The sequence below is a fragment of the Ciconia boyciana genome, chromosome 3 (assembly GCF_034638445.1).
Source record: "Ciconia boyciana chromosome 3, ASM3463844v1, whole genome shotgun sequence".
Classification (NCBI taxonomy): Eukaryota; Metazoa; Chordata; class Aves; order Ciconiiformes; family Ciconiidae; genus Ciconia; species Ciconia boyciana.
The window spans coordinates 76416157-76488245 of record NC_132936.1 but is presented as its reverse complement, the minus strand read 5'-3'; the positions used below and the strand labels follow the sequence as shown (position 1 = coordinate 76488245).

The 72089-nt window shown below is 40.8% G+C and overlaps 2 protein-coding genes across 2 annotated transcripts in view; both read left to right on the top strand.

Annotated features, from left to right (window-relative positions):
* The first annotated feature begins 15636 nt into the window (after positions 1-15636).
* LOC140650082 (plasminogen-like) lies at positions 15637-45073 on the top strand. The gene is made up of 19 exons (XM_072857959.1): positions 15637-15685; positions 18512-18647; positions 19289-19395; positions 25086-25200; positions 26282-26445; positions 26972-27101; positions 27225-27343; positions 28798-28960; positions 29860-29990; positions 30849-31008; positions 32550-32740; positions 33743-33891; positions 34608-34701; positions 36666-36783; positions 37839-37913; positions 38473-38613; positions 42069-42175; positions 43732-43877; positions 44915-45073. Exons 1-19 carry the CDS (start codon positions 15637-15639, stop codon positions 45071-45073), a joined length of 2454 nt encoding a protein of 817 aa, XP_072714060.1.
* Positions 45074-54402: 9329 nt separating this feature from the next.
* PLG (plasminogen) overlaps positions 54403-72089 on the top strand; it is a 25091-nt gene continuing 7404 nt past the window's right edge. Inside the window, exons 1-12 of the mRNA XM_072857960.1 lie at positions 54403-54451; positions 57729-57864; positions 59963-60069; positions 64528-64642; positions 65486-65625; positions 66211-66331; positions 66454-66572; positions 67481-67643; positions 68243-68373; positions 69141-69306; positions 70049-70215; positions 71116-71267. Of these exons, the coding sequence (XP_072714061.1) occupies positions 54403-54451; positions 57729-57864; positions 59963-60069; positions 64528-64642; positions 65486-65625; positions 66211-66331; positions 66454-66572; positions 67481-67643; positions 68243-68373; positions 69141-69306; positions 70049-70215; positions 71116-71267 (1566 nt within the window). The remainder of the gene's footprint in view (positions 54452-57728; positions 57865-59962; positions 60070-64527; positions 64643-65485; positions 65626-66210; positions 66332-66453; positions 66573-67480; positions 67644-68242; positions 68374-69140; positions 69307-70048; positions 70216-71115; positions 71268-72089) is intronic.

The window sequence follows — 72089 nt, the reverse complement described above, 5'->3', positions numbered from 1 at the left end:
TGCCCCCTCCTGGAAAGCAGTATGCATATTCAAGATATCAGATTCCAAGTGCTACATTAAAATTATATTAAATTTTAAGAATAAAAAGTAAATATAATCCATTATAAATTACTGTAAACTAACACTCTGAGAAGTAACCAAACTGATGGCTTGTTCCCCTCTTTCAGTATGCTCTGTATTTCAGTGCACTCTACAATAAAAACAGGTGAAGCACCCATTCAGAACATCCTGTTCTCTGTGTAGCTGAATCTCACACCTATTTCTAGCTCTTGTAGAGGTTGTATTGTTCTAGGTCTTTTGTGCTCTCAACATTTTCACTGACGTCCTGTATTATTAATGGCCTTACTTCCAGTTTTCTCTCAGGGCCTCCCACAGGTCATGAAGACATCAAGCTGAATTGTGGGATACAGAGATTCTCCACAGGCGTGCTTTGGACTGTGGATGCCTTTCAGACAGCAGTATGTGGCTCTAGTGGTCTCCATGCTCTGGAACTTACCTAACAGCCATCACGGTGATTGCCAAGCACAAGGACTATTTTCTCCTCCAGATGCTATGCAGGCAGAAGAAAAGAGTCAGCAAGGAACCCTTCTGTTTTAGAGGTTTCTCATACTTGACAATCGGCATTAGGCAGGATTTTTGCCGGGCCTGGTTTGGTGGAAATGGAAGAGACTTTTTCTTCATTTTTGTGTATGGCAAATTCAGAACTGTTACTGAGTCACAGCACTGGTGAGTAACATATCATCTCAGCACATGGTGCAGTAACATATCAAACAGCCAGTGCAAAAACTTCTCCATTTGACAGGTTGATACAAGTCTTCAGAGCTCTTTAGCACTGCTGTTGACAACCAATTACAGTACAAAGTAAAAATGACATCAGATCCTTAATACTCACCTTGTCTCAGCGGGTAAACAGCAGAGGTAGAATTTAACTGCCCAAAAATAGCTGGCTAGGGTCATTTAGGAATGTTCAGGTTCTTGAGACATGTGGATGGGGCTGGCAGAAATGTTACAGGATATGAAGGAGATCCAGTCCTTTCTGAAGTGGCAGCTGTAGTCCCCAGAGGATTCCCTAGGGAGTCTAAAATGGTATTAGATGCTTTGCTTAAACAAGTCCCAGCCTAGCTGTAATTCTTCTGCCCTATTTGGAAAGAATTTATATCACAGTGAGGCTAATGAAGGTTTTTCCCATTAGCTATTAAAATACATAAATACGTTTTACTGCTCCATGATAATTTAACATATGCAACGGAGGAAAAGAAAACAAAGAAGCTGTAATGCATTTGAGTCTTTGCCATGCCTTATAACACTAAACTAAAGAACCATCAGATCTCTGTATAGCTATTCTAATGTTTTGTTTTGCACTGGAACATTTCTTCTTCAGTCACCCATTCCATCACGGTTGTCCCTGCATCCAAACAATACCATTTCTCCCAGAACGTGTCATAAAGAGCATTGCTTTTCTTTCTGACATTATAATGAAGTGCCATCTTTAAGAAAAAGACTGACAAGCTATCTAGAAATGTCAATACACCTCAAAAATCATCTGCATTCATAGCCCCAGGAATAATTTTCACCCTGTGTTTAAATAACAAGCACCCTGGACTAGATTCAAATATCCATTGCACAAGATTTTCATCATCCTGCTCTTCTCCTTGGAGAGCAGAGAATAGATAGAAATAATTTTTAAGGACTTCAAACTGTTTGAGCTGTGAATTCTGCTGCCTGTGGTTTGGTCACATTAATTTACCTTTTTTAAAAATGCATGCTTTTTTCATTTCCCTGCAGAGTCAACACAGATATCAAAGGCCAGCATGACTCTTATTTTTCCTCTTCAGCATCTGTTTTTTAAATTCCAGAGACAAAATCTTTATTGCTTACAACAACATGTATGGCAGGAAGAGCACTGTTTCATCCCAGTCCTAAGGCCAGTTTGGCTGTATAGTATTATCAGTTAAAATTTTGCTGTCTTTTATCCCATGTCCTCACTTGCTACTTTTGCTGGTTCAGTAGGGCTGAGAAAGCTTTTGAGCAATATGCCAGTTATTTCCCACATTGAATATTCTGTACCGATGAAAAAGAGCAATTGAATAGCTATTCCCTAAAAATATGTGTAGAATTTATTAGGTTTATTATAATAAATGCACACTTGTACAGTAGAAGGAGAATAATGGCATAGGACATAGGAATGGCATAGAATAATGGACAGGTATTAGTATCAAGTAAGTTTTCTAACAAAATAAAACCCTAACAGTTGTTACGATGCCTATTATCTTCACAAGAGCTAAGCAGATGATATGTACCAGGGAGAACATTACTGTAACAGTTCATTTTCTAACTGAACAACCAAACTTTCAGTTTTTATCGTTAAAGTATCCACTTTATACATATATTTATATGCAATATGCATTAGTAGATATACCCAGTAGACTCTGGTTATCTTATCTGGTTGGATAATACTGTACTTTTGTCACTCATATTGTTAGAAGAGTAACAGTAGTCCAACATGAATTTTGCAAGTGTTTTGACTTCATTGTCTTATGAAGACACAGGCTAAAAGATCTCTATTACTTGACTTACAAAGCTTTCAAACCCAATGCATTATGACATTACAAAATTAATTGTCCATATCACTCCCCTAAAAGTATCACCCCTCTTTCATCTTAACCACCATGAACTTATTGTATATGGTTTCACCTGTGCTGTGCTTAATAATCTTACATGTATATAATAAAAACTGATAAAACTTTTAACTAGGTCTTTCAAAAACCTGATTTGTTTCTGTGTTGATTCTATCTGCCATTTTTGCTGGAAGACATAATTTAAATAACAAAGACTAGCAGTGTGTAGATATTGTTCCTTTTTTCTTCTCATATGAAAATCCTATAAAATGAAGAGATAGAGAGAGAGAAAAAAAACCCCACTCAAATAAAAAAAAATTACTTTGAAAACCAGAAGAATTTGACAAAGGATGATTTGCTTACCCAGGCAGTTTTTAGCATCAGTTTACACAATTCAGTAGAGAACTAGACTGATTTAAGATTACTTATCTGATTTGGTTTTATGTAAATTTTTTCATTCTATTTTGCCTTTAGGTACAGTGCACTATATTATAATAGCCTACATATTTCTCTGCTCTATACTGGTTTCTAAGGCATAGGCTGCATAACTATAGTTTTTTGTCTTCTGTAGGAGGCAGAAATATTTGACACGTCAGGTGTTATAGTAAGGATTTTATACCTGTCTCATAACTCCTTTCTCCATGGTAGGGGTAAGGATACTATAGCATCAGTAACTAGTTTTATTAATTATTTCACTGAGTTGCTGTATTGTCAATCTCACCCTTGCCTGTGAACTAAGTTTTCTGGTTTATCATGGTTCTAAATGTGAAACATGCAAATATTTTGATAAAAATTTTAAAAAGTTGCCGGTGTCTTTTAATATAAACTTAAAAAAAACCATTACTGTACTGATTTCTTTATAGCAGCTATTGTATGGAAGTCACAAAATGTTCAAAATTTTGTTTTGCTATTAAACAGACGTTTTCTAGCATTAGCCTTTTTCAACCAGATGTTCTTGTTTAGAAAATTTTGGATTAAATCCAGTCAGCAGTTTGGTGTTCTGTGTGTGAGATCACTTCCGTTAGGGAGAAAGTAATAATCTGTGACAAATTCTGTTTTTCTTAGAAAATGAATGAAATAAAAAGAATTTAAACCAACACTGAAATACTTCTAGATGATGTGTAATACCGGGATCATATCAAGACTGTTGGTCCCCATATATTTATGATAAAATGAAATTGGTTAGCTAGATCAAATTTGAGTATTCTGAGTAAGCCTATACAAAAAGACTTGCTTCAAAGTAAATAATATGCTCTTACAGTGTGCGTGAACCAACCTGCTCTATCTCACCCCTGTCTATCTCTTGATTGTCCTGCTACCACCTTTATTGGCCCAGTCTACCGCCTTTATTTGCTCAGCCTACTACCTTTATTAGCCCAGGTGGCATGGCTGGAAAAATTAGATGAGCTTTTAGGGACAAAGAAGGGCTTGTGTGCACAAAAACTTGTCTAATCTTTCCAACTGCATTAGTTGACCTAACAGAAAATATTAACTCCACCTATAAATCTTGTCTTGCCCGTGTCCTTAAACCACCATCACAGCAAGAACAAGCAAACAAAAAGCATTTTCCACCTTTATTTGCATGGAGTGGAACTCTATTCCAAAGGATTCTCAGTTTACAAAATGATTTCCACCTCTTTAGAAGATAACTGAACTGATAGACTTTTCCACCTTAATTGTTCTGATGTAGTTAAACTGACAAAAATACTCAAAAGTAGATGTAGTTATGGAAGAGTTCATACTAATGCAGATTCTGGCTGTGCCCTGCCCAGCATAAGCTGCACTTCTATGTACATTTTTTACTCCTATATCCATATCTTTATGAGGTTTTTTACCGATGTGGCTTTGCTAGCTAAGCTTTCTAAAGGAGATCTAGCCATAGCTTACCTGTGACTTTTGGCTTAAGATGCACATAGATAAATCGTTATTCTGACCACTAAAAGTGGGCCCCCTAAAAGTGGATGCAAAAGCCCAGTCTTTGCTCAGTGGGACGAACAATTTGTTGAACAAGCCACACAGCTGAGTTGTTGAATTTTAAATAGTTTTCCAATCCAGCTGCATGCTCTATTTGCCAAGCATATTATCATAGCAATACCAAATATCCTTGACTGTGGACAAAAGCCTGGATGCTGCTTTAGTAATAATCCTCTTTCCTCCCTTCTTTTTAGCAGTAGGTAAGATCGTTGAAAGAAAAGATGTTTTTCAAGCATAAGTAATAGTTTATCTCCCTGTGTAAAGGGTGATTAAAGCTAATATGCTTTCTGGAAGGATTCCCAAGATAGATAGCTAAATCCATGTCTAGCTCACTAGATCAAGTGGGCTTGTTTTGCTTTGTTAGTGTGAAGTTCAGGTGCGGAATAGGAATTGCATTTGTACAATGTCTCCGAACGTCAAGGCCTCTTTCGCAGGGTACCTAAGCATGCATTGAATTTGCAAATGTAGGGCTAAACCTTAAAAAGGCATTTGCAAGCCCCCAAATCTGCAAGTTTTGCAGATGATTAAGGGCCCACACTGTAGAGCTCCTGCTTTCTATTTCGTTGCTTGAGCGCTCTGTCCCTGGGTTTGTTCCCACACATGATTGTGGGGGAAGAGGAAAGGGACATTTTCTGTAACTGTCCAAAGGGACATTTTCTGCAACTGTCCTACCTTTAGGTAGACAGGTCTCTCCTCCCTCTCACCCCAGGCAGCCAATTTAGATCCTTTTGTGTACAAATACCTCCTCCTAGTGTCTCTAGCCAAGTAGCAGCAGAGCTGAAGATTATATTGTTTCAGTCTCCTCGAGGAAAAAACCATAATGTCTCAAGACGGAAATCTGCGTAACCTGACAGTCTGAAACTCCAGAAGCAGGGGAGAGGTCAGAGGAGAACCTGGGCGACAGCTGCACACAGGACAGAGGATCATGGTGCTCAGAAGCTGTCTGCTAACTCACCAGGGAAGAACATGGCATGACCTCACATCAGAAAAGGGAGGAGAATAAAAATAGTTCATTACAGCATGGGTTGGGCAGCATGTCCTAATATTAAGGCCAGTAGCTTCTGCCTGTCAGAATTTAATATCAAGTTGTTTCCAAGGAAAATAAAACTGTTTTTAAACGGGACTTTATCCAAAAGCATGTATTCTGAAGTGGTTTTAGAGGTGGAACAGTTTCAGCTCTTGTGATTTCCTAAAAACACGTCCTTTACAGGAAAGAGATTAATAAGCTTTTTTTTTTTTTTTTTTTGCTAGAAAGTCCCCTTGCCAAGAACAAGAGCTAAGTTTCAGATTTGCCGGAGAGCAGGAGCTGAGGATGTCTGAGATCATTTTAGGCTTAATGTTACAACTGGACAAATGATATAGTGTTTTCATTTTACTGGACAAAGTTAGCTCCTACCTGTGTTCTGAGCTGACTGCTGACAGTTCATTTAATTAAAGGTATGCAGTCGTCACAATTGTTCGGCATTTATTTTATGCTAGTGAATTTCGGTCACCAACAAGTGACCTGTGACAGGATATGTAGCTGATCACTGCCACGTCTATCAGGGGGAAAGGAGAGGTTTGGGTGGGAAATGTTCCCCTCAGATGAGAAGGAACGAGATTTCCCTCAAAGGGAGGCCCAGTTTAGGACATAAAAATAAATTTCAACATAATACCTGAGAAATACGGGGGAAACAAGGCGAATGTAGGACTAAATAGTCTATACGTTGTGCACGTAAGATATTGTCCAGCATTATAGCTTGCTGTGTTCTTATGTACAGTTTTGACATTTACTTTAAACCCAATAAAACATGTACTAATAGATGTCATAGCAGATTATTATCTCTTTGCTCAGTGAAATGCCTCCACGAAATGAGTAAGTTCTTCCCGAGGGCTGTAAGAGGCAATTGCGCCAGTGCTGCCTGTGCCAGTCCAGCTCCCAGCCCTGCACCGTGCAGGAAAAGTCACAGTGGACGTAAGTATGGAAAAAAATCAGGAAAAAAGGTCCTTATTGGTGCTACATTTGTGCATCTCTGGGCACAAAGATAAGAGGCAGGCAAGTGTCCTGAACTTTCAGTTTCTCCACTGAAAGAAACTGCTTTTGCAGATATTTCTCTATAGAAATGCCTCTGACCTTGGACTATTCCCCACGGCGCTGGATGCCAGCTTGGTCTGGGGAGAGCAGGAAGGGATTTAAAAGCCATGAAACTAAACATGTTCTTCTGGACAGATGGCATTTATAACAAAAGAAGCTGTGTGTGCAGAGGAGAAGGACTTAGTTATGGCATGGGTGCAATGTTACCTCAGTTCCCTGGCCTGTCGCTGTCAGGGCCCTGATGGCACCACCAGCCCAGACTGTCCCTGCCTGGCCCCCCGGGGCTCCCCACGGCCCAGGACCCAATGTCAGCCCCTGGGGCCATCAGCCCCTGCCCCAGCAATGCCACAGCAGGGCTGGTCTCCAGCTCCCCACAGCCCTGCCCAGCCATGGGCCGCACTGAGACAGGCCCACCCACAGGCCCATCTGCCGGCCCAGCCTTGGCCTGTCCCCATCCCCAGGGAGGTGCCTGATGCCCAGGGCTGGGGCTGCCCCGGGGACCCCCGGCTGCCTGGCCCTGGCTGGGGCTGGGACGGGCCCTGGCTGCCAGGCGCTGCCCCAATGGACCCATGGGGAGATCCTTAGGGAGCCGAATAGTTTTCTCTATGGTCCTTGCCATCAGGAAAGGGTTTGCACCTTCCTGTTTGATCCCCTGATCACACCTTGGTCGTCTCCAGGCAGTGATTCCTGCAGTGGGGTGGGTGGCGAGTCAGAGCTGGTACAGGAGCCGATGCACAAGACGTGTCTGTCTCGTTCAGGTGGGGCAGGCAGGGTTACCAGCTCAGCTCTCCGGCAAAGCATCCTCCCAGCCGGCCGAGCAGAGCCACTTCACAGACTTCAGGAGCTGTCACACTCTACATTCAACCTGGTAGTACCTACCCTGTCTCCAGCCCTGTCTGAGCATGTTTCACAGCAGGAGTAGGATAGACCCCCTCATGTGAAGTCATCCCGAGAAAGGCTTTTTCCTGAACTAAATTCCTGGAAGAGAGCCCTTAGCCCAAGGTTTACCATCTGCCAAGAGGGTATTTATCACAGAATCACAGAATCACAGAATCGTATAGGTTGGAAAAGACCTTTAAGATCATCGAGTCCAACCATAAACCTAACACTACCAAGACCACCACTACACCATGTCCCTAAGCACCTCATCCAAACGTCTTTTAAATACCTCCAGGGATAGGGACTCAACCACTTCCCTGGGCAGCCTGTTCCAATGCTTGATAACCCTTACAGTGAAGTAAAATTTCCTAATATCCAGTCTAAACCTCCCCTGGTGTAACTTGAGGCCATTTCCTCTTGTCCTATCACTTGTTACCTGGGAGAAGAGACCGACCCCCACCTCTCTACAGCCTCCTTTCAGGTAGTTGTAGAGACCGATAAGGTCTCCCCTCAGCCTCCTTTTCTCCAGGCTAAACAACCCCAGTTCCCTCAGCCACTCACCTAACATGTCAGAGTACCAGCAGGTGTAGCTTCGTCTGCAGCTACAATGAAGGTCATCTAGGACCACTTGTAGGAAAAGGATAAACATGAACAACATGGGAAACAGCAGGGACATAGCCCTTTTTGCGTTGCTTGTGTGCAGGCTTTGCTGGGATAAGGAGCGGCCTGGCTGATACAACTGAAGCACAACTGGAGGAGTAGACTCTGGGGCCACATGGCACAGGAGTGGCCATAAGACTGTGGCTCAGTAGAGGGCTATGAGACACAGCAGTCGTCTCAATATTTGTTCAGATATTTGTTCTCAAACAGCTTTTTGAGCTACTACTGTCATACACCTGCTTGCTTTAGCAATGCTGAAATTTATCATTAATATATAATGAATATGTATTAGTTATATGAATATGAATTAATATGTATTAGTTATATGTTTTACTTGAGGTGTTCTGCATGTAGTCCAAACTTAATATTGCATCCAGTTGTCTGAATGCATTTCAAAAAAGCCTGCCATTATATTTGTTATGAAAACATAATCTATCCATGCAGAGGAACTACTAGGAACTATCAGACTTGTACTATCCTGGGTTATTTTTCACAACTCTGCTATTCTGCTTGATACCTTGCTAATTTCTCACATACTGTAAGATGTGAAAGAACTATACTACAGCAAAAAGCTTGAGGTTAGACATCAGGAAAGCCTTAACTGTAAGGATAATTGTTAGCTGCTTTCCTGAGAAGGGTGTGGAGTTGCCATCCTGGGAGGTTTTTAATCTGTGGTTGTTCAAGCAGCAGTCAGGAAGGACGTGGTAGAGTTGATTCTGTTTGAGGGAAGGGAGATGGACTAGATGGCTTCTGGGGACCCATTTCCAGCCCTTCAATTGCTATAGTAAAGGGCAAAAATTCACACTTTGGGTGTATGCAGTACATTTCAAATTAAAGATTCAGTTGTTTGTATCCACATGCAGGAGAAGAAAATATGGGAACAAACAATTGCAAGAGGAAATGAGCTCTAGGCCTGTGCCTCCAACCTTCCTCAAAGGCAGCAAGCTATAGAGACCTTCAGTTTTGGAAGGAATTAGGCCTAGACAACCAGCTGTTTCTGACTATTAACAAGGACATCATTCCTCTGAGTATGCTCCATCAGGGTGCTCTGTCCTTCAGGTGGGCCTCAATCATATACCAATATGTGCAGCTCATACAGACTAAAATGAGTATCAGTCTCTTATTTAGCAAGGACATTCAGTTCAAGATGTTTTCCTGAAGCATTTTATTGCCTGATAATTCATCATCTGGCTATTCCAAATGAAGAGCTTTCAGCAGTGCTGGGAGCGAGCTGGTAACGCCCATGGTGCTGACGCTGAGAGAGGCTGGGTGGATGAGAGCCTGAGGCAGGCGAGCAGCCGCTGGGTGGGAGCCAGAGCCCCAGTCTGGTGGGTGCCAGGAGGACACAAACTCTCCCTCTTCAGCTGTGGGAGAACTGGCAGAGGCCAGGAGATCAGGCCTAAACAAGTCTGACTTGCATGTATTTCTCGTCATAGCTGGGGGGCACTCCAGCTAAAAACAACTGTCAAGGTGAGGCAACCCTAGAAGTTGCAATTATGTTGTGAAAAGCAGGGGCAAACCAACTATGCTCAATGTGCCCCCAGGCAGGGGGAGCTGTCACTTGAATGAAATTATGTTGCTTGTAGGCTCATACTGGAGATATTTTGAGAAATGAGATTTCTGAGTGTTCCCAGGGCGGTTTGGAGAAGAAGACATTTTTCTTCTTTCTCTGAAGAGAGTTATTCTGCTCAATCAGTCTTCCTGGGGCAAGGATTCAGTGTGCTGTACTATTCCCAAAGGAAACCAAAATGCTCTAAGAGATGACCTACAGCACTGAACTGCAGCCTGCCAACTGAGCAGAGCATGTAAATATAACCAGGGTGGTTAATGGGAACAGTGGCTGCAGGTAGTTGAGTAGGTAAAGCTGTGGAGTCCTGGAAATGCAACATTTCCTCTTTTCATGTCTACGAGCTGTGAGAGGAGTTCAGTGGAGAAGGAAGGAAGAAGGTGCAAAGGCCATCCTGCAGAGAGAAGAGGATTACTGCCAATGGCTTGTGGAGAGTTGCAGTACAGCTGTTTTGAGGAATTGTTTAGGTGTCACAAATCTAATTCACAGAATTAGAAGAAAAAGACGACAAGAAGGATTATCTAGTTCAACCATCATGGTGTAGGAACACATACAGATCCAAAATGTCTGTCAGACATTTATCAAACCTGTTCCTGAAACTTCCAGTCGTGAAGATCCCACAACCTCCCCAGGCAAAATTCCAGTGCTTCACTCTCCTTCGTGTGAAAGAGATTTTTTTTCTAATCGTGATTTTAAATCCCTTTTTGTATATTTAAATCCATACTGCTTTCCTTTTCCTCCACATTTATGGTGAATAGACTATCTACTCTTCTTTGCAGTAATCATTATATATATATGCACACACATAGATACATATGTTATAATAGACATAGATTTGTATGTCTATATTTGAAGATTCTTCTTGTGTATTCCTGCAGTAATATAATCTCTAGCCAAAACAACCCACTCTTTTTCATTCCGTCTCCTTTCCTCTGACCCACCCCACACAGCTTCCCAGCAAGTTCTGTCTGATTTGCAGTTCTTTAACTTGGGAGGAGTAAGATGTTTCTCTGTCAGACAGCCTCATTGGATTTTTCAGGTGTATGGATGAGGCCTTAAGTCTGTATTATTTATAAGATTTCGATACTTACCTATAGATTTTGAACCATACTTGCCTCACAGCCTGGTAAAAGGATTATGCTTAGCACTTATGCCATCTTTTCCTTTCGACTCCAAAATAAGCCTGAATTTACTAACCTCACAGCAGACAGGCAGTGAAGTATTTGCAGTGCCTGTTTTATAAATAACACTTGCTGCAGTGTTTTGTCCAGGCAACACCATTGATGGGACAGGCGTTAACATGCAGGTGCCTCAGAAACAGTCCTGAGCTCCTGGTACATGTTAAGCAGACACATTGCTCCAGGTGGGGAAGGCACTAGCTTCTTGCCGCCTTCTCATCTCCTTTCTCATGTCTCCCTCTGCTAGTTAGAAATACAAGCAATAGGCTGTTGCGTGTGAAGCCAAGAGCTCATGTGCACCCGTTTCTGAAGTGGGCAGGGCCAATGTGGATTTCTGACCATACCACTTCCTTGGCCATGCCATTTTATTTCTTCACCCCTTGCCTGCTACCAGAGTAATCTCTTCAGGGTTGAGAAAGTCTCATGTCTATCTTGAGCACCTAGTGCTTGGGCTCTGATTTCAGCTGGAGGGTCTGATATTAATAGTAATCATCATCATCCTCAGTGGCATCCTCTGGAAAAAAATTTAAGTATCCATGAGAACAAGCAAATGATCAGTAATGGAGCCCCCCCAAAATGAGTTACCGAAATTTGTGAAAATGGCTTTCACGTGTTGCTGATGAATGGAGCTAGGTCCTGCCCTGTGCTCAGTGTATCTGAACAGTGCCCTAATAGTCTACCTGATTCAGGTTTATGTCAATGGACAAAATCTACCATGAAGCAGGAAACCATTAGAGAGTTAGAGGACACTGCACTCATTCCCCTTGGAAACCAGCTTGGGGTTGGGAATTCTGTGACTAAACATGAAGTATGAAACTGAAAAATAAACAAATTGGCCAACCAATAGAAAAGCTGTGCCCACCACTCACTATCCACTCTGTTACTTCTGGTGGCTGATCTCTCACTTGCTACTCCTATCAATGTGTCTTTACCAGGAAAGGAGAATTAGGGATTAGAGAAAGTACGAAGTACTTTAGAAACTGGTTCTTTGGAACATATTTGCATCTGATGGGGAAATTATAACTAATTTCTATTTCATGGAGCTTGTGACTCACATTATTTGGTTCAGGAAAGTATAGAGAGATGGGTTTCAGAGGAATTTGTCTGTTATTATTTACTCACAGAAGGGACTGTCCTTGATGAAGGATATTTGATTTCTCACTCACTTGTTTGGAGATGCATTCATTTGCTTTTCTATTCCTAGATTTGTTTTCCTCCCAAGAGTCTTTAACTTGATTTTAAGAATTAAAAATTATACAAGGCCTGTCTAAAAGGCCTCTGAAATCAGCAGAAATATTTATATTCCACTGACAGAATTTACTGAATCAGTGGCTGTAAGTATCTCCTTGATTAACTGACAAGTCTCATCACTTTAAGTTAATCACTTAAAGAAAATACACACTCCAAGCCAGTGCAGCAGAGCTGCATGAGGTTCCCTAACGAAGGTGTAGAATGAGCAAGCATGTACAAATCTCTCTTTCTCCAAGCTGAAAGCCTAATGAAGGTATTTTATAATTTGACACTTGACATTCAAATTCTTTTTTTGTTTTCATTACTGTGCAGCTCTTTATCTATGTTTTTCCAAATTAATTTAAGAACATTAGTTTGAGCTCACAACTCATTTATTTGTTTTATCTGTATTTATTTTCCTTTTCAAGGGAGTTGTTTCTTCTCCTTCTTATTTTTCTAATTTAGATTAAATCTGTGCTATGCTCTCACAAAATTTGGGGTTTTTTTTGTTCCAAATAGGTGCCTCTATTTTTCACTGCATCATAACCTTTATTAAGTTTTTCAGTATCTTACAGTGATAATGTTACACCTGGCTTTTTTCCCTCACTCTTTCTCATTCTATTTTTCTTCTGTATTTCCCGCTTGCATGCTGTCTTTCCTACACAGAATATCGCTTTGAGAAAACAAAGCTTTTGAACCTACTAATATTACATAAGTTCAAACCGGTCAACTTTAAGCCTCTTGTATTGTGGTGGGAAGGAAAAGGGGGAACTGAGAAAGAAAAGAAAAGCCTATTTGCATAAGACAAATTTCCTTATAAGCTAGTGCTGTGATTTGAGCAAAGAAATAATAAATCCCTCGGGAGTTTTTCAATCTTATGGACAAACATCTCCTGCGAATGTATCACGAGTACTTACTGACACCTCTGCTTATGCTGGGAGTTTAATGTCACCTACTTTGTCAAAAAAGGATCATCTGCTGCACCCTTCTGGACATTACCAGGACAGCACATTCTCCAGAAAATCACAAACAAAATCAGGTAGGATTACAGCATAGTTTTCATGAGCAAAGATGTAGCTTCCATTGTTTCTAATAGAAAATGGGCATAAAAATCTCTCTGCTTTTGATTGGTCTAAGATTTAAATGAGATCCAAGAGAAAAGACTTTTCCATGCTATTTACTAGCAGATCTAGAGTGGCTTCGGACTTCTGCATCTATAGTCTATGGCATTTGCTGTCAGGGCAGAGCAAGTAATGCTGTCAATGGCAGAACGAGAGAGACTTGGCTCCGCATAGTTGGTATCCCTGCTCATCATGTCCTTCTGCATCTTTTGGTGACCCCACCTCTCTCCTGTATCAAACTGGGAAATCTTCAGGTCCTCCATGCTCTCCTCACTCCCAAATGGTCCCCTAATCCCACTTATTCCTCTTCATGTCCCCATAATCTCTCTGTGAGGTACTGCTGGCTTGCATTAGGACAGCCTGTCTCTTCCACGTCTATGTTGACAAGGTGGATATTCCCGGAATTCACCTGTGCATGTGCTAACATGCTGGTTGGAGGGTACAGACCTGCTGACTGGCCAAGCAGAAATGAGTGGTGTTTGCTTCCACCATGAGTGTCCTTATGGAAAACAAATTTTGGTTTCTTTTCTCTGTCCGATCACTGATTTTCTGAAGCCTTGTAGGAACATCCATCCCTCTGCCAGGTGTGGTGGAGGTTGAATGATATGCTCAAAAAGTGACTGTGGAGGTAAGGATGCGGATGAGCTGTGGATATGATGGTACATGGACACAACTGACCACAACACAGTTACCAAGACCAACCATCTGTTTTCCTACTGGTGTCACTTCTTCTGCCCATCCTGACTGCAGGCTACACACTGCCTCCCTACTGAGAACCCTCTGCAGTGTCTCAGCGCTGAGGCAGAAAGGCCACTTCCCCACTGCCTCCCCAGCAGCCCAGGTTACATTTCCCACCTGTGCCCTGGAGGCATGTACTTTCTGACCACTGCTTTTACCCCAGGTCACTCGTCTAGTCACAGAATCACAGAATCACAGAATCATATAGGTTGGAAAAGACCCTTAAGATCATCGAGTCCAACCATAAATCTAACACTACCAAGACCACCACTATACCATGTCCATAAGCACCTCATCCAAAAGTCTTCTAAATACCTCCAGGGATGGGGACTCAACCACTTCCCTGGGCAGCCTGTTCCAATGCTTGATAACCCTTTCAGTGAAGTAAAATTTCCTAATATCCAGTCTAAACCTCCCCTGGCGCAGCTTGAGGCCATTTCCTCTCATCCTATCACTTGTTACCTGGGAGAAGAGAAAGATCCCCACCTCTCTACAACCTCCTTTCAGGTAGTTGTAGAGAGCGACAAGGTCTCCCCTGAGCCTCCTTTTCTCCAGGCTAAACAACCCCAGTTCCCTCAGCCGCTCCTCATAAGACTTGTGCTCTAGACCCTTCACCAGCTTCGTTGCCCTTCTATGGACACGCAATCATCAATCCTCACAGTGATGTGGCTGCTGCACGTGGCCTTTCCAGAACCATCATTCTCCCAGCACAGAGGCGAGTATGTGGGATTCCCACCTTGCTCCTAACTGTTGTTCTCCTCTGCCCCAACAACCCCAGCTGAAGGCTATATCGACTTTCCAGACAAACTACTTGAGACTCCTGAGGGCACTCTGGCTGGGAATGCCTAGCTTGCCTTAGCTGAGCCCCGTGGGGGTGATGGAGGTGGTGTTGCTGAAATGTGTGGTGCATCCTGAATGCACCCTAAGGTCTGGGCAGACCTGAGATATCAGGAGCTTTGCCTGGAGGGCAAAGGCACATTATACACTGAACCAAAGTGAATGCTGCCTCCCAAGGCATGAACAACAAAAGCCAACCCAGAAATGGGAAACAGCTGAGGGAAGGAAGCTTCTTTCCCCCAGGAAGGACACTGGTGCTTGTTGAAAGAAATTCTGATACCAAGTTAGCATTATCAGGGTCTGGTTTTGGGGACTGGCTTACACAAAAGCATAAATCAGAAGCAGTTCCAAGATAAGCAGTGCAAGTCTGACTGAAAATACCATTGGGACCTAAAGCTGAATATACAGGACTGTGTAGAATTAGGTTGTGACTGGGTTCCCGTACTTTCCACAACCATGATCCCCATCTTTACCTTAGCAAAGTGAGGCCAAGCAATCTGAGAACAAAAACATGCCCCGCAAAACAAGAGAGTGCCTTCACATTTCCCAGCATCCAGTACAAATGGCTGAGTCTGATTTGGTAATCCATCCAATTCAAGGTTGTTTGAATGGACACACCACAGCAAAGGGGGCCACAGCATGGGAGAATGATTAACTTGATCTGCCTGCCTTGTTTGTTTGATGCCCTCACTCCAGTGCGAGTCAATAAAACTTTGTGCACCAACACACGCAACTTCCAGCACCCGCCAGCTGGGCCAAAATGGGGATTAGCAAAGCTGCCTTTCTCTTTCTTTTCTTGCTCAGCTCAGGTAAGAGCCCTTCGCTTTCCGCTTGCCTAGGTGAGATGCGGGCCAAATGCTTGCAAGCTCCATTTGGTGAAGGTAGGTCCCCAAATCCCTGTGTCGCCACTTACCTGGATGATGATGGATTTGGGGCTTGCTGGCCAACGAGAGCTGCTATTGAGCAAAGTGAGAGCTGTGGTTGCTCCAGTGTTGTGTTCATTAGAGACACCAGAAGAGCAACAGCCTTGGTGTCTGCATGGGGAACAAATTACTTCCTGCAAACATGCTTCAGGGCCAGAAATGGGGGCACCCTTGGAAAGCAGCCCAAAAGCCTGCTACAAAACCCATAGCAGTCAGTGAGATGGCTATCCCTGGTTTCAGAAGGCTTTGGATCAAATGCTAAAGCTGTTTTTACTGCCAAGCATTGCTAAGCACAGTGATCCTGATTTTCATCCTTTATGATAGGAGTTTTAAAGTTTTAAAATGAAACTTTTTTTAAAAAATTAAAAATTAAAAAGCTTTTTTATATGCCAGCAATTTCACATTTTCTGTTGGCAAACACAAGAAAATATTCTCCCTTGTTTTCCGGGGGCAGTGGGTAGAAATTTAGTCTTCAGTAACCTAGATCAACTTTTCCAGGAATATGTCTAGAATTCTTTTTTACAACTCCAAAAGAAGATAGGTGTTCCACTAAAGGGAATATATGAATTTCAAGCTCATCTACAAATTCTGTAAATAAATATTCCACATGTAGTATACATTTCAATGAGATTTCAATCAGATATTATATTCTCTAGTACTTTAACATTGCATATCACCATATGGCCCTTAAATGACTTTTTAAAAGTACTGTTAAAAACATATCAGTACAGCTTGTATGATTTTCTAATAGCACAGACATTTAATATGACAGAATAACAGGGACATATCATTGTATGGTTGTGCTGGGTTATAAAAGACAGATGATAAAGTTATTTTTATTTGCTCATTGTTATCAGCTCTAACTCACTTTCTCCAAAGCGATGGTCCACAAAACTGCCTTAAAACTATTTTTTATGTCTTCTGGATTATTACTGGTCAAGTCTGGAAAGATACATGTGTAAAAGAAGAAATTGGTTTGCCCACATATATTTGAATATTCTGTTCAATTATCATGTCTCATGTCTGGGTTTATAAAGACTTGGACTTTAGCCAGAATAATACATTCTGCTGTATTTTTAAATCTATTGTATTCTTTTTTAAGTTTACACTTTGCAGTGTTTTTCAGGCAGCAAACATCACATTTTCTTTTCTGTTATCTAAGCTTCTGCCAACCTGTGCTGCCTTTTAGCTTATGCATGTCATCCAAAATCTCATGTGTTCATTCTTAAACCAACTGAAATAAAACTTTATGGTCACTGAAATGGAATGGTATCCAAAGTAGAGCTCTTTGGACAAACATATAGTTTTAAGAGGAGCCAATAAAGTTTGGAAAGTAATATTTTCCTATTCTGGTCCCCTGCAATTCTCAAACAGTGGCCTCAATTAGCTTAGGAAAAAGGTCAGGAGAGGAAACGCTTGCTGAGTCCATCAAGAGAAATTGGTAGGCTGTTGGCGCTCCACATAGTCCTACTGTAACAGTAAGATTAGATATGGGATGCCTCAGTGTCAGGGATTTCTTAAGACATGCGGATTTTATAGCATTGATCCAACTCTACAAACAGTCACAGAAGATTGCCCTCAGGCAATTAATCATTTTACTTTCATTAGTGGCCCAAATACCTTTTATTTTATACGAGTATGTGTCATGTGGAGGTAGGTGATGGATGACCTATATGTCATGGGAGTTACACTGGCGTGATGTTGCAGTGACTTGAGCCTAATATGGGTGTTTGCATAAAAGAAAGATTCACAATGTTACCTGTGAGAATGCTGTACAAGATTATGAATTTCCTGTGTCTGTCAATAATAATCTAGCTTGAAAAGTAAAATAATTAAACCATATAACTTCTGTAACTTTGTAACCTGATGCTGGATATGGAAATAAACTTTTTTAGAAATTAGGATCCGAAACATAGAATCTTTATAGACATAAGAGGATATAATCAATTAGATGGCAAACTCCATTGTGAGCAATAACATTTTGGAGCTAAGCGTTAAACGTATTAGCAGGTGCATCATATACATCTTATGCACATATAGATTTTAGAGATAATAATACTAACTGATTTACTAATTTAAAATCTTAGGTTAATTTGTTACAACAGAGATGCAGCCTGACAGATTCATTAGTAAGTCTGCTCAATCCATTATACCAAAAATAATGGTGGCCATCGTAAAAGACTGTATAGTCATCTTATGATTGAGGTTTCTTGCTCCAGGGCAAGACATCTTAGGACAAACCACTATTTAGTGACCAGCAATACTGTAGTGATTGCACCCAGCCACATGGGAGGTCATAATATCACATCCTCCCAATTCATGCTTCTCCAAAACTTTAATATTGATATCACTTCCCTTCATCTTTCTCTGATTAGTGTTTGTTTGACACCATTTAGTCCCTCTCTGCGGTCCCTCTTACTCGTGTTTCACATTTCTTGTTCTCAGCTTCAAACCATACATAACTCCATTCAGAGCTGCTTTTCTACATCTCTCTTCTGTTGTTTTTTCCTATGACGTGTTCCAGTCATGCAGCTGTGATTGTGTCAGGAGATAGAAATTTCCTCAGAGTTTATCATGTTTTACCCAGAATTACAGAAAATAAATGGTGCCTTCGCCTGTCAATGCTACATGAAAAATGGGACTCCAAGTCACCAATCTTCTTAGCTGCAGTGTTGTCATTTTTAATGTCTGATTCTTTTCATTCCCTTGCAGTGAAAGGAGATATACTGGATGACTATTTAAGAACAGATGGTGTTTGGATACTTGCTCGAAATAAACAGTTTTACGAGACAAATAATGAAAAAGAATGTGCAGAGAAATGTGAAGCAGAAAGAAATTTTAATTGCAGGTAATTTCTGTTGAATCTTAAAACGATGTCATTGTGGGTGTCTGCATATCAATGATATTTTCCTGTTGTTGCTCAGAACGAACATTGCCATGCTGCTGCAGCTCTGCCTACAGCAGTGTCGCCCATGCCTGTGCCTTTAGCTTGTGGCTTATCTCCACCCATAAATTACCACAAGGTCAAGCAAAGGGTGGATTTACAATGTATTAGTCATTCTGTAGTAAATGGTCAAGTTCCTGCTCTTGTCCAATGTTACGTGGAGAGCTGCGTATGTCTCTTTAGCTGGATGCTGCCTTGTTTCACAAAAGAATGGTGAGATGTTTCTAATTCATTGTAGGGAAAGGTGCTAACCTGAGCAGCTAAGATGCTGTTGATAACGTTTTGCCAATGCAGTAACTAGCTTCCCACAACATAATATATTCATGTAGTTATATATCCTGAAAAAGTCAGCCACTTCAGAGCTGTAGAAAACGTCGGTCTCTTATTCAGTGTCTCAAATACTGAGTGCAGTATCTAAAAGACATAAATGGATACAAGACAGTGCTAGTAAATTAATAATTTATAGAAAAATAATTACGAGTTGGGTAATTTGAATTGAAGTTAAAATATTGTTTCCTATGTCAATATTGCTTCCTTCTCAACAGGGCCTTCCTATTCACCAGGAAAAAGCTACAGTGTTTAACACTAGCTGAAAATGCCAAAATGACAGTGATGTTCAACAGCATGGATGCAGTTCTTTATGAGAAGAAAAGTATGTATATAGTAAGATGGTACACATTTACACGTTAAGCCTATTTTAACTGCATCCTTCCATTCTCTGCTGCAGTGCTGGAGCAAACAATTGCAGGTGGTGAGAGTTTCAGTGAGGTAGGCCTGCACCCATTATGAACTGGGCTGAAACTGCTAGAGAATTTCACATATAGCATCAAGGCTCCTTATATTTGAACTTACATTTCACTCCTTTAGTCATGTATTATTGGGACCAGGCAGAATAAACATACTCCAAAGCAAAAATCTTGTATTTCTCTGCCCTTTAAGTATTTGCAGTCCTCTGCTTCATGGAGCCAGTGGAGTCCTTGGTCATACAAATTTTCAAGACTACAGGATTATCTACTTCTATGTTCCCACCCCTCTAATTTTCTGTGTAATAATTCAGTCAAGAATTATTTGACTGAAATATTGTATTGACTTATAATTATTTTTTAATTATAATCAAATTTTCACGTTTTGTAAACTGTTTTGTTTATGTTTAATTCTTGTTGTATGCCAGGCTCAGATAAATGGCTTGGTTTTAAGATTATTTTTTTAATTAATTAATTAATGCTTTTCTAAGTTTTGAATAGATGCTATATAGCTGGAAAAATAAATATTTTTTAACTAAAATATCTTCATAAGTTTTGAGGGAACATAGATAATGCGGTCACAAACACTAACTGCAATAAGTCTTCTGGGAAAAAGAAAGCTCCTCTTACTAACTGATATGTCAGATGAATAGTGAACATTTCTTGTAAGAACATTTCAGTTTGTTTGAAAAGACAATTATTTTCAGTGTCTTTACAGTTCTGAAGCATTTGAAAGATATACAGAAAACTGAAACTGCATGAATAATCATGGTGCAGGTCCCCTTTGCCGTAGCAAAGTTTTAAAGAGAAAGCAGTTCACGTCCAAATTCCCAGCTAGTATGATCTGATACAGTTCTGATGAATTCGTTAACTTCTGCTGGAGATCTGGCCCAAACGTAACAAAAAGCTAGAATGTTAACATTTAAACAGCTGTATCCTAATTCTTCTGCTACTACATAATGGGTTGCCAGGTTCAGGCACCAGGCGCAACTCAGTTTGTAACAGCTGTCTTCAGTAAGTACTAGCTTAACCTCTAGCTGATTATAGGCCAGTGACATTTGTCCTTATGGTGCAATATGTGTTCCTTGGTGTCTTCTTTCTATGCTAATAACTAGCGATTTTCTCACCAGTTTTCCTGAACTTGCAGTTTATGTTTAGCTTGGACGGATTACTAAAGCCTTAAAAGCTAGAATTTGAAGCATACTGCTTGATTCTTGAGTGTTATTATTGTCAGATTCCTTCCTATTTTAAAAGGCAAAACCACTGTTACACTTGTTTTGATCCAAAGACTTTAGCTCTACAGTCATGTCTCCCCCTGCCGCAGTAACCGACCTCACAAGACTAAAACCAATGGAGAGCTCTTCTCCACTTTTATTCTTCACATGTTCCTCGTAGACCTGATGTGTGAGTCACCAGTACAGAAGAATATTGGAGCAGGTTCAGCCAAATCATTTCTGGCACAAGTGAAATATCTGTAGAAATAATGGGTGTAGCCAATGCCTCAACATTTTAAATGTGGAAGGGTGTGTGCTCTGTAAATTCCCCTGCATATGTTGAAAGCGAATAGACACATGCATAAGTCATTAATTATTAAATTGAAATTAGCCCTTCTAAGTGAATAAGTAATTCTCATTGACCCTAATTATATGCTGTCACAGAGGGCCAGACAACAACTCAGGCTTAAATTGGTACAAATCAAGACAATATCCCTAACTTCATCAGGGCCCCTTTACATTGCTTGCCGCTGTCCAAGCTCTTCCAAACTTCTCAAACGTCTGGAGAGACACATCTGATTCTCATTTCAACAGCAAAAGACTTGATTTTATACCCAGGAGCCTTGGCCTCTCAGGAAAAGGAGAGCACGCTGCTTGGCTTCTTTTCTTTCTTGTCCACCTCCTCCAAAGGCATTCCCTGGAAGACAGGCCTGGTGCCTCCAGCCTCAGTGTTCATCCTAGTGACCTTCCTGAACACATGTAATCTAGAAATTTAGTCAGAGCCTTCAGCTCTGCTGCTTGTACCCCCATTGGAGCCACCTTTTCCTGCAGAAAAAAGGCCTAGCTTGGTACCCTCTCATGCTTCAGAATGGATTTGTCTTGTTTACTTTTTATCCTTAACTGAAACTGTAGGGTTAGATATGGGTCTGCTCCCCTCCCTCCTCATCCTTTTGGAAGCAGAGCTTTTCCTTCCTGGCCATGATCAGGACTGAAGGAAGTGTCACCACATGAGTCCGCTGCAGGAGAAGACACTGTGTCTGGTTCCTCACACTGAGGGACCAGCTCATCAGCCTGTGGTGCCTGTCATGGCACGGGGTCTCCCATGAATGGAGGCACTTACCTGGCTGTCAGGCCCAGGACTGAGACATGGTTACCTGCTGTCCTTGCATAGGGTGAAACTAGGTGTCCCACCTAGGCACAGCGGGCAGCCACCTCTCTTGCCTTCACTGCCATCACTGTGTGGGCTGTCAGAGCAGACGCATTCATCTGCAGCCCTTCTGCAGAGTTACCAGTCCTTTGATGCAACTGGGAGACCTTTTCCGATCATTTTAAAGTAGAGGCTGGCTCTTCTCAGCTCCCACTGCAGACTGAGCAGAAATCAAGTCTCCTTCATATTTAGCATCTATCGATGTCACTGAAAGCTGCAATCAGTGCCACAGCTTGGACAGTAGATCATCCATACCAAATCCCTTCATGTGGAATCTATTTTCTCTTTCCCTATTTTACCCTTGTGCTAATGGTGGTGGTTCCTTGAAACGCCCCAACCCATATACCCAAGCTTAAGGCAGCTAGATATGAGCGGGGAAAAAGGCATCTGCCTCGCAGACTCTTCATTTTCATCTAATGAGTTATCAGGCATCATTTGCTCATCATCCAGCATTCTTACGATCTGCAGCAATTTGAGGACTGCCTGTCTCATCTTCATCTCCTGCTGCCTTCTGCACTCTAGGACACCCACCTTTGACACCTGGGACACACGCTCCCTCGGCTATACCATTCAGCTCCTGTGCTGCTGCTGTGGAACACACTACCTCTGCCTTCTTAGGGATATCTCTTCATGAGAGTCTGCTTCATCAGGAATTGCTTTTAGCTCTAGCAGCCAGAGAATTGGTTCCTTTGTTTTTTCAGGGGATGGTTTTACAGTGCCTGTTTTTTCAAACAGAGGATGCAGAGTCATCTTCCTTCTATTTTTCACTACCAGGAATACAAGACTATCTCATTCCTTCTGAAACTCACAGCTACCACTGCCAACATCTTTGTGAAGTCTCTGGATAACCCAAATGGCAGCATTTGGTATCTGTAATGGCCCCAACGCACCTCAAACCAGAGATATTTCTCATGAGGCTGTTGAAGTGCATTGTAAAAGTGAGACTCACCTTCCTAGAAGCAACCTAATTATCACAGCCAGCATCACCCAACCTGAAGCTGAATTTGCAAATGAAGACATTTAGTGTCCTTAAGCCTCAGAAAGGTTTTCCGTCCTCACCGTGACACCTCGGCACCAGGAAACAGCTGCTGTAAAACTCCTTTCTGCTGAGGTATGTTGGAATCTGTTCTGTTTGGAGGAAGCAATCTCCAGGACGTTTTGTGACTCTGCCACTCCCTTAGGCTCATGATGACTGTACAATCTCACCTATGCCTGACTCAGACCTTGGAGTTCATAACATCTACTCTGGCATCAGTCTTTGCCAGAGATTATTTTCCTTGGGACTGGATGCAAAAGATCTGTACAGAACAGCTACTTTAAAGCCAAAAGGTTCATCCTTCTGTGAGTATAGGAGTTTGTCTGCCTGTGCTGGGCCACACAATGTTATGCACTCACGTTTTACCCCACCACAGACACTTTGGGATCTGTATGCAGACCATACTCTAGATTGTCCATAGTTACAAAGGCTCCATGAACATATGTCTGGCAGTTACAGTTTTACTTTCTCTATATTAATGGCAAAACCCTTTATGAGAAATCGACTTCTGTTTACAACCTTCTTGTTAATAGTAGGAATAATTTACAAGGCACAAATACATAGCTTTTGTAGGCTACACTCACTACATTATGTTGACTCAGATTTCTTCCCATCCACACCTCCAAGAGTGCCTTTCCTTTTCATCTTAATTGACCTCTCAGGGTTTAAGAAGCATGGCCTTTTTACTAACTCAGTGGCCATCTGGGATGCTTACCTTCTTGTATGGGTAATGATCACATTTTTTGCACTTGGTCACTGAAAAAATCCTTAAGAACCTGGTTAGAGAATTCTCCCTCTTTACAGAGCAGTTTCCTCAGTCAAACCTTAATTTAGTCTTGACATATAGTTTGCCTCTTGGTCCCGTCACTCTTTTGAGGAACACAGGCTTTCAGGGGTTATAGGCCAGCACAGCAAAGTCCTGTACAGGACAGAAAAGTAAGAGAGACTTTAAGAGTCAAGTGGAAAGGAGCCATGTTACTAAATATTCTGTTTAAGAGGGATTAAATACCAAGGTCTAAATCCATGGTGGTCTCCACATGCCATTTGAATGGGGAAGTTACTTGCTTGTCTTCAGTCCTGACCCAGCTATATAGAGCCTCCACCCCCTGTCCCCAGGTGTCAGGTGAGTCTGGCTTAGCATTTAGACATGCTAAAATAATTTTGGAGGTACCTGGCAACATCAGAAAGTCCATGGGCAAGGCTATTGACCAGAGATGGTCATGCTGGGACCTGCTACTGGACCTGCTACCAGTGTTGAAGCAGCAGTGACAAGACTTTTGGGCACTCCAGGAGTACTCTGACAACCAGGCAGCAGCTCCAAGAGCCCCTGTTGGTAAGACAGGCAGCACAGACATTTGTAGTCCCAGCCACATGCTGTGATGGCAGTAACTGTTGCAAGGTGTCCAAACAAGGCTCAACTTTTCCTATCAGATTGCTCTCCTGTTCTTGCTCTAACATCTCCATTTTATATTGAGGGCTCATGGGGGATTCTTCTTGTGCAAAGAAATTGCTGGAAGGGGAAATGAGGATCACTCCCCCCAATAACTGGAGATTTGTCAGTGTCTGTTGCAATAAAAGGATCATCAACATGTTTTGCATTCTCTCTACCTTGGAATCCTACTAGAAAGTACTTGGGAATCTGAGGCTAAGAGGAATCAAAGGTGTGGGGGCCACTTATGTGACAAACGTATTCTGATAACTAAAAATTCTCTGGTTTGAAGGGATAGTTGCATGATACCCATACTGTGAACATGCTTATGAACAATAAATTTCAAAGAATCTCCAGCTGTTTGTGAAATGCCTTCCTTTTTATCCCAGTAGTGTAGCAATATAAGCATGCATTTTATACATGTCAAAAACAATAGTAACTTGTTATATCTGTTTTCTTAACTTGATTTTATTAGCTTTATAAAAATGCTTCAGGAATTTTCCTCTGTAGTTGCCTAGTTGTTGCTAACTAATTTGTTTTAAAATACCTTATGGAATCACATCTCTCTGTTTGCATGCACAAGAGGTTCAAAGCATGCGTAAAGCATGGTTCATCATAAACTGATGAACATCAGAGTTATATTTGCAGATTCTCAGTTTCAAGAGATGCAGTGTTGTAACACCATTGAATTAACAAAGCCAATTCCATTTCAGTTTACCTTCTACAATGTAAAAAAGGGATTGGGAAGGACTACAGAGGAATGGAAGCCAAAACTCGGAGGGGTATTCCATGCCAGAAGTGGGGAGAAAAAACACCTCACAACCCAAAGTACGGCTTTATTTATATTTGTCTTCATGTTGTTCTGAATCTTTTCCAAGCTTCCCCAACTTCATGTGTACAAACTACTTTATAGTGCATGTTATCAAAGCCAGTTGTCGGGTGACTTTTAAAGACAACTTTATCTTCATCTGTCTTGTTACTTTTCACTCTACTGGCAGAGAACTGCAATGGTATGGGTAAGGAAAGGGTGCATTGTCAGCTAGAGAAGTTGTGTCTAAATGTTGGGCCTCTTAAGATGATGAAATGCTCCCTCTATCAACCCATGATGAAAATTTTGCTATTGGTGACAGTGAGGCTATAATTTCTCTCTTCTGTATGAGGTGTGGGGAAAAAAAAAAGTGGTATCTGTCCATCTCTATGACCTCCTGCCTGCTGTCCAGAGACAGTCAAGAAGAAACATCCAGCAAAACATCTAAATGCCTAAGGGACCTGCCCAGGCGAGTTTTCTCAGGGCTGGCTGCCACTGGGCTCACTGAAGCAAGTGTGGAAGCAGAGGGCCTATTTTGTCTGACCTATATTGGAGTTTTATCTGTTTAAAAAGTTACTTTTTGTTGTTATTCTAATGACACTTGGATGCACTTGTTTTGATTTTTTGTTTAAAAGCCATTTGGTCTTCTATGGAAGGATTGTTATAGGAAGAAGCCTATGGTCACTTGCTTCAAAATCTCTGCAAATTAGGATCCACTTGTGTTTGGTGAATAGTCTCTAGAAATACTCCACTCTTAAAGTAGCTGCATTAAGAAAAATATATGACAGAGCCACAGGCCATAGTGAGCTGACTAGATCAGCTGGATGCGAGTATTAAAGACAATAATTGTCCTTTGAGACTGTCATAGTCCTTACAGACTGTAAGCTCACTTATCATTGGCAACTGGGACCTAGGGAGAAGCTACTAATAATGGTAGTTAAAGAATGTTTTTCAGATGTCATTTACGGGTTACAATGGGAATCTGTTTGTCTCGTTTTTACTGTGAATCAATAGAGCCCACAGCTAGCTGAACAAATTGGACATTTCCCTTCTGCTCCACTAAATTACTGGAATTAAAGTAGAATTTTAATACTATTACAGTTATACACCTGAAAAACACCCCAATGCAGGGTTGGATGAAAACTACTGCAGAAATCCTGATGGGGATGAAAGTGGACCATGGTGTTACACAACAGATCCTGCTACCAGATTTGATTACTGTAACATCCCAGAGTGTGAGGGCCAGGTCACGCACACTGCAGAAGGTACATTTATTTTTCAGAGAAGGAGTGTTCAAGTAGGTAATATTAGTCCTGCTATTTGTTCTTGCTTTATTATTGCAGATTGGTTTCAAATGTGAATTTAGGTCAAGCTGGAACTTAAGAAGTTCTCAACACAAAGGTTGTTTTCTTAATTGGCTCCAGTTATCAAAGTAATTTTGTAAATACAGAGGAACTGAAATTTTTTAATCATTTGCTGATATTGTCCTGCTCTTACCTCTAGCAATTTATTTAATTTTAACAAGAGTAAAGATTGACCCAAGTGCTGTGTTACATACAGAAGTCCCATTGCTATCAGTACATACAGATACGTGACAAAGTCCTCCCTCAAATGAAATGTATCCCTAAAGCTTTATTCATTTGGCGAGGCTGTAATGCATGGTCTTCTGAATTCCTTTCATGATTAGCTGGAGCAAAACCCTCTTTTACTTTCAGTGTAGTCTTCCATGAATAGATCAGGATCAGAATTCACGAGCTGGTACGAACCTTGCTTTGTTTTCATTCTGCCTAGGCCCTACAGTGGAGTGCATGCAGTGTAATGGTGAAGACTACCATGGAGAAGTTTCCAGAACAGAGTCTGGGCTTGAGTGCCAGCGCTGGGATGCCCAAGAGCCTCATATGCATGGATTTACCCTGAAACAGTGAGTCATACTCAGCGCTGAATTCATTCCCACAGTGCCTGGGAGACCCCGCCTGCAGACAGCCTAATTGCTACAGACGGCCATAGCTGACTCACAACCTTCTCTTTCATTTTCAATGTGCAGCTTTCCAGAGAAGGACCTGAAGATGAATTATTGCCGTAATCCTGATGGTGAACTTCGGCCCTGGTGTTTCACTACCAGCCCTACTAAACGCTGGGAATATTGCAACATTGCTCGTTGCAGTGAGTCCGATTTCCTGAGATCACTCCATAGGGTAGCTCTTCTCATTAAAATGATGCAGGGAGGGGAAAGACAAGAAATCACAGTTCTGAGTAACCTGAGGAAATCCTTGTGAACCAGGGAAAGTGCACATTAATAAGCAGAATCACTCACTAAATTTCTGTTACATAAAATCATGTAAGGTCAATGAGGATGCAGATGTCACAAAGTGCAATAATGCCAGAGGTGTTATAGAAACCCTAATTTGTCTTCAACCACCTTACTTTTCAATTTACCTGAGAGGCAGGACATTCAGGTTAAATCAGGTGGTAGTTTTCAGCTGACCTGCTAACTCATGGAAAACACCCAGACCAAGCCACCACGTGGCCATACTCTGACATTTTACCTGGGTCTGGCGAGCACAGCCAGCACTTCAGGGGACGAATCCTGAGAAACAAGTTCAGGCCTCAGGAGAAAGACTTATCAGTGAGCTAGCTTAACCCATTAAGCTGAGCACACTAAATCTGGACATTTCCAAAGCACTGAGTAATGAGATCAGTATTGCCATTTGTAGAACTGGACTGCACTTTGAGAAATTTTTTTGTGTTTTTATCTCTAGAGCTTGCTTTCTTATGCATCTGTACTTGCCAGTGCTCTAAGCAGCAGCATGTGTTTACTAGATGTAGTTTACCTCAGCATGCTCAAGTGCAAATGGAAGAATGACTATTTATAGACTACTATATGATAAAGTAAATTGTCAAAGTTACCATAGCATCTCCATTTTGTGCTTAAAACTTAAAGAAAGTTTAAGGAACAGACCAACCTTTAGAGTCATACTTGTCTCCTCGGGAAGTTCCATATACAAAGTATATATAATAGGTATGCACTGTAGATTCATTTTCTGTCTGCCCTCTGGAGGTTCTGTGCCTCTGGTCATTACTCTTACTTTCTTTGTTGTTCCCCACATGCCAGACCAATTCACTTTCTTTCACTCCTCCTTCTGCCCCGCTTTCCCAACTCACTCCAGCTCTGAAAGCTGTTTTGCTTTCTCTCACAATTTCTTCTTGACCCTTATCCTTATCCTTTCTGCCCTTCCACCCTACCCATGTGTATTATATTAATGTGCTACCTTCATCCCACTTGTTTTCACCAGACTGTACAGTACTACTTACTGCCTTTCTAGCTCTGCTCTCAGGGGACTGCAGGCACAAAGTCTAGCTCGACCCAGCAAAGTTATTTCCTGGCTGCTGTAAAAGGGCAGACACAAGACATCTGTCTGGCAGCCCGACTGCTTGTGAAAATGTACACTTTGGTTTTGCCATGGCTTTCAACCAATGTCACCTCTGCTGAAAGAAAAAAATGCATGTTCGACATTACAGAAAACAGAGGGGGTTTTAATATATTTGAAAGCACTGTCTAGCTGTGTTTTTTCTTTTATTTTCTTTGCCTTTTTCTTTTTCTTTAAATCCTGTTACAGCTCCACACCCACCAGTCTCTGGCCTGGGCTCCCAGTGTCTTTCAGGGAAAGGAGAAGACTATCGAGGTAGGATAGCCATCACCGAATCAGGAAATGCCTGCCAACACTGGAACACACAGTTTCCTCACAAACATGGCTGGATTCCTGACAGATATCCCTGCAAGTATGCTGAGCCTTGTCATTTTAACAAAGATGAAAGAACTTAGTTATTTCTTGTAGATCCAGAGGCAAAAGTAGCACAGGTTTTCCGCAGCTATGTTGATAAGCTGTTTTCTCGCCTTTTGTCAGCTCTCATTACTTCTGTTCAGGTCTTGCTCTTAATTTTTTTCAGCATTCCTTTTTTTACCAGCTACTTTATTCTCATGTACTTGTCTCACCTGTCTCCTCCACATCCCACTGCAGAGTTATAAGTATTTACTACTTTTATGTTAAAAAAACCCCTGGCTGTGTTTTGGCACACTTTCAATGCGTTATTCTTCTGAAGAGTGATGCTCCAAGGTCCAAGATACTCCAATACATCCTCATGCTCCAAGGTCAGAGGAGCTGGGTTTGAGGAGCATTATCAATGGGCAAGGGTCACTGGGACTGACCAGGTTTTTAGCTCTGTATTTTGATCCTGTGGGTTGTGAAATAGATCCTGCAAGTTTTCCTGGGCATATGAGACCCTGTCCATTATCACAAGGCAGAAAGCAACGTGCACCGGTACTCATACGCACATGCTTCCAGGATCAGTCTGTGATATCCAGCCTCGCCTGGTTCTTACAGTAACAGTCAGGTACACCAATGGCTTGTGTTTTGAGGTCAGCTTTTACTGCTGTACCTTGGCCTCAAAAACAAGAGCAGAAAGTGTAAGCATTGGAAAAGTTCTTCATATATCATCAGCATTTAGACTGTAAATTAGAAGGCTGTTGATTAGTCCCAAAATAGTGGTGCATGAGGTAATCTCCAAAAAGAATAAATGTAACCACTGAGTTGAGTTCTGCAGGCAGTAGTTGTTAACATTCTTGCACACAACTCTTCTTGATTTCTATGAGTAGTTTAAAGCCAGTGTTTCTGTTTCAGGGGCTTAGAGCAAAACTACTGTAGAAACCCTGACGGAGAGAAGAGGCCTTGGTGCTACACCATCAACAGCAGCATTCGGTGGGAATATTGTGCAATTCCCCACTGTGATGGGACAGAACAAGGGATTGCTGGTATGAGTAGTGGAGTGTACTTGAGAGAAGGACTTTAAAGCAGTGAGAGACTTATTGTTTCTCATTGTAAATGTGTCAAATCTTTTTTCAGTCGCCTTGTCACTGTTGTTGTTAATGCAGCTTTTCTGCTTGGCATGTTACAAAACCTGCCAAATATTGGACTTTCAATGGTTAAGGCAGTGCAGTGAAAGATGTAAATCACCAGCTGACGCAACAGAAGAATTGCATGATGAAAGAGGTTTATTTTTTTTATATTCCTTTTTTTTTCCCAAATGTAGGGCATTTTTAGCAAGTTAATTGAAAAACGAGAAGTAAGTTTAAAGGGATAAAAAAGTTCTAAATAAAAGGAAGTCACATTTTTTGAAAGTAGCCATGAAAGAGAGGGCAGGATCTTCCAAAGTAATAAAAATCTCACCTGAAACATCCATTCATGTAAGCACAAAAGATATCAAGAAAGTCTTAGTGCAATCAAAAGGATAATAGAGAGATTAAAGTTTAACATAATTTTCATTTTAGAAATATATCAGGGGCAAAATCACTAGCATCTAATCTTTGAGGATTTTTCATGGGAACTTTCCGATCTTTAATTCAAACATGTTCACATATACCAAACGAAACTGAGGGACGAACCTTCCACTGAATAGCATCTGATGTATGGGGGTAATCTGTGAAAGTTTTCTAAATATATTTGGAAATGCCTTTCTGCTTTTCCTGCTGGCCATGATGCTCTCACTGGACGCTGTCTGTATAAACGAGTCATTCGTTTTTGTTGTCCTATGTGTTTGATGCTTTCTTGTGCCTACTCAGTAAGAAGATAAAATTGTGACGCAACAGAACAGTTTCTGTCGTTCGCTGCAGATGTGCCTGTGCAGGCTCACCTGTCAGAGGAGTGCTACCAAGGCAAAGGCCAGAGTTACCGTGGCACAACTTCCATCACTGCATCGGGAAAGAAATGCCAGGCCTGGAACTCCATGTTTCCACACAGGCATGAAAAAACCCCAGACAGATTCCCAAACGCGTATGTTTGTCTCAACTTTTCTTGCTTTATCTGACAATGACCCTTGCTGATTGTATTATCTTTGCACATCTATGCTTTAAAACCCTGCCAGGGAATATATCTATAAAAGTGAATTTTTCTGAGACTTGGAAACATTTTCTGTTAGTCTCATTTTTAAAAACTGTGTTTTCTTGTTATTTAAATGGTGAGTAAAATACAGCTGTGTCCCTTGACTCTTAAATCTGAGCTTCTGTAACCAACACTGGGAGACTTGTATCTGGAGTCTGGGCATCTGCTGAAATACACGTTTTGTTTATGAATTTGAGACCTTTGTGGTGGCCTTTCTACTTATTTCATCTGACGAGAACACAGCATTTATGCTGCAAAACACACCATCAGATGTATTATGATTAGAACTACCATTTAAATGTTCTTTGTAGTTGGAATTGGGCACCCAGAATTGCATACCCTGAATTTTTCCCCTTGATTTGTCTTCAGACTAACAAAACTGGACCAGTGATGACTTAGAGAGCTAATCATAATTACTAATGTGCCAGTTGTTAATAACGGTACGAAAGCAACAAGATGACAATTGCTAGGAAATCCATCATTGCTTGGTGGATTACAGGTATAAGCAGGAAGGCTGATACTTTCCTATTTTTTTGCCTTTTTTATGATGCCACGCTAAATACTTTTTTTTTTTAATTTTCAGTCATATTTTGGCATAAAAAATACTGATGTATTGAAACTGGAACATCCTCAGAGGGGATGCTGTTTTTCACAAACTTTTAAAAAAATTGAAATCAAGCTGTGAAAATGTGGAACTAATGTGTTCTGGCATATTTGAAAAAAAGCATTTCAGTTTTTTTATTTCACTCTTTTATATTAGTTTTATATCAGTTTTTATATTATCACACTGTGACTGTGCTGTGATTCAGGATGGGGAAATACTGCAACTCTGCAAATTATTGAAGACAGGAATTCTACTTCCTCGTGCCCCAGCAAGCACAGGCATGGCAGTGCTCCCACTGAATTCAGCAGCATTGGTTTTCTGGGGGTTGGGGGGGATCATTTGCATAAGTATTTATTTGCCATTCTTCTGAATATGAGAAAGAACCCTTTGACATTGAAAAATAAAAATTTTGGTAAAGCATAATTGTCTACCAACAGTATGGATCTTCCTGCATATTTATTACTAATTCACACATTCACACAATTGTGTATGCTCATACATTTGTACTTAGAAATTAAATTATTGTCATATCGGGCATTTATTTAGCTACTTAGCACATTGACATATTACAGCCAGAATTTAAGCCAGTAGTTGAATTATGTTTCCTTATGCATAAATGTATTTATGACTCTGACGTACATTTGAAATGTAACTCTCCACTTGTATCACAGCCATAAATGTGTTTGGTGGTAATAGGATATCTAGCAAGAAGTAAAAAATTAATAAATGTATTTATCTCTACATAGTACAGATCCACATCTTTTTGGCAAGATATTCCTATGATTACTTTCGATCTTATGCAGTGTGACTATTGTACTTGTTTTTGCAGGGATTTGAGGGACAACTATTGTAGAAACCCAGATGGTGATAACAGCCCATGGTGTTTCACCACTGACCCCAGCATGAGATGGGAGTACTGCAATCTCAAGAGGTGTGATAATCACACACAAGAGCCCGCACCAAATGATCCTCCTGCAACGACGGCACAAAATGTTGGCCTGACTACACCTACCACATCTGGTAACAGCTGGCTATAAGTGTCACCTCCTGTAGAGTCTTTGGGTAAAGGAAATAGTAATCTACCAAAATTATTCTTGAGTAGTGCTACAACATAACAATCACATCCCTCCTCCAGCTTTCAGATCTGTACTGTTGAATTTTGCAGCAAATACTCTTTAGTCAGTTCATAACCTGTAGTCTGTATCATTTTACAGTGCAGTCTGTAAGATATCTTTTTCATTTAGGGGATCAAGAGGAAAATAGACAAAATTTCCAGCGTTTCTGTAGCTGTGTGCTATTGAAATATGATCACAGTGAACATTGTTGTTATAGGAATTTTGCTGGTGCTGTGCTTTATGTTTTCAGGATGTTGACCTTAGCTTGCTGTGTTGTTCACAGGCAACCATGTTTTGCAAAATGCATGCACCAAGAGAAACAGGTTTTTGTTCTATCCTGCTTCATTTCTTCCTTAATTAGTAGTCCATGTTGGTCAAAGTGGTGTGACTTTTCTGAATGTATAGCAGAGCTTTCTACAGATTATTGACTTTGCAAAGGAAGGTGGCAGGGTTGGATAAAACATACATACCTAAATGGAACTGTGTACTCTTATTCGCGGGTAACAGAAGAAAGTACCTGAAGCAATGTCCTCAGAAGCAACAATTGCTCTCTCAGTGTAATGGGCTGCTAATTCTGAAATACGCTTCTCTCATGGAAGGTGCTTACTGATACCAACTTGGCAAAAATCTTGGAGTCTTTTCAGATATTCGCAAAATGTTACAGAAAATGTTTAGCCTGAAGTTCCTTGAAATTTATTCCAATTCAGTTACTCTGTACCTCCAGGAAGACATCCATCTTGACAAACTAAGAGATCACATCCCAGGGTACATTTTTGTCTTTCTTTCTGCTATAGAGACTAGAGAGTGTGCAAGTCCTAGAGGTACTTAATCTGCCCTGTTTCTGCTTACCACCGTCGCATACAGATTCAGCAGCTAACAATAATTTCCTTTTCCTCTTTTTTCACAGACTGCATTAATGGTAATGGTAAAGACTATCGTGGCACAGTAGCAAAAACTGGAAGGGGCAGGACTTGTCAAGAGTGGAGTTCTCAGAAACCTCATAGCCACAAATATTTTACTCCTGTGACTCATCCAAGAGCAGGCCTGGATAAAAATGTAAACAGCTGTTAATGCCATTGGTGTCATTGAACATTGTCTCCATTCTGCATGACCCCTCACTTCATGTTCAGTCTTTATAGACCAGGTTAAGCGTATCTGGAAGTCATCACATTGGTAGCCCAGACCTATAATAGCATTGAAGAGGGAAGGATGCATTTTACACTACCTAGGATATTGGTACTTCAAGCACAGAGGTACACCATGGGTTTGATGCTGACAGGCAAGCAGCACAAAAGAAATAATACAGTGCTTCCCTGATTTCTGCAAACCCCAAGGTGATGCCTTTTGCTGTTTGTCACAAACTAGGCAGGCTTCTGGCAAATTCTCAGAGCTGACCTAACTTGCACTCACTGACTTTAGGGGAAGAAGGATTAGGCCAACAGTAAATGTTATAGTGCAAAGCACTTAGTCATCCTATGTCAAACTTTACTTCTCATAAGGCCTTAAAAAACACTAGAGCTAGGGTGACTCTTGGTGGATGAAGAAAATAATAGCGATTTTACCATATTTTTCTAATTTCACTTGATGGTTTTGAGATACAGGAAAGAAGAATTTTGTGATCAGAGGAAACAGAAAGCATTTAACATCCAGTGGAAAAGTAGTTGGGGGAAATAATTCAAAGTTTTAGTTTAACACTTTTTTAAAAACATGCACTTCTTCATTCTGTGGCTAACATTTGGAGTCTTCATTCTCTGTTTTTGTAATTATTACAGTATTGCAGGAATCCTGATGGAGATGTAAATGGTGTTTGGTGCTTCACAACAGACCCAGAAAAAAAATGGGAGTACTGTGAAATCCCACGCTGCTGTAATTATCCTTAAAGACTTTTCTGTCCTCCCTTTCTACAGCTTGTTATGATAGCTACAAAATGTTTTCAATCCAACCATAAAATACTGCAGCAGGCAGTAGCTTTAGATTTGAATTTAGGTCTGTATGGAAGTTTGACACAATCAGGCACCTATAACAGTCAGCCAAAGTTGAGATAACCTACTGCCAAAAGTCATCAGTAAGATTTCATAGATAACAATCTGTGTGCTCTTTATCGTCAGTGAAGCTAAGAACTCAGAGTTGCTAGCTGAATTTGAAATATCCAGTGAAGCTGTGAAGAAAGGTATTCCTTCCCTGGGCTCCTCAAACACAGGAGAGGATTTCCTTGATGTTCATGCTAGGCTTTCCATGCGCTTTGTGGCAGGACTAATGCCTTGAGAACCTGCTCATACACTTTTCCTGTTAGTTGGGAGCACCAGAGACGACATCCCTTGAAACTCTTTTCATGCTCTGCTGACTTAATTTTTATTCTGATCTGGATGTTAAAATAATCTGTCCCTAGATATTTTGCCTTTCTTTTGGGGTATGGAGTGAATTTGGTCCTGGATATTTTACGCAGATTTCCTTAATTCTTTCTGTCTATTTTGGGATAGCAATCAGTACACTGAGCAGATGTAGTGTTTGCTGAAAAATTCAGCAGCAAAAGAGATTTTACCTTCTGTGGTGCCCTGGCAGTGGGCATCAATAACAGCTGTAATGTACTGGGAGCGCTGCTTGGCACACCTGGCAGTCATCTTGTTTGCTTTGCTCTTCCCTTCCTTGCCTGCATTTTGACAGAATTTTTTTTTTAATATATCTGGCAGGGATATGGAAAGTCTATTTCTTCTTCATCTCATGTATTATTTTTACTACAGTAACATCTAGAGGCCAGATCCCTGCTCTGTTGGACAGTGTAGCAATACAAAATAGTGAAGAGTGGTCACTCCTACAGGAGTATGTGATATTCTTCATGCTGGCCATCTAATGTGTTCCTCTAAGCAGCAATGCGCTATGACTGTACACATTAATTTTGTCAACCAGACCTAAGAGCTGTGCAAGCGAAAAGAAAAAGGAATGGTATACAAACAACACATACTGCAGCTATAAAAACCTGGTCCCTGAAACTGCTATGGTGGAGCTTCACTTTGAGAACTGATCTCTTTTCAAAACAGCCTTTGAATACTAGATTTTTAAATTAAGGTGTAGGGGAACCTTACAGTCTCTTGCATTTGATTACTTTATTAATTGTCTCATACTGAAACTAACAAATTTAACATCCATAGCACCATATGCAGCTCTGGAAAGAGTTACTTGGGTCCTTACTGAGCACCTAAGCTCAATCCATTTTAAAAAGTTCAGAGAGATTTGGATTAAAAAGAAAGTAGAGTGAGCAGTGTGAGAGCAAAATTGGAATATTTTATGATGAGGGGACAGTGACTCAATTTTATTTATAATCTAGGGATTGGTTTGAACTCAACCAAGGTGTAGACTGTAATGTTTTAAAGAGTTTAGAAATTGTTATTATTGTCTGGGCAATAAACTCTTCCACTTTCTTTATCTCTCTTTTACCTTCAGCTTCTCCACTTTCTTTAGCTCTCTTTTCCCTTCAGCTTCCCTACGGATTTTCTTTTGGGGGTGGGGCTCATTGTAGTTTTACTTATGTTATCTGACTACATCCAAATACTTGACATAGTTAACCATTTTTTCCAGGTAAATTCATATTTTGTCATGTCAAATGTGATATATTAGCCCCATGTTTAGATGCTCAAGGTAGTGATAATATAACGGAGTCTAAAGGTTCTGGTTGTTTCTTTACCCTTAGTTTCTATTAACCAACGTAAAGAGTGAAAGCCTAAGGAAGATAAAAATATGTCTTATGCCTTTCTCTTTTCATCCGATCGCACTGTGGATGGCATTACAGGACTGCTTTAAAATTCTCCATTGTAACTTTTTTTATTCTGTAGCTTCTTCTGAGCATGACTGTGGAAACGTCCCAGTGAGGAGTGAGCGAGCCTGTGAGCAATATAGCATGTGTGATGCATCTCCAGGGTCTTGGCCTTGGCACATCAGTCTCAGGATGAGGTACTGGCATTCCAGACTGTATCACCATCCATGAGCACAAGGGTTTCACAGGGAATAGGTGTTAGAAAGAGACTGACAGGAAACAATGCATATGCTTCTGGAGAGTGGCCTTGATTTCTATATAAAATGCCTTAGCATGTAAAATAAACTTTTTTTTTCAAATCATAATGTCCACAGATAGCTGCTTATTGGTCATTAATCCAAAACTCCCCACTTTCTCCTGAATCCCTAGAGGGCAAACTTGAACTGCAGACATTAAGTAGAGCTTTATTTACTGAAATGGGGAAGGAATAATTCCCACTGAGGATAATGACAGTTAATTGCATTCTGCAGTGGGAAATTTAAGCCCAGGAATATAGCCACCAACCTGCAATGTGTATGAATGGATTTTGATAATTCCTTTTCACTCAGCATCCAATCTGGTTCAAAAGTAAATTGATGCTGTGACCACCCTGGTTGTGTTAGAGGCCATAGGAAGACCATCATCTCTCAGTATAAAAAAATGATTATGCATAGCATTTCCACAGTCACAGTGAGACTGGCTGAACAGGAGATGAAGAAGTGCTTACAGAAATGGTAATGAAAATTTCTATAGAGTTGTTGACAAGCACCGTAATAAATATTATCCCAAGAAAAGCTAAAAGTCCATAGTAAGGTTTATTTAAAGAACTAGTCCAAAGCAACCCCACAAATCAGAAGGATGTATCTTTTTATAATTGCTAATCAGGACAAAACCGTTACATCACAAGTGACATTGTTAGGGAATGTAATTATTTTTATTAAATTCCTAAAAGCAAGAGTGCCCTGTTGCAAAAATTTCACCTAGGTGTCAAATTTCTTTTCATGTCTCTCATGTTCTGGAGCAAATAAAGCTGGTTCTTTGCAAATCTGCATTTGATTTCTCTTGCCATTGACAAAAGACAAACTGTGACTGGTAAAAGGTTTGAATAAGGGGCATATTGCTAGTTTGTTAATATTTCCCATTGTGCACAGCATAGGTGGTGGAGAATTGACTATGCAGTCTTAAATGAAAGTCATTGTCTTCTCTGTTCTAGTACCAACGTGCACCATTGTGCTGGCACTCTGATACATCCACAGTGGGTCCTTACTGCAGCTCAGTGCTTGCACGAGTGAGTATCATCTGCTAGAACGAGTGACAGGCATTTCCTAAATCTGTATGAGAAAATCAATAGAGGAGCAAGATGTACCCAATAAGGCACTTTCTTTACTACTTATTTCCTGTCTTTCTTGCCAGCAAGCTGATTTTTATCTTCTGCTGCTGTCTCAATCAAACAGCAGCAGAGCACAACAGAGGTTACTTCTGTTGTCTGCCCTCTCCTCCACCCCAAAGCATGCTGAAAAGGGTGCTAATGATGTGCTGGTGGTAATTGCACTTGGAAAAACGGTGGCAGCAGCTGACCCTTAGGGCTTTAGAAGTTGTGAACACTGCAAGAAGGTGCTACATTATTTACAGCCCATGGGATTTCTCCATGATCATAAACATCAAACTGTTTAAAAAAACCCCACATTTTCCTCCGCCCCAAGAATAAATGCAGGCATCTATGGTCAGAAGCAGCAGCCTGACCATCCTGTTAATTGAATTCTCCAGGGAAATCACTAAATTTTGTGAAAGTGACATTCCTGATTACATGTATGGATGTATAACCTTGCCGCTGTCATTTCTTCCAGGTCAACAGAGCCTTCTTCCTACAGGGTGTTTCTTGGGATACAAAATCTCAATGCAGCAGAGCCATCCCTGCAAATCCAAAGTGTTCAGAAAGTATTAAAGGAACCAAGTGGAGCAGATATTGCTTTGCTGAAGTTGAACAGGTACCATTTCAGTCCAAGTTTTCCACCCCTGACACCTTTACTCTGAAGTCACAAGTTAGCTTAGGCTGGAGTTAGCTCTCAGAGGAGTTTGTGGGATGGTATGAGAGAATGTGAGAGTCCCTTCGAGTATTAGCATAGGCATCTGTTCAAGGGTAAACCATTCAGCAGGAGCATCTCTCCTGCTGAATGCCACCACTGGCAGAAGCCATGTGAGGTTCTTACACAGTTTAGGAAGGGCAAGGACCAGTTAGGATGGGAGGGATTGCCACCCACTAGGTAGCAACTCCACTGAAGCAGGGTGGGTGGAGGCAAACCAAAGCAGACTTGTGTCTGGAGGATCTGCGTGGAGGTTTTTCCTGCTCTGCCCTGAGGGTTGTGAGCTCCAACTGAAGTTTTGGCCAGGAGGCACCACAGCTTCTGCATGGAGAAAGTAGAAGGGTCCAGTTTCCCTGGCAGTGCTCCAGGTGAGGCCACATCCGTGCTTCATAAGCTGCAGACTTGGCCAACAACTTAGTAAAACCAGATCCTGCTTGTGATATAATGAAAAATCCTGTGCATAACTGTAATTGTCTGAAGCCCTCTTTTGTGTCTTGCTTAGATGCGTGAGCAGTCTGCTCCAAAATGTGTGCTGTTATTTCAAGGTTATTTGTTCCCTTTTGGAATGCTCCTGAAACTTTTCTATTTAATCATTGGTTTCCCTCTTGTTCTTACACTCACCACACATGGATTAAAGATCATGAAAAGCTCATGTTTGACCTGAGAGGACATTTCTTTTTAAAAATTCACCATACAGCTTTGATGAACTTAGAACAATTTCACTTCAATTTCAACTCAGGTTATCTGGTGTTTGATTAACCAAAATCCCACTCATTTCAGGTGAGTAGAAGGAACTCATGCTCCACCGGTTTTATTCTTGCTAGGGCTTGTAACTATGTCATTCAATTTTTCTTTCATTGGGTGTTCTATGCACATTTGCACTGTAGATACATGCATGCTATAGCACTGTAGCCAGTTTTGCATCATCAGCACTCGCCATCTGAGTACATTCTGCATGTGAGATGCCATAAATAGCAGATATGGACATCATATCCCTCAGTTTCTGGCTTAGACCAACTTTGCCTGTTTTCAACTTCATTAAATTCCTTCTTTACATTTGTCTTCAGCTTTCTCTGTGGACCTTATTATTTCCAAATCTTCACTGTCTGTTCATAAAACAGATCACCCAAGAAAATATGTGAGAAAACTGGTTGCTACTCCTATACCTGCATTTTGTGGCAATAGACAAGACTTGTCAGAGAACTGATGCAGGTCTGTGAAGATCTTGACCATAATCATCCCAAAGGAGGGCTGATCTATTGAGGAGGACCACTGGTTTCAGTAGAAGTCTGGTCCCAGGTGAATTATGTGCCATGCTCCTGAACAGATGTGTGCTCTCTGAGACTTTATACTTCCATTTCAATGTCATGTCATCCATATTCTGGTATATCTTCTGAGGTCTTGCTACCTGTTCTCCTGTTCATTTACCTACCCAGACATCAGAGGCCTCTGAGAAGGTGCCAGTGTCTACCTTGTGTTCGTTTCAATCCTGTTCGAAGGTCCCTTCCTTGTGTGCCAACAGTTTTTTTAGGTGCTGTCTCATCTCAGGACGGATGTAGAATTTCCTTGGTGCAGAATAGGAGCATAGGTAGAAACAAAGTTAACTTCTTGATGTTGGGGAAGCAGAAGCTGCAATGCTCTATTGCAGTAGTTAAAAAATGTTTGCCTGGCTACTGTCACACCAGCAGACCAGACAGGAGCCAGAGTTGCTGTGAGGGCCGTAAGACTAGTGGAATTAGACCTGAGATGCTAAATACAATTTTGAAGATAAAGGTCCTAGAGGAACAGCACTAGAAACCTGGAGAAACCTGGAAACCAAGAGAACCCCCCCACCAATCCGAGCTTTCTCACTTTAAACTCTTCTTGTCTATCAATTTTCAGGAATTCTTTTAATAAAAATGGACTTTATTGAGAAGTGAATGAACTAGTTTTGGAAGCTGCAGAACTGATTTCCATTCTTATAGGGAAAAGAACTGACGCAAGGTTTATTTCATGGAACCATGTGAGAGTGGAGGTTTGAGATCACCATCTTGGACTTCAGAGGGCTGGAGGATAGACTTCAAAATGATGGTGATGGCATTGGCACAGCTGTAGCTTCAGTACAGGAGCTGGTTAGCATCTCCTATGCTCCTGGACTGCTGCATTCATGTTTCATTCAGATTTTTGTGTTGAAGAGATCTTTATTTTAAGATGGATCAGAGTCACTTCCCTTTGGTCTCTCATTCTCTTGAATCTTCTTGGGGCTTATGGCCTTGGAATGGCCTGATTAGGAACAGGGGGATTTTTTAGATCCCTTTAATTGGACATTGAAGATCTCACTAGCTATCACATCACATACTTTGAAAATCATTCTGGGCCTGAAAAGATATTATAATCAGATAGTATTAATAATAATAATTAATACCAGATTATTATCAGATATATTAATTTTACCCTGACCGAACATCTAGAGTTCATTCAGGTCCTTTTACTCTCTTTCACAATCAGAACTAATGTTCACAGGGTAGGTTCCTGACAGTGGTAGATCTCATTTAACAGCTTGTTCAGACATACTTTCACTATACCAAAACTGTTTGTGCTTGTCTGACTCCTAGGATGACATACCTTCCAGAAGCCACCTCATCTTTTCACATCTGCATCTGAAAGTCAATAAGGGGTCAGACAGTCCAAAGCAAAGACCTCCCTATGCAACGTTTTCATCTTCTGCAGAACTGCTTCCCAAGGCCCTGTCCACTCCACGTTGAGCTTTATTCCGGTGCTGAAGCCTCCAGGCACAATCTTGTGATGAGGAAGAGCTTTATTTTGGTATTTACTTTATTGAGGTGCTAGACTTAGTAATGTGGAAGATACTGCATGATGCCCACAGTTGTATCACCCACGTAACCAGAAGAGAAAGGAATTTTCTGCAGCTTCAGCTGTGTCTGCTTATTTACTCATTCATCCATCCTTCTGTCCTCCTGTGAAGTCCCTGAAAATGTCCACGACCTCTGAGGCAGGGAGGACCTGAGAGAAGTCAGGCTCACACCACCTGCAGGGGTTGCTAGGGGCTGGGCTTGGGCTTGTGCATGTTCGTGTACACACCGCAGGGGTAACCAGAGATCAGCACCCTAGCACTATGCTACAAACACACTCGCACTGTGACTGTGCCCACAAACACATCCCAGAGACTTTCAGTTCCTGTAAGTAACGTCTTTTTTCACTAAGTGACTAGGCACCATCTTACAACTATCTATACGGTTTTAAGGCTTCTCCACCCTTCCCCACACCATTTCCATGCAGAGCCTTCTGTGTATGAAGACTGAACATGCTGATGGTAATTTTTCTAAGGATCTTTTAATTATTCTTTGTTTGTTTTCCAGTCCTGTAACAATTACCAACCATGTAAAACCAGTTTGTTTGCCTGAAACCAGTCTGATGGTAGAAAGAAACACAGCATGTTTTCTAACTGCCTGGGGAAAAACAAGAGGTAAAGCATATTCAATGTGGTTGAAAACTTAGGCAGGTTTTCAAATCCTATCCCAAAAAAAGTGCACTCATGGGACCTAAAATCACATTTTACTTAAGATTTAACTAAGTCAGAGGTCACCAGGCAACATTATTCTTTTTATTTCTTTCTCTCAGACCTTGATTTTTCCCCCCTCACTTTTCCCCCCTGAGATAAGATGGCATCCCAGGAACTGTGAAGCTTTTGAGTCAGAACTTGCTCAGATCCAGCCGCCTTTGGGGCATGGGCAAAATGAGTTCAAGCTGAAGGTTTTTTAATGTCAGTAAAACACTTACCTGAATTTTGTTCACAGTCTAGCACTAAAAACTGACCTATGTGGTCTTCTGCTGCCCACCTCTCACTCCACCTGTGCTGAAGGTTGAGAACACCCAGCCGTCTTTGACCCGCTTTTGCTGCAGCAGGAGGCAATTCTTTGTCCCTGTGGCTTCCAGAAGTGATGCTGGCATCTGCCCTCATTCAGTCCCGGCTCCCATGTACACACTTTTGGCCTTGCAGAGCTACACGTAAGGGATGCTCTTCCCACCCCATTTGCCAGACAGTACCTTATTAATACTTCATCTGTAAAACGAAGCCAAAGGATTCTTCTATGTATGGACATCTACAGAATTAAAAAAAAAAAAGAATAGAACATGTCCCTGTCTCTGAGTTTCACCATAAAAACCTTCCACATAGATTGCAGTACCTTTTTCCCCTTGTGTCATTTAGCTACAAAATTGATGCTATGAAAATAATGCTTAAGAATAATGACTCTACTGTTAGTGTAACTCATCAGCATTATCAAGAAACACTTTTCTCCAGCATAGACAGTATTTACTGGCTTTCCTCTCATCTTTTTTCCCTTTCTTGCCTTGCTTTTTTTTCTTTTTTGTTCAGCTTGCCACACGGTGGCAGCTGCTTCCTATGTTCTAGTGATCACGGCCACAAAAAAAAATGGTACAGGCAGATTTCTTCTGGAAGTGCATTAGGAAGGAGAAACGAACAGGCCACTGTTGCATTTAGGCAGTGGGAAAGAGGGTCCTGCCATGCCATGCAACTAGTTCAAGAAATCAGCAGGGGAGGGGGAGCAGAGCCAGAACCCCACATCTAAATAAACTGTGTTTTGGGAAAATTCAACCTTGGCTTCAGGAAAATTCTCCTTATCTAGAAAACACTATCTTTAGGCTTGAAAGAGTTCAAATAACGTAAAGTAAATCCAGGCTAACATTTTTTCCCCTTGAAATTATGGTTGCTACTGCACCATAATGAAAGCCTACAAACTGACACAATGGCTCATGATACTAAGTATCTGTTTTTATTTATTTTGTAACACTTTGCAAAGAAGAGTAACCTCTGCTTGTTGGGGGTATGTATGATCCAAGCACAAAAAAGCTGAAAGTTTTAATAAGGTTCTTCAAGGAGCTCAGAGACTATAATAGAGCTGGGGATGGATCCCAGTCCTTTCATTACTGAGGCTTCACTGGAGCACAATGCCCAGGCTACCATTTATAACTGTTATATTTTCTTGGTTGTTCATAAAGGTACCGATACAAACAACAGATTAAAAGATGTTGAATTCCCCGTGCTTCCAAATAGAATATGTAATCGCCCTGAATTTCTGAATGGAAGTGTCAAAAATCATGAGTTTTGTGGTGGATTTACTTTTGGAAGCATAGGTAACTGCAAGGTAAGAATAATCTAGCTTTGAGTGTCAGCAGGTCAAATGACAATCTGTACTTTCAAGACTCAGAAATAGCTTCAGCAATTCAAGGCTTCTGCATGAAGCATAAGAACTGAGGTATACATAGCATTTTTTCTTCACTCACAGTCAACCAGAATAGCAGGGAAATTGCGTAGGGTAATTTTTCCCTTCCTTTCGGAACTGCATGCTGACATATCCTACTCATAGTAGCCTAGTGTTGTGAATATCCCATCCCACCTGAAATAAAGCCTGTGATATACTAGCTGGACTTCCTTTTGTTCCTAGAGACAGAGAGGAAACTAGTGACTGTTTCTGGTGCAGCCTGGAGTTGTACCACATCTTTATGTAATCCCTTGATTAAATAAAGCTTGAGGTGCTTCCAGTTTTCTAATTTTCACAAGTATATGAAAAGACTTTTAAAATGTGTTTTTCTTAATGGAGGGTATCGTGTTGGGAGCTTTTCAATACAAAGCTGGTAGCTACTTGGTGACAGAGTCCGAAAGCAAATGCTGGTCTGTCTAAGCAGGTGTTCAAGACTGCCAGTGCAAATAATGAGAGTTTCCACTGAGAGTGTGGACAGTGCATTCATTGATAGGCACACAAATCACTGGAAATAGGTATTCATCACCTGCCATGCCTGGATTTTAAGAAACATCATTACAACAATTGTATTTACTTTGTCCAGGATCAAGTAGGTCAGAGGATGTGGAAACTTGAGAAACTTCCCTTTTTCGTGTAATTGGCTTCACAGTGATCTGGGGATGTTCCAACATCCATGATTGGTGGTCTCTTCTTCAGACCAGAGGAATGGCCTGGATGCTTGGAAACAACTTTTTTGCCCCCCAGTTTTTTACTCCAGCAGGTCTAATAAAACACTCTCCCTCTCTCTACACCCCTTGCCTCAGTCATATTTTGAGGCCTTCAGAGTTACCACAATATTATTCCTGCCAGTATTTTGCTGTTTGCATGTCTAGTGTCTCCATCACTAAGGGAGTCATCTTATTCTCTCTTCTCCTCCCTAGGCTGAAGTTGGAGGACCTCTGGTCTGCCAAGATAAGGACAGATTTGTCCAATATGGAGTCACCTCTTGGGGACTGGACTGTACGCAGCCATCAAAGCCTGTTTTTGTCCGAATTCCTAGTTTTGTTTCTTGGATCAAGAATGCAATGGTTGCTCACTGAATCTGGATGCAGGCTAGCTTTTCTGGAAAGCAGTCCCTGTGTCAGAAACAGCATTCCAAATATGGCTTTAAAATTGTAATAATTCATAAGAAACATAAATAAATATCATTACTGCCTGAGCATAAGTAGCTACTGCAAAGCAACAGCCAGATCAACCAATTATTACTGTCTGTCAGTGTGTCTGTGTTCTGCTGGGTGAGTCAACCATGTTCTATGTGGCAGTGGCTCTAAGGTTCCTACTTCACCCCTCTCTTTTGAGATGTGCTCCAACTCATGAAAGTGGCTTCCTTTTTGTTCAGACACCTGCTTTTCTCCTCCGTACATGCAAGAAGCTGGCCTATCTCCATGTACAAGGTCTTCCCTGTGCAAGAAACTTTATACCAAATCAGGCCTGTCCCTGTACCCATCACTGGCATCTGCTCCCCTTTCTGTTGCTGCTCCAGGAATAAGAAAGCAGCAACCAAACCCAGCCACTGCTTTGGGTAAGAAGAGGCCAAGCTAGACTGTGCCGGTGCTGCCAGCAGCTGGATGAAGGCCTGGTGGAGTTGCTTCTTCTTGGGGCTAACTCCCCCCACTCTCACCACCCAAGAAGAGCTTTGTGCTGTGCTGTGCAATCATCTAACCTTCCTAGGTTAGATGTTTGCATGGAAAAAACAACTATCCACTCCAATGGGCAAAGTGGTGAGTTGGATGGCATATGGTACGGTTAACGTGTTTGTGAGGCACTTGCACAGAAATCCTGCTCTCACTTGTGACACCAACAGTTCAGCCCTGACATAGAATTCAGGAATTAAAATAAACTGCTCTTTCAGTTTATTTCCAGAAGATGCAAGGATGTCTCAGAGGGCTGGACAGGTGAAGCTGGGTGCCAAGGCGCTGATGCTCGCCTTATCAGGCTTGGCAGCTCGTGCTCCTGTGTGCTCTGCGGCAGGGAGGTGGAGAAAGAAAGGGCACCCGCAGGTTAGTCAAGCCTTCCACGGAACCTGGCCTGGTTGCCACCCAGAGCAATGGAAAAGGACTGCTATTGAAGCTGTCAGGAAAGGCTGGGTTAGAGAAAGGCTCTTCAAGCAGTACTGCAGTGACCAAAGGAAATTGCTGAGTGGGACATGTTCCAGCAGCATCAGAAATGAACAGAAACCCACTTGTCCCATTGACTGCAAGTTAGTTACCAAAGCTAGTTCCAGCATTTTCAGATGTTGTTGCCATTTTCTGTGTATCACTTAAAAGCATACCACTTCCAAGCAGTATATGTATTGACCTAATGGCAGAAATGTACACCTCCTATGGACCTGTAATCTGAACAAGGATTTCTGTATTTTTTTAGTCTTCCAGTTGTATGCCTGATTCAAAGTATATTATAAATCTATATCTAGTATTTATGTACTTTATTATTGCTATAAACAACTCTACAGAGACCAGGTTCTATAAACTCATTTTGGGATTTTTAAAAAAGCTAGAGTTAAAAAAAAAAAATATTTGCAGACTCTCTACTCACTCCTTGATCTTCTCTATCAATTCTTTATGGTTTCCATTACGACCCACTCATCAATTTCCTTTGCTCATCATGATACTGTTTGAATAGCTGTTCTTTAACCCAGTCTTTCTTGACAGTATCTTTTTCTTGGATTCCTTCCAGACCCTGAATATTGTCCCCCTCTCCGAGCTCCTGCTCTCCTTCTATCCAGTCTGCCCTTGGTTGTGTACCCCCACAGCAGCCATAGGAACAGGACACCAGACACCTTTTTAAAGGATGTGGCCCTTAACGTGAAGTTTCTTACACTATCACAGACCTCTGTGCTCTGATCCAGAGGAGCTGGAGATGGTGGTGAGTCTTTTCCACTTTTTCCTGTGCAATCAGCTGAACATGTAACAGGCTGTTACAGGGGGGCATGTTTCAGGCTACAACCACTTCTGCAGCCTGTTGCTACCAGTCTCCTCACTTAATCAACCTGTGAGACAGGGTTGGAGAAAAACCCAAAGTGTGAACCCAGATACAGCTCATCTTGCTCTGTCACCAGTATAATGCACTCTCTAGTAGCACGAGTTTTCTGCTCAAGTATAGTACTCAGTGCGTCTGTCTCTAGTTCTCCTGTGGTAATACAGCCCCAAAGGCTTTTCTTGAGTTGTATGCTCAGTAAACTTGGATACTTTCAGAACCTGTTGAGCACAATGTTTTTTGGAGCTCATGAAAGGCTTCCTGCCATCTGGCACTTGCTTTCTATTCCCCATGTACTGTTGTTTTTGTAAGTTCTGCCAGTAGTGCTATTCCTTCAAAAAACATTGGCACAAATTCTCTGTAATAACTGGCCAGACCCAGAAATTGTTTCTGTTTCTCTTGGTGCCTGTAAGCCATTCTTCAGTGCCTAATGGAAATTTCAGGCATTTGATACCATCTTTTGCTAGTAGATGCTGAACTGTGCCTACTGGGGGTCTGCCAACCTAGGCAATATCATTGCCCACAGAGGTTTTGTACCATCTGCCTGTAATTCACAGATTGCAGTAGCACAGATATGTGCAGCTGCATACTCCTCACACATTTGTCACTGAAATGCTGCTGCTGTTTCATGTAAACCAAAGGCTATTCTTGATTTCAAGGTTTTAAAAAGGCCATTCTCCCCAGACGCTCTTGTCAGAGTACCTCTCAATAGTATTTGGTTAGATTTGAGGTGACCGTCAGTGTAGCTCTCCCTGGACACTCTAATAAATACGACAATTTTCATGTCACTATGCATCACATTTGGAAAGCGGGTTTCTTTCCCAGAAATCCATTAGCAGTCCATCCTCTTGCTACAGGATGTTTTCAGGGGCTGAACACTCTCTTTGGCCTTCACTTTACAATATTCTCTGAATCTTCTTTGACTTGATTCCACAGTTATTTGAGTCTTTTCTGGGTGTTATTTTGTGGCTGGGGTTTTTTTTTTAGCTTTTATGAGAATACAGTCTGGAAATCCTGCATTATTTTCTCCAGCTAAGAAAATGACTGTGGTTTTAGCTGTTCTCTTGCAGCATGGGAATTCTTGATTTATTGTCAGTCATCTGTCCTAGTTTTGGCATATAGTGATACACTACTTCTGGCAAGGCTTCTTGCATTTTCCAGATTTTTGGTGTGTCTAAATAATAAATCCATTTTTTTATTTACAGTGCAGCTTATTACTACTAGGACTGTGTCAATACATTGTCATAGAAGTTAGGAACTTGGACCCTGATTCTGATAATAACCAGCACTTTGTCATCGGATGGCACCCTGCATCCTTGGCACACAAGTACCATCCTCTTTGTTTCATCCATGCTTCTTGGGTCTCCGTCGGTGCACTGTATGTTCTTACTCGGTCACACTTGCAAATGTAGCACTGGATTTTTTTGTTTTCCCGTACCTTAAGCCTGTAGACAACTGCGGCACTTCAAACCTTTCTGAGTGCTAGAAGTGCATTTCCTTCAAGAAGCTCTCTTATACAAGATGCTACAAGACTAATGGGCAGTTTGGAAAAAAAGTTATGAAGATAACTCCAGTTGCTCACAGCATCATCTGTTTAAGTTTTCACCCCACTTTCATCCACCTTCCACCTAGTTGTTTGTCATGAATCTTACATTCCTGCACTTTCTTTGGCAAAAATAGAACATGATATGCTACAGTCTTTTGGACACATGGCATATGTAAATGGCATATCTTTCAGAAATTTACTTTGAGTTAAAATATAATAGGAGCAAACAATAAAGCTGATCAGCAAATTTTCCATGATTTCTAATGCAAAATTTCCTGATCTTAGCTCAGGAGTTTACATGAGAGTCAGGGAAAAAAAAACCCAAACTTTTCCAATGCTGCCTCCAGCAAATGCAAGCTGGGGAATCTAATGGCAAGGTCTTTTTGCATAGGGACATAAAAATGATTAAAGAATAAAGGATTTTTAAACAACATCTATCAAACTGGAACCATCGTAAACACTTTTATAAACTGCTTGTGAACAAAGATGATGTTATTGTGTGTTATACTCACACACATACTCACACATGCACACACACACAATCTGCCAAAATATTAAACTAACTCTGAAGGCAATATTCTCACCTCACTGACATATTGTTGAAAATCTGCTTGAGTCAAGTGGCTTGAACTGATCCCATTCAACACAGCCTTGAATGGCATATAACTACATCATTTCTTGCCTTGCCCTTTTAGCATTTATTTTCAATAAGATTAAACTGGTTAGAACGTCCTTCCTTTATGCAAGTTAATGAGCCAAGAACAAGCATGGAAACAAACCTACATGTAAGTGACAAGTAGAAACTGCGCTGGCAATTTCAACATTGTGTGGAAAATGGAGGTTGCTTGTCCCTCTTTTCTGAAACTGTCATAGAAGCAAGGAGCTTCCATAGAAACATTCATCCTATTTCAGTGACATTTCTAGACAGCCGATTTCATCACTAGCTGGAACCATCAGTAAACAATACACTGCTGCAGGGATCATTGTATATAACTGCGTAAGTATGTAGAAAAATACCAGAACAGCACCTTATAAATAGCCTGGGGTCTTTGGAGGCACTTGGGCAACTGTTGGGTAAAATGCAAAATCTCTCCACACATTCTCTCCTCTGCTTGTCTAACCAGAAGTGGAATAGTGGTTATGCTTCTTTTCTTCATTTTCTCTTCCACATTCTGCTGCCAAATAGCCCTCACCCTCATCCAAGGACTCCCCAGTAACTCCAAACATTTTGAACAGTGTGGTCAAAGGGTTAAGCTGCACCATTATATGTGAGAGGAAGGACTGATAAGAGTTCACCAACCCTCCCTCTGCATGGGCTCCAGAACAGCACTCACAGCTGAGTCCTGTGATTTGGGCAGCGGAGACAGGAACTAGTTGCCTGCTAAAGCCAAAAAAGTGCAGCCATGACCTGCCAAGCACCGGTCTTTGAGGAGCCTGAGTGCAAACAGATACTCACTTTGTTATAGACTCTTCCAAGAAGAAAAAAGAATTAAAAAGAAAAATAGACGTACAGGTTGAATTTCAGGCCCTATTATGTGCTGCTTCTCCACTTCTGTTGTGCAGCCCCACATGTAAAGAGTGACTCGCACTCACAGGCAGGGTGGCCATTGCAGTACACGGGGAGAATAACAAAATCCAGAAAGGGCAAGGCTGCGTGCAGGACGTGCTCCCACTAACAGAAACGTGGAGTAGGCTACAGTAGATCACCGCAGTGGTTTTGCTGAACCGTTTCCCAAAGCAGTGCTACTGCTGGGCATTACATGCTGGGACACTTGGGCAGGACTCAAAGCTGCCCAGCGGGTCGCTCTGCTGTGTGCCATCCGCCAGCTTAGCTATGGTTTCTCCAAAGCTCTCTGTCTAGAACATGAAGAATGCTTCTGCCCTCCTACCTAGTAGTGACATGATGAAGTTGTCCCTCATGTGCAAAGAGTTCTAGCACACTGCGTGCTAAATGCCACCGCTGCTGAGCTGGGCACTATTTCTAAATATTTACAGCTGAATTTGCTCTTCAGCTGCTTACTTTTAAGGAGGGGAAAGGACTGCATTTTCTCTTAATCATCTCCAGGAAAGGCTGCTGTCAGATTCTCCATGGCATTAATGCTCTTTACAGCTCTGTTAAAGGCAATTGCAGGGTCTCTGTTTTTCCAGATATTTTTTCAGCAACACAGAAACCCCAGTAGTTAATTCTTTGGATCTTTCTACTAAAAATGCCACTCAGTTTGTTCACTTCCTAACCTCCCTGCTTCTCATATGTCTGTCTGACTTTATTCTGCTGATTTCTGATATTTGGCAGCAGCCAGAACCAATTCACATCTCAAAGACTAAAACTTTCACTACTGGAAAAACATCCCCTCTGTCTCTCCTTACTGTCACCATCACTTTCCTTCCCTTGAATACATTAGCTTCTATGGCCAGAAATTGCAGAGATGAGCTTATCACCAGGTCTTCTGCCCTCTGTGTTCCTTCATGTCTCGGGCAAGGACAGAATTTATTTTTAACTTGCTACCTTTTTCCTTCCTGAACCCCTTCCCACCTTAACCGCAGCAGCTCTTGCCTTTAGAAGCCGTCCGCATAATCCCTCTGGGGTCGCTGCCCAAAGTGCCCTCTGGTTCTGTGAATCAGGGCTGTGTAACTTGTTCTGGTTGTCTTTGTCACTTGTTCTGGTTGTCTTTGAAAAGAAAGCAAAAATACCTTCCTTATTTATCAACTGCCTGTGGATCTATGCCACACCATTACCCTTTGGAGCTCTTACATGAGCTCCTTTAGTTCACGCTCACCCCAGTCTTGCAGCTGTGCCCTTCCTTAGAGCTGTCTTTTGAGACTTTTTCCCTCCAAAAAAATGAATCTTGCCTTTGGTCCTTTCTCCTCTTAGCAAATAGCTGATATCTAAGTGTCTGTTTTCTGACTTTTTCTGATTCTGAAATTTAGGGAAATTAAGTTTATGTGAATTTATTCAACAAGGTATGACCTGTGTTCTGACATTGTTTGCAATTTTTTTTGCAGGGGATTTTTCTGAGCTTACAGTAAACCCAATTTCAAGGGTCAACTTCTATTTAAAAAGCCTCCTACCATTGTTTGTATTTTAACCACTGTGCTAACTAATGTACCCTGATTCTGAAATAAGATCTGATAAACTTCCACCTATGGTAGGCCTCACAGTGGTCAAATAAATGAGAACAAACACCACAAGACCAGAACTGCGGAAAGATTTAGACACTTGGATCTTATGAGGGAAAAGAGGAAAGGAGGAAAGGCACAAAAGGAGACAGTCTACAACAGCTCATTTCGAACACAGTGCCTTGAGAGGTCACATCCTTGTCACAAGACAGCAGTGAGGCGTGCCAGTCTGGCAGATGAAAGACACTTCTCCTGTTTGGACATTTTCATGTGGAAAACATATAGAATGAGCATTTTTATACCAGGATTGATTGCTGGCAGTATCCCCACGTGCAGTTCTCCAGGATCAGATCCATTAAGACAAAGATATATAATACTTCTCCAAATCCGCATTGTCATCCTTGAAAGAAATGGCAATACAAGTGCTTTTTTTTTTCTTTCCTCAGAAATAAATCAGGATCAGCTGTACTGAATTAGATGCATATCAACCAGGTTCAAGGCAATGAGACTGAGAGAAGAACCAGACCCAAGCCTAAAAGTGGAAACTGCTATAGACCTGAAGGAGTATAAGTAGACCTTTAACATGAGGAAAGCTTCCAAAGAGTGCTTGCTTACATGATGCATGCAGATACTCCCAAACTATCCTGGACGCAGTGACATGTTAACACACCTTTGGCTACCACACTTAGCTGCTTTGGTTTTGAAAACCTGTAGGAAAAGCTAATCTGATTAAAATCTCTAAAACATCATGTTTATCAAAGAGTTTTACAAACTCAGTTAAAACTCAAGGCTTTTCAAATCCTCTCCCATGCAGGAGAAACAGCTGCATGTAACCCACATACAGAGCTTTTTTCTTACACTTTAACCACCAGGTGTGTACCATAATGCAGTAACCCAGCAAATACTTTAGTGGAAATGAGGGATACAGAAGGATGGGGAAGGTGCCAGAGGTGCTGGGGAGGGCAGGGCTGTGCAGAAAACAACTTTTGCACTGGAGTAAGGAGAAAACCACTATCTGATAATATCTGATGGGAAGGAGGCACAGGGATTGGCAAGCAGATGCTGGCTGTGGCTGGAGACAAGACAGTGGCCAGGCTGTTGGGGGATATGGAGCAGGAGAGAGGGAACCTAGGATTTGAAGTGAGAATTGGAGATGGGGTTAAGATTGTTAAAATCATGTGGGACTAAACCAGACTTGAGTAGCTTTCAAAAGCCTGCTTGCCAGTGAAGCCTGCTTTGTATTTTGCTCCTTTGTTTTACCCTGATCCCACATATAATTGCGCAGTATCCAACCCCTTCTCTCTGTCACCCTTGAAGTGTTTCCCTGAGCTGAGTCCAGCTTGCATCAGCTCCTCTCTTGGGCCCATCTGCTTTGTTTCCCTGGCCTAGCTTTAGTGGTCTCCCAAGCCTCTACAGATATCCCATGCTTTGCTGTTGTTCACAAGTTGCATTAAAACAGCTTCAAGCATGGAAGACAACCAGATAACATGGTATTACAGCACCCTACAAGACAAAAATAGCACAGGACTACAAGCAGGATCAGCTCTAGATTTTTCACATAATCTGTAAAAGAGCAGCAAATCTGCTTCCCGCTCTGGTTCCCATACTAGAATGCCTCTCTTACATACTTATTCCTGCGCGCCTAGCTTTATCCCAAGCCCTCAGTACAACACAATTTCTACTTAAAGTAAGCAGGACAACAAGGACGTGGATAGCCTAGTTTTTAGAAGGAATTCATGATTCTATGAACTTTTTGTCCTCAATTGCAGAAGACTGAACTGCATTACCCAGCAGTGTCCATTCAATCCTGTTTTTCCTCCTCTAGTACTCAGCCCCCTCCTGTCTCTGGTGAGTCACTAGCACATTTTGTTGTGATTCAACAAGTTGTTTTGAAGCAGCACCAGTGACCTAACATGCAAGAGAAGCCATGAAATGGTGCTGCAGTGCAACTTTTCCAAGGCAAAGGCCGCTTGAGAAATGCAGAGTGAGCTGATGTTGAAATCAGGATAACACATGGATGAGCAAAGTCTGACACCCTCACTAGATGAGTTTACGCATGCAATGTGAGGTTAAATGTCTGGAAAGGAAGAGCACTAAATAGCTACCTATGGGTCCTAAACCTAAAGTTATGCTATTGAACTAAAATGAACTCTAAATCTTACTCCCAAATAGAAGAAAAAAAAGAAAACCCTAGGTCAAGGAAGCATAGGAGAGAAGGAATTATTTAATCAAAAAGTAAAATTAAATTATTTTACAGAGTTAATATTATCTGGATCTGATAATAGTGCTTACCCTGTGATTAAATTGAAGTTGGTCCTTATAAATCAATACAGATACGCATGGCTGAAATTACCATTGGGACTCTGGTGTCAGGAGAAATTCAAATTCTGCCTGGACACATGATTTCCCATGCTTTCCAGCAACATTATTCCTGTCTATTCTCTAGCAAAGAAAGACCTAACCATTTGAGAACAAAAACATGCCCCACAAAACAAGAGAGTGCCTTCACATTTCCTAGCATACAGTACAAATGGCTGAGTCTGATTTGGTAATCCATCCAATTCAAGGTTGTTTGAATGGACACACCACAGCAAAGGGGGTCACAGCATGGGAGAATGATTAACTTGATCTGCCTGCCTTGTTTGTTTGATGCTGCCTTGCTCTTGTGCGAGTCAATAAAACTTTGTGCACCAACACACGCAACTTCCAGCACCCGCCAGCTGGGCCAAAATGGGGATTAGCAAAGCCGCCTTTCTCTTTCTTTTCTTGCTCAGCTCAGGTAAGAGTCCTTTGCCTTCCGCTTGCCTAGGTGAGATGGGGGCCAAATGCTTGCAAGCTCCATTTGGTGAAGGTAGGTCCCCAAATCCCTGTGTCGCCACTTACCTGGATGATGATGGATTTGGGGCTTGCTGGGCAGAGAGCGTTGCTGTTGAACAAAGCGAGAGCTGTGGTTGCTCCAGTGTTGTGTTCATTAGAGACACCAGAAGAGCAACAGCCTTGGTGTCTGCATGGGGAACAAATGGCTCCCCACAAACTTGCCCCATGGCCAGAAATGGGGGCACCCTTGGAAAGCAGTCTATCAAAGGCTTGCTACAAAGACATGGCTGTCTCTGCTTTCAGCAGCCTTTTACGCTAGGGTTGTTTCTTTTCTCAGTTATTGCCAAGTACTGTGAACCTTATTTTGATTGTTTTAAAATTTGTAAATGTGTTGTGAAAAACAAAATCACAAAGAAAAGGAAAACACACTAGAGTTTCAGTCTTTCTCATAGCCACAATCTTAAGAGGAAATTTTTCATTCCATGTGATAGGGTGGCCAAAATCTGGTCAGCGTTGGTTTCTGCAGTATTTTTGGTGCTGGAAGACTATTTTTGTGGAAGATGATAGTACAAAATAACTTGTAACAGAGGAACTGAGTAAGGCTCTTTTGGGGTTTAGTAGATTGTAACTAACTCTTATGGAAATTTTGAGTAAATATTCTGTCCTGAAAACTTTAAACTTCAATGAACTATGGGATTCAGATGGCATATCGTCTTTCAGGCCTGTATAACTACACAGCCTGTTGTGATTGCAGTTAAAAATATTGTTATGAGTGTGCCAACACATATAAAAAACCCTAATAAAATACACAAGCATTTTACATATGTAGTTTTACAATATAAAAAAGGTAACAGTTAGAAAAATGTGTCGGTAGATTTAGCTAGAAATATTAGGTACATGCCACAGCATAAAAAATTCTACATATTACTTAATGTTAAGAATTATCATCTTAATTTAAATTCTAGTTTCTAAGCTTTGTTTTTGCAGAAGAACAGCCTCATTCAAATCAAGTACACTTCTCAAATCAGTAAGAATTTTATACAGGGGAGGAAAATATAGGATTTGGGCTTTTGTCTGCAACACTCTGCTTTTGTTTGCAAATCCTTTATCAAATGGCGGTAAATATTTGCATTTCTGAATAAGGCAGTAATACATCTTTCTAACACTGAAAAATTCCATAGATATAGGAAAAATGGTAGCAAGAAAATTTACTGCATTTTTATTCAGCTTGCATATTTTTTCATTTTTTTTTCTTAAAGTGTTATGCCCTGCCATGTAATTATAACAGAATTAAAAAATATTTTTATGACCCAAATCAATTATAAGCTTGTCAGTATTTTAAAAATCAAATGCTGTAATTATAATGACAATATTATTGCAAAGTGTCAAAACAGAACAGAATTAAGGTTGTGTGGAAGCTGTACCATAATAGGAATTCTTTACTTGAATTTCTTGTCCTTATGGAGAGCATTGCAGCATTCCTATGATATTGTTTTAACCCAGTTTAATGTTTTATCTCAAAACTCATTTCTTCTTAATGTCATTTTTTTTTAAATAACTAGTGCTATCAGTGATTCCTGTACCTGTCACATGAAATTTTATTGTATCCTTTTTCACTTTATCTTTTTTTTTTAGCAGCTATCCTTTTCTTTCATGCATACTGTTAAACTGTCAACCCTTAGGGCCAAACTCTTCCTTAGTCTACATGCAGAAATAACCTCCAGCAACTTCTCTGGGTTTGCAATGATATGAGAGGAAGCATAATTTGGCTTTCTGCCTATTTTATCAGTTCTGTCTTGTAGGTGCAAAATGATCTTAAAGAAAATACGCAACTGCAGGCTGAGCTAGCACTCAGGTGAAGGAATTTAACTGTACCAGGAGGCATATGAGCCTGCTTCACACTACAAAAGAGTGTTACTCAGGAAAGGGAGGAGCAGTTGCCTTCCTCAGCTTGAAAGACATTTAATTGAACATCCCTGTGGGGACCCCAGTCACAGGCTGTGGGTCTGAATGGGACGAGGCTGCTTTCTGTCCCTCCTGCTGGCATTGGGCTACGGCCAAGAGACAGAAGGGTCAGAAAAAGATGAAGAAAGAAGAAGTCCCCCTCTTCAGCATGGCCGTCATGCATGAGGGGGAAGCCAGGGTCTGGTTCGTACCCTGAATGCCTTTTATTCAGCAACTGCGTAAAGCAAGGCACAAAAACAGGGCACAGAGCAGGACTGAGATGTGTTGCAAAGACCATGGGCCGGCTGTCTGTTTCAGGTTGAAATCATGCAGAACAGGTAACCCCCAGAGCCAAACATTTGTCAGCAGAGTCATATGCTCATCTGATAAAGAAACTGTAAAAATCACAGAACTCAAGCAACTCTGTGCCCCTACCGCTGGAAGTTGTGAAGGTCACAGTTTTGTGAACTATAGCTAAGCATTCAGAGGTTGCATAGCTGTAACAGAAAAAGAAAATACTAAATGGCAAAGTCTATTACAAGAAGGATTGTACTTGAACATTTTTGGGGTTTACCACTAAACATAGCTTTACTTCTTAGCATCCTATATATTTCACATGTAGCTGTAGCTCGGAGATTGTTTGGTGAATTTATTTACCACTTTAATCTCGTGTTAATTCACTGCAATGGAGGGCAACATCTGCTACCTTGATTATTAAGTAAATTCAATACAGAATTATTACAAAAATGAGAAACTGAACATGAGCACAGTGATAACCCCAGTGACTGAGGATAGCTTGTTTCTTGCAAGATCAAGAGCATTTGAAAAGAGGCAGCTATGGGGCAGCTGATAGCACTGAAGTCGTTCCATGTGGGTAGATATCAGCAATGGACAGTCATTGTTTCACATCCTTCTTGAGTCCCATTTCTCCACTTTCTCCAAAGTATGGGCAACCAATATTTTCTTTCTGAAACACCTCACTTTTTTCGCTCCTTGGGTCATCTTCTCTGTTCCCATCACTTTATACCCTAGGTTTGTGTTACTTGTTATGATTTTCAGAATTATACAAAGCACTGTTCAAGCCATTTCTCTGTCCTGCCTTACATGGGGGTTTTTGTGACACTACCCTTTACCATACTAGGAAGGCAAGATTTACCTGTATTTTGTCACCATTAACCCAATTATTCCAGCAATTAAATGATGAAGTTACTTAACTAGGTGACAAAGAATTTAACATGAAAGTTTGCAATAAATCATATCAGCATTCACATTTTTACCTCTTTCTCTCTTTTTAGTGCAAGGAAACATACTAGACGGCTATGTGAGAACAGAGGGAGCTTGGCTGCTCAACACAAAGAAGCAAATTTATAGGACAAATAGTAAAGAAGAATGTGCAGAGCAATGTGAAACTGAAAATAAATTTACTTGCAGGTAATTTCCACTGGTTCCCACATACATATTTCATTGCGGATAATGGAGCAGTCTGCCTTATTTATCAGCAGTCTGAACTTTTGAGGAATTACTTAGGATTATGTGTCTGGGGTTTGCTGGAAAAACAAAAGATGTATAGAAAGAGAATGCCTGGGACATATGGATGAAGACAGGAGAAATAGAGAAATTAAGAAAATTATGTTGAATTTTTATTGGGAAACATTATGGTATACCAGCTTGGCATGGTTTTATCAAGACTCTTGCATTCCTTTTGCAATAAAGAGTCATAATTAATTGCTTGGAAATTTAGGACAGCAATAATGGCATTGCTTATGTTCATTGCATTACCTATTATCTTGCAGATACATCCATTATTCTGAATTTTACTAGAATTTGGAGTTATGTAACTTCTATTTACTTTAAGAAAGAGACAGCCATCTAAACCTTAATGATCCTAAAATCTACTTCCATCCAAGCCCTCTCTCTGCACTTGCATTTAACCAGGCCCAAGGGGCTAGAAAGCATGAAAGATGTTGACCAGTCTGTACCACTAGCCTTTGCTCAGGGTCCTGCCTTGGGGGAGCCTATTGCTTTGAGCCTAAGACTTTGGAACCTCCTGTGCCAAAGCCTCAGAGCCCGCTGAGCTTCAGCAGTACATCAGGCAACTGGAGTAATGAGGAGAGATACCCATTACTGCAGTGGGAGGCTGTCCTCACATATGAGGCAGGGAGGTTTTCTCTTCTAAAGTTCATGAGTTCTTGATCTACCACTTCTGCAGCATATCTTTTTGAACTCAGCAGACTGACTGTCTGCAGGGCTGTTTCCAGCACCTGGTTCTCCATCAGGCTTTTATTCAAGGCAGGGATACCCTGTTGCTGACTTTTTAAATGTGTTTTATAACTTTGTGTTTTAAATCAAAACGGAAAACGAGACTTATTTTAAAGAGGTGTAACCCTGAAAGATGACAGGGGTTTGCTGACTGCGTGTGTGAGGTACCACCCATTCCATTTGATCCTACTCTCCTCTCTGAAAAGCACGCAGAGAGGGCAGAGCTCTCAGAAGGTAACTGAGGCAGAGCCTTAAAGCCAGCACTGCAGCACCATCACATCAGTGCTTCAGACCAATGAGTTCAGATCAGTTCTTCAGACTTGATAAGCTGCCTTAGCAGTGTGTTGGACCATGCTCGTTCACTACATCCCTACCTGTAAATTTAACATTAGTGAGAGCTGGTCTTGGGTCAGGGGGAACAGTCCCCAGCGTAGTTTTGACCCAGGGCAACCAGCACTCCCCAGACAATGCACGGACACGGTTCCCAGCAGTGAGTCCAGATGTAATCCCTCTCCTTTGGGGAGAGGCTGTGTGAATTTACAAGTACAGGCATACTGGGATCATGCCAGTTGGTATTAGGGCTACAGAATGGTCTTTGTATTCCTGGTATAGACCTATCCACTGAAGGCCATGTTGCTATTGCCCTGGTTTTGGTTTAGAAAAGCTAGCCGTAGAAATTACTTAGCCTGTCAGGAATTTTCCTTAGATGCTATTGTAAAGGTTACACCATCCCCTCCACTTTTGCAGACTTATAGAATAAGTACTTGCTGAAAAGACAAATGGCTGTGTTTTCCAAAGTGCTAACATTGCTTCACGTATGATGGCTCAGAACAGTTATCACCGTAATTTAAAGTCCTAGCTTGTTGTGTTTTACCCGTTCCTTGGTAACTGCTGAATACTGCAGAATGTCTAGCTTCTTGACTGACCACTAATTTTTTTGAAATAAGGTCGAGGTCCCTTGTGTGTATATCCTCTTAGGCATGTTCTCTGGAGTCTCTGGCACACTGTAAACCTTTTTTATCCCTTGTCATGATTTGTTCATGTAGCCCCCTTTCAACCTAAGTTTGGTATGAAGACTTAGGAGTCAAGTCACCACTGAAAATGGGAGCTGAGATACTCAGTGATTTGTGAAACATTACTCAATCTTAAATATCACTGAAGTGCAGTGCTTGCTAAAATTATAACTGAATACTAGAAAAGGTGTTTAGGAAAATAAGGCAGACATTCAGCTATTGTTTCTTACATTGCTCTCTCCTCTTAATTTCCACAGGGCCTTCTTATTCACCAGTAAAGACCAACAGTGTTTAACATTGGCTGAGAACACCAAAACAGCAGTGTTATTCAGAAGAACAAATGCAGTTCTTTATGAAAAAAGAAGTATGTCTATGTCCATGTCTTTTTAATATGATTTCACTGAGATATACTTTCCAGTGGGACTCACATAAACCCATTGTAAATGGGGGCTAAGCCTTCACCAGGTCAGATGAAGTGGGTAGGTCAGCCCTTATCTAACACCTGGGTTTTGCCACATTACTTGTATAGCAGTGGTACCAATTTTTTCCCCAGATTAGTGCTCCAGCATTTTTCCTGCTCCCTAAATCCTAGGGTCCACACAGCAGGAAAGAGCACTGTTGGTCGGGGAATGCAGAAGGTGCTGGGAGTAATGGAGGTACTTAAGGGTCCCTTTTCTCCTCTCCTTTTAAACCAGCCAATAACCTACAGCTGCATCTTCTCCATCTCTGCTGAGCGTACTAGGAAGAGCTACTTGTGCTGGCAATGGTTTCTGAGACAGACCTTTGCCCACTGGAAAACTGGTGGAAACTACCAAATAATTTCATTTGTATCACTAAAGAAAATTCACAGTTTACTTGGATGGGACTCAAATCAACTTTCTTTTATTTGCACATGTTGTTAGAAGTATTAGAGTGTTAACTATGCTTCAGACAAAAATGATCTATTTTTATAGTATTTGTATATTGTTATAAGATATTTGTACTCTTCAACAATGAATTTGGTGAAACTTTCATCCTAATCGATATATTTATGATATAATTAATTGAGGTGGTGAATTTTTGTATTCTCCTTTTGTACATGTTTTATTTCTGATCAGTTTTGTCATACATGAGGATTAGGTGACTTAAGTGTATTTGATCTTCTATTCTTTCTGAAAATAGGAAGTCTGTCTTTAAGAAATGACAACTATCCAACTTTTTTATCATCTCTTAAAAATCTATCACCTTATGCCAGATGCAGACAAACAATTGGGTTTTAAGACTATTTTTTAATTACATAATCAATAACTGAGTTCTTGCTATATGCAGGGAAAAAGGAATGTGTTTTATTTTTAATGCAACATAAGTTTCATTGTGTCGTTCTCTGACTTCAGTAATACACAAGGGAGAAAAGCTCTCCTTTCTGATCATTCAGGCTTGTAAGATAACGTGATAAACTTTGAATAGAATTACTACTGTTCTGTGTTAAATGACTTCGTGAAGATTGCCTTTCACCGTTTGCTGATTCGTAACTTAAAAACACATTAATGCCTTTGAGAATATTCAGAAATTGGAAACTATAGTATCTACCAAGAAGTCGGTCTCCTTCAACAAAGGTGCATGAAGAGGAAAAATGAACCAGGTTCTCAGCTGCTGCAAATCATGCAGTGGTTTCAATAGGCCAGTTTCTAACCAAAAGTCAAGAATCACACTAACTAGACTGTAAATACCAATGACCTCCAGAAAAGTGCATCCTTACTCCTCTGTTGATCTGCAAAGACCTGTAGGATAAGATAATGCTATGTGTATAGCACCTGCAAGAAGATTTTATGTAGTAGTTCAATAGCTTTAGCTGGATTGCAGCTAAGCATCCAAATGAGATTTTGTTCAGACATTGTGGATATGAGGAAAACAGTTTTTCACAGGGAGGGTGGATAAGCACTGGACCACATTGCCCAGAGAGGCTGCGGAGCCTTCACCCTTGCAGATATTGACTGGACAAAGCTCTGAGCAGCCTCATCCAGTTCAGAAGCTGGATGCTTTTTATAAGGGTTTGGACCAAAGACAACTGAGGTTCCTTTTCAGCCTGGTATTTTCTGAAGCCTACAGCCAGCTGCCTTTTGTTTGTATACATAACTGATAGGTAATTTAGTGTTTTGAACTTAAGATATTTCTATTATCTCCAGAAGGTGGTGGGAATTTCTCTGAATCATGATTAAATAATGCTAAGAAATCTTCTCCAGTTCCTATTGTAGAAGGAAAACTGAATGGATCAATTGGCAAGTAACAAATTTTAAAGACTGAACAAATAACTTATATATAAATAATCCGTACTGATTTTGCTTCAGTACTGTGATCAGGAACTTGACTATGATTCTGGTTTATTTTTGAGACATCCCTTGGATTTGCTGAGGTTAGAACTTGGATGAGAGTCCTGCAGTATTCAGTGAGGATTTGTTATGGCATCCTTTTAAGCCTATTAAGGTCATAGACATGGATTTTAGTTTCTTGAAAAACAGAACCCCAGCAGTAAAGGTGTGGAAAACTGTAGTTTTACATAACCAAAATGTCCAAAAATTGCACATCTACCTACAGAAAACAAAAGATGGACCTAGGTATGGTGAACATGAAAAACACAGCCTATTGTGTATGTGTCAGATGGTTTCTCTGTTGCTCATCTCTTTCTTTGCAGAGGTTCTCAAATAATCATGTGTCCATCCTAATGATAACATCAATTTAATCTGTTGCTAGAAAACAGAAGGGAAAATGTAGCTTTTACCTACGCAGATCACATCACTGTCTCCAGCAGCTGCTGCTGTCCTAATATTTCAAGGAAATTCCTTTCACATACCCAGATGCTTTTGCAGCACAATTGCTGCAACCAACATTATTTTTTTCAGTTGAAGCAATTACTTGATGAGACCTAATTGCTCTTTACCATTGCATTCAAAGAAAAGGATGAAAATTGGTATAAAATTCACAGTTTAAAATTTTTTTTTTTCTATGTTATGTGCTATAAAAGAGAAAGTTAACCTTCTCTGTCTTACAGAAAAAGTAGTAACGCAGCTAGCATTTGGGAATTGTTATCCATATATCTGTTTGTAAATAGTTAACCCAAGGGACATGGGTTGAGTTTGGGGATCAAAGTTAGTTGTTTGTCATCAGATGTAAAAAAACCTAAAGGTTATATAAACGGTCAAAAGTTTACACAAATAAAAAGAGTCAGCACTTAACTGATTCAATGTTCAGTTATTGAGGTTTTTAATGTTAATTTATTGCAAAATTGTTTGAAGGATCCAAATGGCTCCCAGCTAAGTTTCTAGAGTAAACTTGCCCATATATATAGATATATAGAAATAAAGTCATGCCTAAAAGTACATTTATAAATCCAGATCTAAACTACCTATTGGCCTACAGAAGAGTTGGACCTTATTTCAGATTCAAATACTAGTTCTTTTCACTTTTGACAAGACAGGTCTGTGTAAAATAGCATTATTTCTCCAGATTTATGTTAATCTTCTGCTTGTATGTCAGCTTTCGTATAACTGATGCTGAGAAAAGTTGATGCAAAACTGGGTCTCCACAAATATCTGATTTGGACACTACTTAAAACATTGAGACAAGCCAGGTCACAACCTAAAAGACAGATTGCTTCATTGCAGCCAGAAAGGAGGAACTGTCTGATGAAATATGCCCTGTGCATAGAGAAATGTTAAATGAGTTTCCTGCTTAGTTTTCCAAGCCAGAGCACATCTTGCCTAACATTGACTGTCCCTCAACTGCTGATATAGAAGCTCTGAGAGAAGGTGCCAAGACCTGAGTTCCTCCAGCTGTGCCTCGGCAGAGCCGCCCCTTGCAAGCCTGCTCTCCCCTGGCAGTCACCAGCTCTTTGCTGGGAAAGGTGATTTTTCAGTCCTCCCAGGAAAATCTTGAAGGCTGCAATGGGGTTATGGTTGCTCCTTCCTCCTGGGAAAAAAAATTACAACATTGAGCTTTCAGTTCTCGTTTAATTTAATGATTAATAATTTAGAACAATTCCATGTTTTCAAGGCTCCCGATACAAACCCCAGGCTTACTCAGCATTAAAATTCCCCTTGACTTATATAAAGATAGGATTTCATTGCTAATTCTTTCACTCCTTCTTTTTCTTTTTCTCATTAAGGTACTATGAAGCTCCAAAATCTAAGAGTACAAAAGCATATCTAATATGCACCTTCAACCAACTACCCATTTTATCTTGTAGAGCAGAGAATCATTGTTTTAGCATATCATGAATTAATTACATCTCATTCATGGTGAACTTTAATGAAACAATGTCATCCGCATTTATATGAACTTAAAAAAAATTGCTTATTTGAACTGGTAAAATGCTATGTGTATGCATCTGTGATTCTGTCATCTTCTTCAGCTGAATTCAGGTGGCTCTCTTTTAAGGTTTGATTTTAATTACTGTGCATAAGTATAATAACATCATAGGAGGCAATGAAAAGAGAGTGTGTTTCTATTTTGTTATAGTGCATATTTAAATGTTAAAAGCATATTTTATTATTTAAATCTACTATAGTATGTTCTCGAAAGAATCGGGTTGTCTTACACTTATTCTCTGGAATTCTGGTTTGGAAATTTTTGTCTTTTACATAAATTTTTCAATGCTAATTAATTCAACTTAGACATCAGATAACTTGTAGGTTTTTACAACGTGAGCTGTCTATTTCTGACAGCATAAGAAAGTAAAAATATGACCAAATGTATTTAAATGTATTAGCATGCAAATGGATTTTGTATATGCTAAAATCCAATGGACATGTCATGATACTGATTAATTAAGCACATATCATTTCAGTTCATCTTCTAGAATGCAAGGAGGGAAAAGGGGTTGATTACAGAGGAACAGAAGCCAAAACTCAGAAAGGTGTGCCATGCCAGAAGTGGGCTGATAATGCCCCCCATAAACCAAAGTAAGGCTTTTTTGTATGTTTATATGTTTTTCTGAAATTTTGCTAAGCCATTTATATGTGCTAAGTAGTCTTATAAGCAATTTGTTTGGTGTTCAAAGTCTTCTTATAAAATATTTTTCTACACTTATCTAGAATAAGGTAATTCTCTAATCTGAGTTGTAACTCAGAGACCTGCAATTAGGGCTACATGATCAATAGAGACATTGTCAGTCTTAGCAGTTGCGTTTAAATTTTGTCATCCTTACATGAGCAAAACACTTGACAGGGAAGCACCTGGTTCTGCTGAAATAAGAATTTTCCATTAATCTCACCAGGGCAAGAACTTCTCTTGGCTAAAGGTATAACATGTGGCAGATGAGACAGAGGTACATCATTTTATCAGTGAATCTATAGACAATTAGCAGGGCAGTATTTCTTGTATTTAATGAAAAACACCCAACTGGGTTTATTTAGTAACCTCCTATTGAGATGGCATAGCAATCAGGTTACAGAGAAGTCTCCCATTTCAGCAAATATCTTCTCATTGCATCTCCCAGGAGAAATGTACCAGAGGACAGTTTTCTCTACAGGCTGAAAAGTACCTCGGCTGAGCAAAAATTACTGGAAACTGAACAGCTGGAGTAAATGCAAGTATTAAAGACATGACTGGCCTTAGAGGCACCATATTTCCTGAAGTATATAGCTATGGCACTTCTAACTCTTCAGCAATGGCACACAGTAGGAGACTTCTAAGGAATGACATCTACAAAACAGTCCTCAGATAAATATTTCATTTTTAGAGTCCTCAGCTGAACAATTAGGACATTTTCCTTATTCTCTAATCCCTTTTAAATTCTGTTCCAGTTACACACCTGAAAAATATCCCAGTGCGGGACTGGAGGAAAACTACTGCAGAAATCCCGATAACGATGGAAAGGGACCCTGGTGTTACACAACAGATCCTGCTACCAGATTTGATTACTGTAACATCCCAGAGTGTGAAGGTCAGGATACATATGCCGATTTCTTTCCCTTTTTGGAAGATATGTTCAAGAATGTGAAGTTATTCAGATACTTTTATTTTTAATCAAGTATTTGTTCCAAACTTGAGTTTAGTTCAACCTGAAACTTTCCAAAGACATTTTCAACACCAACGAGGAAGATATCAAAAGACCCCCAAAACAGCTATACAAAGTATTTTTTTTCCCCTAGATAAAAAAATGGTATATGAGTGTATTCATATATCATAATCCTAGAATTGAACCAAATGACAGTTGCTAGTGCAAAAGTCAATAAAACATGACAGCAGCAAGGCACAGATTTTAAATTATAGCTTAGTAGTTTTAATTTAGGTCTTTAAAAAACTATAGTCTATAATGTTGGGGGTTTTTTTAATGGAATACTATAAATGAAATCAACTAGTTGAAGTCATCTTACCAAGGAAAATAAGCTTTTACTTTGCCAAAAAGAGACTGTCCTTCAGCCTTGTGCTCTGATCAGGCTCTTGAGCTTCATGTGAGATGAGTGTTTGTGGACCAGTTCCTCAGAGGACTTTCTGTCTCTCTTCTCGTTCTGCCTTGCTCCTACAGTGGAGTGCATGCACTGCAATGGAGAAAACTACCACGGAGTAGTTGCGACAACAGTGTCTGGGCTTGAGTGCCAGCGCTGGGACTCCCAGCAACCTCACTCTCATGGATACCTCCCAGAAAAGTGAGTCAGACTCTGTGATGGGTTGTTTATTGTCAAGGGTGGCCTGAAGACCACCCTGCCCCAGACAGGATAATTGTTACAGCCATTAGTAACATTTTTTAAAAATTATTTTTCCTGTTCAGTCTTCCAGAGAAGGACCTGAAGATGAATTATTGCCGTAATCCTGATGGTGAACCTCAGCCCTGGTGTTTCACTACCAGCCCGACTAAACGCTGGGAATATTGCAACATTCCTCGTTGCAGTGAGTCTGACTTCTAGACTTCTAGACACAAAGACATCTAGACACAAAGACATCTAGATAGCTTCCATTCAGGGTGGTGTAAGGAGCTATAGAACAAATAGAAGAGGCCCCAAAGATAAAAGAAAGAATAAAAGACTGCTGACTTTTATCTTAAAGAAAAAAAAAACAAACCTTGAAATGAACCTCTGAGAGCTCTTTTGAGGCTAGAAGTTTCTGTCATAGACATTTCTAATGGTTTTTCCTGGAGCATATCTCCCTTCCTTCATGTGTTTTTCCAGGACCAGGCATTTCAGTGGTTCTGATGTTTCTTCTGATGTTCCTCTTTTGATGTCAAACAGTTTCACTCTTCCTAAAAATCTTTTGGCTTTTGTTTGCTCTTCCAGTTCAATTCTCCACCTTTTCAATTTCCTTTTCCCCTAAAGGCCTGTCCTTGCCATGATACTTTTCCTTGGGGCTTCTCACCAGACCTGATCCTTGCTGTCTCTAACTCTCCCCAGCTAGAGTACATCTCTTTTATATCTGCACCTATACCTGTACCAATCACTGATGGGCCTGCCACTTTCACCCCAGTTTTCTTCACAGTATTACCACTTGCTCACTTTCCAGCTTTGTTCTGATGGGGCTGCTAGCGCTTGGTTGTGTTGTATCCTGGCAGCTGTAAAGGGGCAGATGCAAATGCTCTTCTGGCAGTCTGACTGCTTGTGAAGAAGTTAAAATGGAAGAAAGAAAAGTTAAGATATTTTTAGGTCCTTTCTCTACCTTTTGGACTTTCTAAACATTTTAAACCTTACCTGCAAAGAAAGCTAAAAAGCCCGCTTAATTATAAAGCTCAGAGTGTTTTCAGTTTTGTTTTTGGTTTTTTATGTCTAGAAGGCACCGCTAAATTTCAATTCCTTTTTCTGCAATAGCAACACCCCCACCAGCTCCTGCACCAGGGCGTCATTGTCTATCAGGAAGAGGAGAAGACTATCGAGGCACGATCTCTGTTACTGAATCGGGAAATACCTGTCAGCACTGGAGTTCTCAGTCTCCTCACAGACACAGTCGCACTCCTGAAAACTATCCCTGCAAGTAAGTGGAACCTCTCCATTCTTCAGTGTCCATGAGAAGCACCAAGGCCCAGAATTACTTCATTTTTCTTCCATTATGTTGCAAAGTTCTTTGGTTACACCAGCATTCATCACCTGCTGGATTCCATCTTTTCAATATTCTGCATATTTCTTTTTAGTCACTTCTTTGATCTTGGATACTAGTGTCTCCTCTTCCGACTTTCAAGCTCTGCTTGATTGACTTTTTCCCTCTTCAGTTCATCCTTTTATAGTATTGTTGCTCAGGTGAAGCAATGTGGAGTAAGAAAGTTACAATTATGATATTTGCTTGGGGCTAGATTCCTTCACCCTATGTTTCTGCTGTGCTGACTTGGCCTCAAAGTACTACATGAAATACAATCTCTTAGTTCATCCATCAATCTAGCAGGTGTCTGGTTTAGTACATCCAAAACACCAGTGCATTGCAGTTATTCATCTAGTAAATGGCATCAGTAAATGACAGCAGAGTTACCCACCAGTAAATACAACAGTAAACTAGGCAGCAAGGTACATTCCCCTGTTGTTCATAACCTTTACTAGGTTTCCATGAGAGGCTTTTCTTAGCCAAGTTTTCTGTTTCAGGAGCCTAGACGAAAACTACTGTAGAAATCCCGATGGTGAGAAGAGGCCATGGTGTTACACCACCAACAGAACCGCCCCATGGGAATATTGCACCATCCCCTCCTGTGATGGGACAGAGCCAGAGGCCCCTGGTAAGAACAACAGGAGACATCTGGAAGTGAAGGGTCATCGCGGTTTATTTTGAAAAATCTTGGGTGACTCTCCTCAGTTGTGTTATTGCTGTCACTCTCAGTGTTGCTATGTATCAGCTGAACTCCTGAACTCCTGTGTGGAGCCCAGGCTGGTATGTTCAGTCTGGTGGATAGGTGCAGAAGGTTTTAAGTGACCTACTGACCCAGGTCAGGAAAAATTGCAGTAACAGAGGTCTTTCCCTTTTGCCAAGCAATGGTTCCCTCCACCTCTAAATTTTTAAATGCTCCATGGAAAAGTTAATTAGCTTTACATGCCAGCTCCTGAAAAACTGAATCCAAAGCAAAACCTAAGATAATTTAAGAGCACTGAACCAAGACTCCGTAAAAAGCAATCAAAAGAAAATTCTCCTTACACAAGGCAGGCTTGATCCACACACGCATCTGTGGCAAAGCCACAGACATTCCCCTAGCCTGGAGAAGTTTTGATCCACATGCGAACTATTTGGATCGTTAGCTGAAGTAAATCCCCATGCATGACAGTAAAATTGATGTACAAATGCTTTTAATCTAGCGTATCATTAAATTTTTACAAACATTTTTTGAAATCTTCCTTTTGATCTACAGTCTGAGAAGGATTCTGTTGCAGAGACCGTGCTGTGGCGGTCAGTGAAATACTCTGGCTTGCTGTTTTCTGTTGGCTTTCTATGCTCATGTATAAATATCAAAGTATTAAGATGCAAGGGACTGGTTTCTGTTATTCACTACAGCTGTTGATGTGCCTGAGCAGGCTCAAATTACTGAGGAGTGCTATCATCTCAATGGTGTGACTTACCGTGGCACAGCTTCTTTCACTCTCACGGGAAAGAAATGTCAAGCCTGGAGCTCAATGTCACCGCACCGACACAATAAAACTGCAGACCGGTTCCCAAATGCGTATGTGTATTTCCCATTTCTGTGTTTCATTGGACAATGACCATTCATGAATTCATTTTTATTTACATCATCTTTGCACAACAATGATGTTAAAGCTGGGAAGGGAGTGTACTTGATAAAAATAATCCCTTTTTTTCTTTTTTTAATGTGGAAACATTTTCAATTAACCTCATCTTGAAACAAACCACAGTTGTACTATTATGCTTTAGACTAATTAACTGCGTGTTTCTACATTGCTTCTAAAGGAAATAAGAATTACCATAAATTTTCCCTTATACTGAAATGAACTGTTTCTATACATGAGCTTATTCATGAGTTGTAAGTCTTTGCTTCCTAGTCTGCAGTTCATTAGAGCTTTGAGGAAGGAATGGGTTATTTTCTTATTCCTAATATTTACTATTTCTTTATTCCAAAATGCAAAAAAGTATTTGTTCTTAAAAGCTATTAATGTATTTGAAAAAGTAAAAAGAATTATATCTTTAATATGCATATGTTCATTTACTTATCTGGATTTGTAAACAGTATTCTACCATAAGGTTTAATCAGTGAATAAGTATTTGGCATGTTTAAATATTCTGCATGTTTCTTGATTTCCTTAGGCTGGAAAAAGGATTTCTGTTGCACACTGTACATGACAAATGATATATGCTAACTCTGTAGCAGATCTGCTTTCTAAAATATTCTTGCAAGTTCTCCTCAGAGCAGTGGCATGGATGGGAATATAATGTGCTTACATTTCTAGGGACCTGAAGCAGAATTATTGCAGAAACCCAGATGCCGATAGCCGCCCGTGGTGCTACACCACCGACCCCAGTGTGAGATGGGAGTATTGCAACCTGAAGAGGTGTGATGACCGAGTACCAGTGACTTTACCAAAACCTCCTCAGACAACGCTGGAGTCAAATCCTGGTGCGAATACGTGCCGCTTCCCTCAGAAATGCTCATAACCAGCAAGCTGTTTTTTATGGAAATGTCATCAAGAATTTAATGAGGATGAAATACAGGAAACTCTAGATAATTACAGAATTTAATATAATATTGTATCCGCTCTCTTAATTTTCTGAACTTTCTTGTAGAATTTTATAGCAGGGCGTCTATATTTGATTTTAGATTAATATAGCATCTTTTATCTACTACATCTGGCAATAATGGAAATACAAGGAAAGAGATGGCTAGTAGTCTCCACACTACTGTGGGAGTGCTACTAGCAATGACAGCAAATATAGAGGTGATGGCATTTTGCTGGCAAGTGTTCCGAAAAAGTCTTTTCCTGTGCTATGCATTCACATTTCCAGGGCTCCATTTCCCACCAGAGGACAGCTGGCTTTTTTAATTCGGTTCAGATGCAACTTTGTTATGCAGTAGATTATTAGAGTGCTGCAGCTTTCATTTTTTTGCTATGACATGTTCTTCTGGTTAAAAGGCTAATAATTTTAGCTGAACATGTATTACTGCTTTTTACCTACTGTAAAATGTGGCAGTGGAAAAATATCAGTATCGATAAGGAAAAGACTTTATGAGTGCATGGTCTTTGTGGTCCTGGCTTCTGGAGTCACGAGGAGTCAACTGAATATAAGCTTCTCTGATTTATGACTTTCATGATCATGAAGAAAACGTTTAAAATGCAAGAAAATTAAAATGTTATTGTTAGCCATCACTGACACTACATTGTCCTTCTTTCCTTGTACACATATGTAGGACGTGCAAGTCCTAGTAGTATTTCCTCAAATTTATTTCTGCTTCCCCACCACCAAGTATGGCCCAATAGCTCACAGCTAACATTCATTTCCTTTTCCTCTTTCTTCACAGATGATTGCATTCATGGTAATGGTAAAGACTATCGTGGCACAGTAGCAAAAACTGGAAGGGGCAGAACTTGTCAAGAGTGGAGTTCTCAGAGACCTCATAGCCACGACTATTTCACTCCCATAACTCATCCAGGAGCAGGCCTGGATAAAAATGTAAGCAGCTGCTCATTTAATACTTGCTGTCATTGAGCTTCACCTGTCTTCTTCATGGTCCCACAGCAAGCATTTCGTGCCAGGTCTTTGTAAATTCATTTATTTTCATCAGTTCAACCCAAGAAACTGATCGTGCTAATTCTTGTTGTCATGAGCAGTCTGTACTTCTGTGGGGCACACAGATGCCCAGAAGCTCTGTTGAATCCTTCTGCAGCACAGCCAAGGGGCTTCAGATGGGCATTTGCTCCTCCTCACTGCTGAGGACTAACTGGAGTCGGTCTGTGGGCAGCATCTCTGCCTCCTCTGCCAGAAAGAGCACCTGGGGTCATAGGTTTCAGTAGTAACAGTGACGGGTGAGATGGCGAGGGATCCACTGTTCAGTGCAAGTTCCTTGAGATATATGGCTGATGGATTGCAGCTCCCATCCTCTACTAATTCCCCATCCAGCCCTCCAACTTCTGCCTCAGCCCATCATACAAAGATACCCATGCATCTCACCCATCCTATAAGTCATTCTCCATCCCTAACCTTCATCTCCCTAGTCCTAACACATGTACTCATCACTAGTTCTCTAGACTCGTAACATCCTATGTACAATACTTGCCGGGTTTGTGATAAGCTCTGTATGTGATATAAAGAGCTGGTTTGATGTTGTGAGCTTGAACTATTTTTTCTCCAGGTACACGATTTCAGAGCTTGCATTAGCCAATCTTCTGACGGCATCACATATCCTGTATTGAATTCCAGCTCAGATTGGGGAAACTCCCTCTGAAAATCTGCTTGCCCTAACTTTTTGGTTCTTGCATTTGACAGGGAATCTTG

What these genes read in the sequence shown, in the direction of transcription:
- LOC140650082 (XM_072857959.1), top strand. Translation starts at nt 15,637, where the DNA reads ATGGGGATTAGCAAAGCTGCCTTTCTCTTTCTTTTCTTGCTCAGCTCA. An exon ending in CATGGATTTACCCTGAAACA is followed by an intron (nt 27,102 to 27,224) that starts GTGAGTCATACT and finishes TTCAATGTGCAG; the next exon opens with CTTTCCAGAGAAGGACCTGA. An exon ending in CACATCAGTCTCAGGATGAG is followed by an intron (nt 36,784 to 37,838) that starts GTACTGGCATTC and finishes TCTCTGTTCTAG; the next exon opens with TACCAACGTGCACCATTGTG.